This window comes from Neoarius graeffei, chromosome 1 (assembly GCF_027579695.1).
Source record: "Neoarius graeffei isolate fNeoGra1 chromosome 1, fNeoGra1.pri, whole genome shotgun sequence".
In the NCBI taxonomy this organism is placed as follows: Eukaryota; Metazoa; Chordata; class Actinopteri; order Siluriformes; family Ariidae; genus Neoarius; species Neoarius graeffei.
Genome location: NC_083569.1, coordinates 69,598,401 through 69,670,489, shown reverse-complemented (window position 1 = coordinate 69,670,489; position 72,089 = coordinate 69,598,401). Strand labels below are relative to the sequence as shown.

Genomic DNA, 72,089 nt, shown 5'->3' with positions numbered 1-72,089 from the left:
CTCTCGTCGGTGGCCTATGCCCCAGGAGGGGTAGTAGGCTTAAGTAAGTAAGTAAGTATCTTGAACAAGATAATAACTTGTGTGTACAAGATTTAAAATAAATAAATAAATAAATAAATAAGAATCACCTCTGGGTGGCACGGTGGTGTAGTGGTTAGCACTGTTGCCTCACAGCAAGAAGGTCCTGGGTTTGAGCCCAGCGGCCGGCGAGGGCCTTTCTGTGTGGAGTTTGCATGTTCTCCCCGTGTCCACGTGGGTTTCCTCCGGGTGCTCCGGTTTCCCCCACAGTCCAAAGACATGCAGGTTAGGTTAACTGGTGACTCTAAATTGACCGCAGGTGTGAATGTGAGTGTGAATGGTTGTCTGTGTCTATGTGTCAACCCTGCGATGACCTGGTGACTTGTCCAGGGTGTACCCTGCCTTTCACCCGTAGTCAGCTGGGATAAGCTCCAGCTTGTCTGCAACCCTGTAGGACAGGATAAGCGGCTACAGATAATGGATGGATGGATGAATCACCTCTGGTGGCTGTGAATACAGTCTCATGAAACTTTCCAACTCCAGATGAACAGTGTTGTGCTATGCTACACTGTAAAACATTTCAAATTGGTTTAACAAAAGTTAATTAGCGCAATTTCTTGTCTTCTTAATGCAGTAAATAGTAAATAATAAATATACAGTAAATAGCTCTATTCGACAACTGTAGTAATCTATATTATGTCAAGTGTGTTCAACCACACACACACACACACAGAGTCAGGGCAGCACGGTGGTGTAAGTGGTTAGCACGGTCGCCTCACAGCAAGAAGGTTCTGGGTTCGAGCCCAGCAGCCAGCAGGGGCCTTTCCGTGTGGAGTTTGCATGTTGTCCGAGTGTCTGCGTGAGTTTCCTCCGGATGCTCCAGTTTCCCCCACAGTTCAAAGACATGCGGTTAGGTTAGGGTGACCAGACGTCCCGGTTTTACTGGGACAGTCCCGATTTGGGGTTGTGAGTCCCGACAAAAGTCTGTCGGGACACGGATATGTCCCGGTTTTCGCCACTCGCGACGTTTGCGATTGAGCAGCATGGGAATCATTAGCGGAGAAATGTCTGCATTTACTATTTTGATGAATTGACAGGAATCGCAAACTTTCCTGTTTACTGCCCCCTGGCCCTGTGGCATGGGTGTTTATTTAGCCACATTATTCCAGACAACAGAACGTGTTGCCATGCAACAATAAAATAAACATTAACTGGCGCGAATGTTCTTTGTCTAGCAGCTAGCAGCAGTAATGCCGCAGCAATTATGCCGAAAAGAAAATGTACCTTTTCCAAAGATTTACAGGGCACCTACCCCTTCCTCCGAGAGGTGCAGAAGAATGCGCACGAAGCCGACTGCACACACTGTAAGTGCTTTGTTCTTGTACTGAGTTGGGTAGCCTATGTTGCAAATGCTGTGCGCTCCTGTGGGGGCTTTCCTCGGGCTGTCGCCCCTCTCCTCCTTTACTGCTGTTTTGTTTGAGTGTATATTTACGGAAGCCGCGAGAGGCCCTTCATATAATCTTTTTTTATTCACCTTGTTATCCCGAGATAACGACATAATTAATTCAGGATCTCGAGAAAACAACACAACTAATTCAAGATCTCGAGAAAACAAAGCAGTTATTTCATGATCTCAGCTGGATCACTGTATCTCCGTCGGTAGAGACGAAGCCGGGCCAGTCTTCTGCGGAGGTGCCGCGGACTAATTTTGAAATTATCCCTTATTAAAAGACTTAATGCAATCTCTCCCTGTGTCAACCCCTGATCAAAATATTGCCTTATTAGGTGATCAATTATTCCAGACATTCTAATGACCAAAGTTGCATCTATACAGAATGAGAAATAGCCCCAAAGTCAGCATATCACAAGTCTCTTGGCGTACCTGAATGAACCATTTCTCAGCTGTTTACTTGAGATCATGAAATAATTGTTTTGTTTTCTCAAGATCTCGGAATAACGGTTTTGTTTTCTCGAGATCTCAAATTAGTTGTGTTGTTTTCTCGAGATCCTGAATTAATTGTCGTTATCTCGGGATAACAAGGTGAATAAAAAAAAGGATTATATGAAGGGCCTCTCTCGGCTTCCGTAGTATATGTTCTCAAATCACTTGTCTCTTTTGTTTCTGTTTAACATACCGTTCTGACAGTTTGGCCATATTGCTGTGTTGAACAGCTTGTTGCAGCTTCCATTAAAGTGTTCACTTTTGTACACATCTTCTTGCTTTATTCATTCAGTTGTGGGGAATGGTTAGTAAGGTTGATTCTGACCTAGGCTATGTGACCTCAACATATCTACTTTTTAAGTTCATGCTATAGTGCATACAATTTTAGAGATATAGCCTACATGTGCATATGCATTCTTCTTGGTGTTCTCACAAACAGGGGAAATAAATCAGTTTAAATTTGGCCTATGGATATAGCCTGGCCTATTCTCAGCCATTACAAAATCTGTTGTCTGACCATAATTTAACTGATCTGTATACCACTATGCTACTAGATAACAAAATGCCTGTTTGTTTTATTTCATGTGAGATGTTGATAAATGTGAGCTTCAACAAAATGATAAGAGCACCTCTCTGTCACGTTTACGTAAAAAAAGGTGTGCGTGCACGAGCATGATCGCGCGCAAAAGTGTCCCGGTTTCAGACTAGGGAAATCTGGTCACCCTAGGTTAGGTTAATATGGGATAGCCTTGGGCTGAGGTGCCCTTGAGCAACTGCTCCTCGGGTGCTGTTAGCATGGCTGCCCACTGCTCTGGGTATGTGTGTGTGCTCATTGCTCGTGTGTGTTCACTGCTTCAGATGGGTTAAATGCAGAGAGGAACTTCACAAATGTATGTGTGATGAATAAAGTTGTGCTTTCTTTCTTTCTAACTTGGAAATACAAGTTCGCCTGCTGCCTTGAAAATGCAAGTTAACTCAATTTGACGATTATCTTTGTTTCAAGTCTCAATTAGTCAAGACAATTAAGTAATTCAAGTCTAATAATGTAATAAATGTAATATGTCTTTATTCAGGGGCGGCACAGTGGTGTAGTGGTTAGCCCTGTCGCCTCACAGCAAGAAGGTCCTGGGTTCGAGCCCCGGGGCCGGCGAGGGCCTTTCTGTGTGGAGTTTGCATGTTCTCTCCGTGTCCGCGTGGGTTTCCTCCGGGTGCTCCGGTTTCCCCCACAGTCCAAAGACATGCAGGTTAGGTTAACTGGTGACTCTAAATTGACCGTAGGTGTGAATGTGAGTGTGAATGGTTGTCTGTGTCTATGTGTCAGCCCTGTGATGACCTGGAGACTTGTCCAGGGTGTACCCCGCCTTTCGCCCGTAGTCAGCTGGGATAGGCTCCAGCTTGCCTGCGACCCTGTAGAAGGATAAAGCGGCTAGAGATAATGAGATGAGAATGAGAATGTCTTTATTCACTAGATTAAAAAATACATATCAGGTATAATAATATAAATGTCAGATATGCCTAAATGTAAAACCTAATCAAAAACCAACATCAAGTTATACTTCAAAATTAATCTATTTAAAAAAACTATTCCTAAAACGCTCTGTCTAACCTTTGAAAACTTGCACAGATTAGTTCAAATTAAAACACTTTTCAGAGCTCATTGAGTTCAAGAGAAAAAGTAAGTGGACAGAACTAAACAAGGCTGAAATGTTTTACAGTGTAGTCTAGTGGCTAGCAGTGTGTTATAGTCACACTGTAAAAAATGATTTGTTGTTTTAACTTAAAAAGTTAGTACCCGGGCTGCCTGAAAATTTCGAGTTCATTGAAATTAATATATTAAGTTAAATTGTTCACCTCACTGTGTTAACTTACTATATTAATTTCAATGAACTCAAATTTTTAAGGCAGCCCGGGTACTAACATTTTTAAGTGAAAACAGCAAGGCAGTATTTGTTTATATTTGGAGGCTACTTTGCAAAATTTGCCAAGTCTTGTTTTTGGTAATAATATACAAGTTCAGATATAAATTCATAAATCTGGACTTATTGTAATGTTTGTAGGCTGTTTCATAGTTAATTATGTAGGGGAACTTTGCGCATAAAAAGAGCCCTGAAACCACATATAGGAAATTGGTATAAAAGTATTAAATCATTAATATGCAGTTATTATATCCATAATAGATGTTATTTGTGGCACACAACCTTTTTACTCAGGTCAAAAGCATGGTTCATACATTAGCTGCCCATTTAACCCTAAAAGGACCTAAACTACTGAGTGGGATCAGTTCGAACCTCAGCAGTGGTGTGCTGCTCAGTCTGTTCAACTGGCATAACTTTTTGCTTTTAGGAGTTTGTTAGTCTAGATTCTATATCTAAAAGTATATTTGTTTCAAGATTGATGAAAAAAAAGTGTTTAACAAGGTGACTGATTTTCTGTTGGGGTCCCATAACTCTGTTGCAAAAATATTTCAGCAAGTTATTCGCTTCTTTGAGTGTCTATCTTTGCCTAGCTGTATGTTTGCATGCTTGTCTCAGATGTCTGCCATAATTAAGAATATAATTATTTCTTACAAATTGTAGATAACTAGTGAACCTGTTAGTTATAGAATTACTGAAATGTCTGATGCTTATCTGTCCGTGCACTATCCATACACAACCACATACCACAACAGATTCCTCATCCTTGCACCTATCCTGTAAATATGCTTTGTGCTAATATGCTAACGCTTAATAACAATGTGTCCACATACCAACTCTTCAATAAAAAGCTGGGATAAGTGATTCCTTATTTGAATAAAAGATTTTATAAGACAAAATTTGAAACCTGCACATGTCAAATATAATAATTCGAATTAGAAGTATCATTTGTTTTTTACTTATTCATTAATATGGAAGATCAAATGATGAAGAGTTCATTGCATCATAAACATGTGGACACATCTGAAGGTAGCTTAATATGCATGCTCTTAGAAAATGCTCATTCTGCTTTATTTCTGGTCATAATATGTGTTACCAATAACTGATTTTATCTTTGTGTTTTGTGTTTGAATCCTTAGGCAAAGTGTTACTTCTTGATGTAGTTTGGACATAAAAAAAAAAAACGAAACTGCTAGCAGCTTAGTAATAAATGTACAGAGGTGGACAAAGTACCCAACTTCATTACTTAAGTCAAAGTACAGATCCCACTGGTCAAATGTTACTCCGATCTACGTGAAAATTGTCCAGCCAAATTTTTACTTAAGTTAAAGTACTGAAGTACTTGCTTTTAAAAATACTTAAGTATTAAAAGTACATTTTCTGTCAACGCATCGTTGTATTATTGCCACAATGCTTACAAAACCTAATGCCTCTGAAACAACCTACTGGATTTACAAAATGAATGCATGCTGTGCCATCATAGTGGTTTAACATTAAGCTAGCTAGTCAGTGAAACTCCACCTGACATGCTAGCAAACTCTTTTCAAACTCAAAATCATATTGAGTAGCTAACGCCAGAGATGGGACCAAGTCACACATATGCAAGTCTCAAGTAAGTCTCAAGTCTTAACCTTCAAGTCCCAAGTAAGTCCCAAGTCTTTTTTGTCTTGGGCAAGTCAAGTCAAGTCACAGGCTATGTCAAGTCAAGTCCTATAATAAGTCAAGTCAAGTCCAAGTCAAGGCACCTTAGGCGTATTGGCGTAATTTTAGCAGCAGAATATGAATTTAATACATTGAAAAGGCAATACATAAGTAAATGTCAGTAAACATCCCTGGCACATGTGCCCAACCTGTTAAATATTTGCATTTTAAATACTCATGTTCTGTAAAATACATAAAACAAAACAGTAATAATGTCACAAAGTTATTCATTGATGGCAAAATTGATTGCAAGATTGAAAGCCAACTAAGTTTCTCACATTGTCATCAGCCAACAAAAAAAATAAACAGAGAATTGGCATTCTGTTATGTGCGTAGTTAAAAGAGGGTAGGATGACACCTTGGGTTAACAGGGGCATGAGCTCCTCCAATCTCTAATCATGTCAGATGAAATGATTATTATTAATAAGATACACGTGGAGAAACCTGAAGTGACTTCGATGTATGTTTGCGCCAGTAAAAAAAAAACCCCAAAGGATAGAGAGATATGTCAGATATAATTTAGGTCTCAAAAAGAAGACCTGTTCGCCCGTGCAAAAGTGACATCATCTTACCCCATATGACAAGCTACAGAGGTGTGTGCAAAAGCGCTCTCTCCCTCGCCGAGGCTGCCTCAGCCTGTGCGGAGCGGGGACATACGACTTTCGTGCGGGAGTCTTGGTTCCCGCTATAATAGATTGTTACGAAAATAAATGTTAAATGAAATATGCATCCCGCGCATTCCTTTCCACAGGAACTTTGCTCACAACGTTTCGGTCGTGGCTAACGCACTGTCCTCCTTACCACAAGTGCAACGTTTCGGGAACAATACGGAAAGGACAGCGCGCGGGATTCATCTTTCCTTGAACAATTACCCAGAGACTTTTTAAATTACCTCACTGGGAAATATCCAATGCACCTGTTCAGTTACAGAGTTGTGCTTTCTAAATTGTAGTCATTCAAACCATTGTTTTGGTGGCCTGGTAGCCTGATATACTAAATGTAAATTCATGGTTTGGATGACTGCATAATTTATTTTCGTAACACTGTGTTACAGTGGGAACCGAGACTCCCGCGCACAGTCAGCCTATTTTGCAGAGTTTAGTATTGCTGCTAGCCTGTATTCAAACAGCGAGTGGCATGCCGGTGAATCCAAATCGTGGCGCTTTTTTCAATAGTGCATGATAGGCAGTGGGACGGAGTTTTCTTTTCTTTTTTGGTCGGGTAGTGTGACGAAAAAAATGTGCAGGTTGCTGCACTGCTATTTCAAACGGCTATGATAAACTCCCCTGCCTCTATGCCCTATGGACAGTCTGGCTAATGTACACGAACACACTTACACGAATTTGTACTGCTCATGAACGTGTACATGTTCACAAGCTGACCATTAGCTTAACCCTGAAACAGAACAACAGGGTAGGAAGCTGCTTATGTTATTCAGCATCACGACTGCAAAGTGCACAATCAACTTACTACTACTGATATACAATATCATTAAACTTGACGTAACTACATTGCTTACCAGCATTCACATAAGAATTTCACAATAATAAACTGAATCCCTAGCTACATCTGCAACGGCTAAAATCCTCCTACCACTCACTCTCGTGGCTAACATTGGCTAACGAGGAGTTTAGCTGCTATCACCAAATAACAACACATTAATAAACTTACTGGGCAGAATGGATCTTCAAATGCCGGACGAAATTGGAGGTCGTGGTCTGGTTGTCAGAAATCGTCACGTTGCAAATCTTGCACTGTGCCGTTCGTCGTTTACCTTCTAGGCAGTAGGCCTTGAAGCCGAAAGTGATTACTCTTGGGATGGCTGACATGATATGATGTGAAATCTGTGAACACATCGTGGCATGGGGCGTGCCGGTATATAGCCCACACAGAGAGCATGCCTGATGGACAGGGTGGTGACAACGCAACGGCAGTGCAATCAAAATTACTGAAGTATGTGCATATTACATTTTATTTGCACAATAAAAACACGATGGAGATAACACTCAAGTCACTCAAGTCATCGTGTGTCAAGTCAAGTCAAGTCCCCAGTCTTAAACTTCCAAGTCTGAGTCAAGTCTCAAGTATTTTCATGTTTTGTCAAGTCAAGTCACAAGTCATGAAAACAGTGACTCGAGTCGACTCGAGTCCAAGTCCCCAAGTCTCAAGTCTCCACCTCTGGCTAACGCTACTAGAAAAGAAAGATTTCTACATTCTGTTTATTTGGCAAGATTATGCTAAAAATATTTCTGAAAGGACTTCAGATAAGTTAACGTTATTCATGTTAGCGTAACTCTGTTTTTACATGCTAATTAACAGTGTCCAAGTTAATGTTAACGTTAGCCATGGACAAGATTAGGGCAATTTGGCGGGCAAATCTGTAGAAAGTCATTTGACTAATCAGACTGCATAGCTATTGCAACGTTATCGCTAGCTCTAAAAGCACATAAAATTTCATTGCAAGCTTTCTCTTGGAATAAAACGTTTATATACCTCAATATGCTTCCGCAGGTCAGATGGTGAGTTTTTGTAGGCCGTGATGTGGTTCGTTGTAGGCAAACAAAGCAAACATTTAAAATGAAATGAATCTTTAATCCTTTCAGAAAACTGAAACATGGGTTCATGGGCCATGAGTGCGTGCGTTTCCCAGAAGAACCACCTCCTTCCATTCTGCCATCAACTGATCATGCTAAATAATGCTGCAGAGAAATCATTGGTCTTGATTTTATCCAGTCTATAGACGTGACGTGATTCTAGTGATTATTGATAGGCTGTCTCAGTGTCACAGCCTATCAGTAATCACTAGGGTCACGTCACGTCCATAGACTGTATAAAATCAAGATCAATGATTTCTCTGCAGCATTATTTAACATGATCAGTTGATGGCAGAATGGAAGGAGGCAGTTCTTCTGGGGAATGCACGCACCCAGGGCTTTACCTAGAACCCATGTTTCAGTGTTCAGAAAGGATTAAAGAGTCGTTTCATTTTAAATGTTTGCTTTGTTTCCCAAAAACGAACCACATCACGGCCTACAAAAACTCGCCGTCCAACCTGTGGAAGCATATTGAGGTATGTAAACGTTTTATTCCAAGAGAAAGCTTGGAACAAAGTTGTCTGTGCTTTTAGAGCTAGTGATAACGTTGCAATAGCTGTGCAGTCTGGTTAGTCAAATGACTTTCTATGGATTTGCTCACCAAGTTGCCGTAGCCTTGTCCACGGCTAACGTTAACGGATAGCTAGTTAACTTGGACACTGTTAGTTAGCATGTAAAAACGGAGTTACGCTAACATGAATAATGTTAACTTATCTGAAGTCCTTCCAGAAATATGTTTTAGCATAATCTTGCCAAATAAACAATGTAGAAATCTTTCTTTTCTAGTAGTGTTAGCTACTCAATATGATTTTGAGTTTGAAAAGAGTTTGCTAGCATGTCAGGTGGAGTTTCACTGACTAGCTAGCTTAACGTTAAACCACCATGATGGCACAGCATGCGTTCATTTTGTGAATTCACATTTCTGTCTTTGGTAATGGCATTAGGTTTTGTAAGTGTTGTGGCAATAATACAACGATGCGTTGACAGAACAGGGGCGTAGCTAGGATTTTTCAAGGGGGGGGGGGTCACACACTGACTGGCAGCCTGAGTACATTATGTAGCAAAAAATAATTACCATTGCTAGTTTTAGGTAGCTTAGAAACCGGCTCTTCCATTATTGTTGTTTCTTCCACATTTTCTTGATGTTGTGTTCTAGAAACGGCACTAAAACTTAGCTTCGAAGACACAAAATGCAACTTTGATGGAGAAAAATATATAATAAATTGTTTACCTCTCTTCACGTTGAAAGAAGGAGGAAAGTTTTGCTTGTTTTGACATGGCGAATTATTAACACGAGGAAATACTTGTAATTCGCAACTAAAAAGACTGCAGCTACACTGGCAGCTTGACCATGCTTTCTAGTGGGTTCGTGTTGTGCTTGCGTAGAACTGTCAGTCCTGCACGCCTTGGCTTGTGCACCTGAAGGCGCGCCTCCTGCGCACGCGCCTAATGAGCTCCGGCACGCGCACCGTTAACAAAGAACACCGGTCTTTAATCAATGAACTATGTTTGGGCTATTTAAAGACTGCACCCAAGTAAGGACGATGCAAAGTATTACGCTGCATCTAGTGAGCCTTGATTCCTGGCCCTGTTCTTGTTGGCCTCCTGGTTTTTCGACTCCTGTTTCTCGTCCCTTGATCTTGTATAGTTTTGCCTCTGATATTCTGTCCACTCTTCGATTGACCTCCTGCCTGTTTCCTCGATTACGACTTTGCCTGCTGTTTTGGACTGTTTGCCTATTGTGTTCATTTCACGCACTTTATGCTCATATCGCACTGTGTATTATTTAACATATTTGCACTGACATCCGCCTCTCCCGCACACACTCTGACAAACTGGGGTTTTGCACCCAAACCACAGGAAGTCCATACAAGGTTATAGAAACCCTAATGAGGCTGAAGTGACAATCTTGTTTAAAAATTTTTTAGAAAAATTACAGTGGGCGCTTTTCTAATATTCTTATGCAGCTACTGAAAAAAATGCATGGGGGTCACGGGCACCCCAGGACCCCTCCCTAGCTATGCCCCTACAGAAAATGTACTTTTAATACTTAAGTATTTTTGAAAGCAAGTACTTCAGTACTTTGACTTAAGTAAAAATTTGACTGGACAACTTTCACTTGTATCAGAGTAACATTTGACCAGTAGGATCTGTACTTTTTTTTTTTTAATGTGTTTATTAATTTTCCTTTTTCCAACAACACAAGCAAGCAAACTAAAAACACAAAACGTCAACACAACAACACACCAGCAACACATAATGGCTCAGTTATACACATACAGTATCCACATTAATAAAGGAAGTAAAAAGAAAGTACATAAATAAGTAAATGAAGGAAAAGAAAAATAGGTGTACAGCAATGCGTCCCCTTATTATGACCTTCCAGGGAATCCCTGTAACAGAATGGAAGATACATTGGGGTCCAAGTAATTCAAATAAGGTTCCCAAACTTTATAAAATTGGTTTGATTTTGAATGTGATATACAAGTCAAGTATTCCAAAGGCACTAAATCAAACAGCACTTTATGCCAACCCTTAACGTTTGGTTCTTTATCACTAATCCACTGCAACAAAGCATTCTTCCTAGCTGCAAATGTAAGAATACAGAACAGTCTTTCATTTGTTAACCTTACACCTCTAGTAGGCAGGCCTAATATAAGAGACAATGGGTCCATCCCCACTTTTAATCCTAGTATCTTTTCAATTTCTGTTAAGACATTAGACCAGTATTTTTGCAGCTTATGGCATGACCAAAGACAATGAGTGAGAGTGCCAATTTCTGTTTTACATTTGAGACACATTTGAGACAAACTGGGGTTGAACTTATGTCTGCGATTGGGGATATATACATTCTGTGCAAAATCTTAAACTGTATTGATTAAGCATAGATTAGATTAGATTAGATTAGATTAGATTAGATTAGATTAGATTAGATTAGATTAGATTAGATTAGATAAAACTTTATTGATCCCTTTGGGAGGGTTCCCTCAGGGAAATTAAGATTCCAGCAGCATCATTACAGATAAACAGAGAAAAAAAATAGAGAAAACTTCTGGATAAATTAAAATAAATTAAGTATTTACATATACAAATATAAAATAATAAGAAATGGGGAAGAGAGGAAAGGGGGGAGAAGTGGGGTTAGGGTAAGTGTGTGTGTGTGGGGGGGGGGGGGGGGAAGCAGGAGAGATATTGCACATTATATTGCACATTATATTGCACATTGTCCGGTATTGCTTTTGTTAGGCTATGCTAGGCTACTGCTCCTTCCCGTCCTCTGTCCTCCTGTTACCCGTCCTCCCCCCCAGAGAGGAGTTGTACAGTCTGATGGCGTGAGGGACAAAGGAGTTTTTGAGTCTGTTCGTCCTGCACTTGGGAAGGAGCATTCTGTCACTGAACAGGCTCCTCTGGTTGCTGATGACGGTGTGCAGAGGGTGACTGGCATCTCCCATGATGTTCAGCAGTTTGTCCATAGACCTCTTCTCTGCCACCGTCACCAGAGAGTCCAGCTTCATGCTGACCACAGAGCGATTACAAGGTAATTACAGACAAATAAAATTGATGAGCCACACCATGAAGCTATGGGAAAGGGTATTGGAGGCGAGACTGAGAAGAGAGGTAGCAATCTGTGAACAGCAGTATGGGTTTATGCCAAGGAAGAGCACGTCGGATGCAATTTTTGCTTTAAGAATGTTAATGGAGAAGTACAGAGAAGGTCAGAGAAAGCTACATTGTGTGTTTGTAGACCTGGAGAAGGCATACGATAGAGTGCTGAGAGATGAGTTATGGTATTGTATGAGAAAGAGTGGAGGGAATGAGAAGTATATTAGAGTGGTGCAAAACATGTATGAGAACAGTGAAACAGCAGTGAGGTGTGCAGTTGGAACGACTGAATGGTTCAAGGTGAAGGTGGGACTTCATCAAGGATCTGCTTTGAGTCCTTTTTTGTTTGCCATAGTGATGGATAGCTTGACGGATGAAGTGAGGCAAGAGTCACCATGGAACATGATGTTTGCGGATGATATTGTGATATGTGGTGAAAGTAGAAAGTAGGTTGAGTTGGGTTTGGAGAGATGGAGGTATGCATTGGAACGAAGAGGAATGAAGGTGAGCAGTAGCAAAACAGAATACATGTGCATCAATGAGAATGGGGATGAGAGTGTAGTGAAGACGCAAGGAGTAGACGTAAAGAAAGTTGGTGAATTCAAGTACCTGGGGTCAACTGTGCAGGAAAATGGGGGCTGCGATAGTGAGGTGAGAAAGAGAGTGCAGGCAGGGTGGAGCAGTTGGAGAAGGATTTCGGGAGTCATTTGTGATAGGAAAGCCCCAGCAAAAGTGAAAGGTAAGATGTATAAGACAGTAGTGAGACCAGCTGTGATGTCTGGATTGGAGACCGTACCCTTAATGAAGAGACAGGAGGCAAAGTTGGAGGTGGCGGAGTTGAGGATGTTAAGGTTTGCGATGGGAGGTTGGACAGGATAAGGAACGAGCACATCAGAGGGACAGCACATGTGGAGAGCTTGGGAATTAAGCTAAGAGAGATGAGACTGAGATGGTCTGGGCACATCCTGAGAAGAGATGCAGAGCATGTTGGAAGGAGAATGTTGAGGATGGAGCTGCCAGGCAAACAAAAATGAGGAGATACATGGATGTGGTGAGAGAGGACATGAAAGTGGTAGAGAAAGATGCGGAAGACAGGGAGCAATGGAGACGAAAGATCTGCTGTGGTGACCCCTAATCAGGAGCAGCCAAAAGAAGAAAAAGATTAAATTAGCATAGGTCCATATAGGGAGCTCTAATTTGCAGGGCTTTACATTAGCACCCGCCCACCCACCAAATGCGGGTAAAATTCAGCTTTGGCGGGTAATAACTTTAGTCCCACTAGCCACTTTGGCGGGTGGTTTATTCTGTGGTATGACAATATATTTTAATTGTAGTTTTCTCTGAAGGCATCTGATATAATAAACACATTGCAATGTACTATTACGCGCCTACAACTCCCATGAGCACCTGCATAAACATTCTGACAACATGTTAGAATTATTTAGAATGTTCGTTAACGTCTCAGATAAAATCAATGATACGGTAACCTGCGGTTAATGAACGAAGCAACAAAGTTGCTGACGACTGACAAACGCACTATGTGGCGGCATATAGCTGGAGTTTCAAACCCTGCTGCTCAGGAAAAAAGGGGCAGAGATGAGCAGGGCTGGAGCAGCATTTTAAAATCACCGAAGTCCGTGATGTGCAAAGCGCGCGCCAAAAAATGTTCGACATATTTAAATGAGAGGGGTGAATTACACATCACACAAGAGCTCTATTCCTGAAATTACTCTTAATGGTGTTTGAACTGAATATCATCAGTTTTGAAAAAAAAAAATCATGTATGTGGCAAGAGTAAGAATAATTTAAGCTTGTTTAATGGTTTGATCTGGCCCAAGCAATGAGGACAAAAGATACCCTCACCATGTAGCCTATGGAACTAAGATACATTAACAATCTGGCATCCGTTACACCTACACACACACACACAAAAAAAAAAAAAAAAAAAAACGTTCTGGGAAAAAAATCAGTATACACCACCATGTTTTAGGCAAAGTTATCCAAGGCAAACATAACTCGAAACTTTCCACTCTATTGCTTTGGCTTATCGAATGATTTATTTTTAAAATCACAAACAAGGCAGGCTACAACCAGAGGCGATTCTAGAGTCTGTTGTGGCCCCAAGCAAAAATTTCCAGGGGGCCCTTCTGACCAGTGTTCATCACCAATATGTTATAAATAATCTGACACCAACGAAAAATGTATGAAACCAAAGTTTTTTAAATTCCAAATGTGAAAATACAATGGTAAAGAACAATAAAAACAATAAAAAACAAAATAAATAAGCCCTCGGGCCCCGACTCTCGGGGGGGCCCCTGGGCCAGGGGGCCCCAAGCAGTTGCGTGCCTTGCCTGTTCACAAACTGTGCATCTGGCTACAACTGCGCTACTTCAAAAATGTAAATTGAACAGCGTGATGAAAGTGCGCTGATGGTTCCCATGAAAACCCTGTGTCTGTTGCACTGCATTCCTCCGCCGAGTCGTGTGCTCATTCGCTTTTGTGTTCTTGGTCTCAGAGCTGCACCAAACACACACAGAGGACAGAATCAACGTTTAACATAATTAACAATGCACTTTTTACAGAGACGTTTTATTGTTATTCTTTATTTTTTTTATCCAGTTGTATATTTAGCGTACAAATGTATTTTCAGCTCTTAAAAATGATCGAGGTCCGGACCACGGGGGCCTCAGAGCTGGCTACGGCCATGGAGATGAACAAGATGCTAATAGGAAGGTAAGACAGTTCAATGACAAATGGAAGTTCGGGTGAGATTGGCTAGTTCATAGCAAAACCAAAAATACCATGTACTGCGAAGACTGTAGAAAGTCTGGCAAAGACAGGCACCAGTAATTTTAAACTTGAAACTATAAAGGACCACGAAAAGTCAAATGCACACATCGGTACTATAACATCGAAACAGGCGAAGACGGCTGGTTCACTACAGGACAGCATTGCTTTCAGTCCCTGGCTGTCATGAAGTCGGCTGAGCTGGAGAGGATGAAGCTGCTGTTTAGTAACGTTCACACGATTAGAAAGAAGCTGATCCCACCCCAGCTATCAACTTATGGCCTGCTGGGGCGGGATCACACTCACATTCACACTCACATTCACACCTACGGTCAATTTAGAGTCATCAGTTAACCTAACCTGCATGTCTTTGGACTGTGGGGGAAACCGGAGCACCCGGAGGAAACCCACGGGGAGAACATGCAAACTCCGCACAGAAAGGCCCTCGCCGGCCACGGGGCTCGAACCCGGACCTTGCTGTGAGGCGACAGTGCTAACCACTACACCGCTGTGCCGCCCAGTTCAGTTGTACTGAATGTAATTTTTCATATTATATGATATTTCATATTGTACAGTAAGGGGCTTGAATTTGAGTTCAATAAACAGAATACTCTGTTTATATTTTTGTCTGAATGGGTTGCATGTTTTCATATAGGGAGCTACATTGACAGCACTGAATAGATGAGTGCTACTGTCAGAGCCGGCCCGTGGCATAGGCAATATAGGCAAATGCTAAGGGCGCTGCGTCCATTCAGGGGCGCAGAAACGGGGGGAGAAAAATTATGACTTCCACTATTCTGAAACCGAGTCAGCATTATAATGTCTTAGCCTAATTTAATTGTACAGCAAAGCATGTAGTCAGGGTGCGATTTGTCAAAAAAGGTGGGGTGGGGTGGGGTGTGGTGGTGGTTGTTTATCATGAAACAATAAGCGCTCAACAGTAGTTCGCCCTGTCTATAGTGTGTCTTCGGGCGCGCAAGTGCGCATCCGCGGCTATTCTCTGTTTTGGCTAATTGCCTAGAGCGCTGTGTGCCCAGGGGCGCCAAGGGCGACCAAAACCCCACCAAAAAGGAGGGATGGAGTTATTGAATGGAGATGTTACCAAGTGCATCAGTGGTGTACAGTGTTTTCAACCACTGTGCTGCCGAACTCTAGTACCGCGGAACACTAGTGTGCCGTGAGAGATCACCAAGTGTACCGTGGAAAATTATAGAATGACTGCATATTGTAAATATTGGCAACAGCGTTTTAGTTTCAGTCAACATTTTCTATTGGTGATGTGCCTTGAGATTTTTTCATTGAAAAAGTGCGCCCTGGCTCAATGTAGCCTACGCAGTAGTGGTCGGTGATTTCCTTATGCCTACTAAAAATGCACAATGATAGGTTATAAGGGGGGCAGGGGGAGCGGTGTTCATCGGGGAATGAGAATGGCTATCCACTGCAAAAAGTAGCCCAGACTACAAGTGCTTAAATGAAGAAATCCAAACTCTCGGGTGCGCAAGGGCGCAAACGAAGGCTACAGGAAGAAACAAATAGAGCCAAGTATAGAGGTAAGTCTGATCTAATCTCTCATATCAACCATTATAGTGACAAATTAATATTTTAGATGCCTGAATCAATGTCTGCCTAGCTAACTAGATGCAAACAGCAATAGACTTCAATAACAAAGTACCCATAATAGCACTCCCAGCAAACACAAAAACGTTTATAAAAACGTTGTATAAACGTTTGGCTAACGTTTCAGAAACGTTACAAAATAACGTTTATAAAACGAAAATTTGTGGACAATTTTTTCGTTTAATAAACGTTTGAAAAGACGTTATATAAACGTTTGAAAAACATTCTGGAAACCATCATACAACATTCTGGAAACGTTTCAGAAACGTTTTTTAAAACATTGTATAAACGTTTCTTAAAACCATTTAAAAACAATAGTAAAACGTTTCTTTAATGTTTTAGAAACGTTATTAGAAACATGTTAATACCTGTTAAACTTATAACAACACATTTTTGTTATTGCACTTAAGTTTATTTCATTCCTCTTTGCAAGTTCAACAAAACCGATTTGAGAGCAGTTTTTTTACATAGACAATATTCACATTTACATATAAAGCCTTCATGAACAGCAAAAATGATAAAGATACTAGTATTAAAAATTTATCTAAATTTATTAAAGAAGCCTTGCTACTAAGAACCAAAACATTAAAGTTAACGTAATCATAGCAAATGCGCAAAATCAGTTAAAAGTTGAAATAAAAAAGCAAATTAAATCAAATAAGTTGTTTGGCCTTCGAGCGAAGCCTTCGATGAAGGAGATTTTCTAAGATAACTTCTAAGTGGACCCGGTCTTCTCGATCTTGTCCCAACAGCAACACGCTCAAAATGGCGCTACTTCCGGTCCCTGCGCCTGCGCAAAGACATAGGTCGCGCAGGCGCAGGGAACCAGCGAACAAAATGCCAGGGCCAAAAGGGCGTGCATTTTAGCAAATATAAAACGACGAATGGTCGTCTATCCAAATTATTCAAACCATACTTGATAATTACGAGACTAGAGCCACACATTTAATGATTTATCTACCTATCTAGATCTACATCTAAAAAATATTTAGCTAGATCGAAGGGTTTTTTTTCAATGTTTTTTAAACGTTTATACAACCACTTATTTTCCATAAAATTATTCCCATGTTTTTTGATACTTTTTAAAAACATGTCATCATGTAGTGTTTATAATCACACAGTTAATTGTAGAAATTTTAATATTATCTGTTTTAGCCAGAAGTCTCCGAATATGTATAACGTTTTATAAACGTTTCATAAACGTTGTGAATGAAATGTTTTAAAGAGAACGTTTATAAAACGTCAATAAAACGTTACTCATTTACTGATTATTTTGATAATTGTAATACAATCATTATGACATCTTAATATCTAAAAATACCAAGAGATGATAAAAAATGTGCCATGGGTCAGCAAATATGACTTTATTAAATTTTCACCAACGTTTCATAAACGTTTAATAAAACCTAACCTTAATGCAACCCAAATGAAATGTTTTATAAACGTTTTGTGTTTGCTGGGACTTTTGTTTGAAAATACAGCCCATTGATGTCCTAACAGGGTGCTTAAGTTTGCACAATTTAGAATTGTATAATTTTTTATTCATTTAATTTGTTAATTCTTCAGAGATGACTTAACTTTTAATAGCAAAAAAAGAAACTAAAAATGATTTCTTGTTTATTGTCCATGCACTACACTTTGAACATGGTGCAGAAGAGTTTTTGCCCATTATATGGAGATATGTATTGAATTTGTGTGGTCATTTTACTTTGTGACACTTTATGTTATTAATGATAACAATAATAACAATAATGAAAAAAATAAAAATGACTTCTTGTTTATTGTCCATGCACCGTACATTGTTTAATAGTAATAGAATAGAGTGATTAGATTAAAGTGTTATTTAGATGTTATTAGAGGGTTTTTTTTCTGGGGGGGGATACCAAAACTCAATCTCACCTAGGGCAGCCAAAGACCTAGAGCCGGCCCTGGCTACTGTAGAGATACATTATACGCTGCCATTCATAATTAAATCTAGATCTTTCGAACTTTAACATCATGGCGAAGAAAAAAAACTGCAATTTACTGGCAACAAAATTGTGGCTAGTGAAAAGGCTGAATGGCTAGTGGCTCAGGAAAACCACTAGCCACAGTGGCCGGTGAGCAAAAAAGTTAATGTAAAGCCCTGCTACTTTGACTTAAGTAATGAAGTTGGGTACTTTGTCCACCTCTGGGCTTCGACTTAAATAACACCTTGTCCTCTTTCCTATCACATGCACTATGTCATTACAGTGCCACATGAAACATGAAACGTTTTTGCTCTTGTCCAGGCTTGAGAAAGGAGACAGGACTCGACTCCTTGCACATCTGAAAGTCAAATAAGCACCATAGCAGAGCTGGCACACTGGGATTGTCCCTCCTGCAAGCAAGGGGAAGAAAAGAAAAAAAGAAAAACACACACACACACACACACAGAGAGAGAGAGAGAGAGAGAGAGAGAGAAAGAGAGAGAGAGAGTCAGACGCCCAAAGCTGCCCTTGTGTCAACAAACTCTTCTGCCATGCTCGTTAGATCCAGAAGAAGCCTCTGGACTACTTTATGCCTCTTTTTTTCTATTTAAGAGACTACAGTTTTGGGAAATAAATGAATACTGGAGTTATCTGTGAAAATACAGCACCTCCGGCAAACACTTGCCACACCTTCAGCCCTCTAACAGGTAAAGGCTTTCTTTCTGTTTGTGTGTCATGGCTACAGCCTTCAGACTCAGGGCTAATAATAATAATAATAATAATAATGATGATGATGATGATAAAATGATAGATAAAGTGAAAAACGTAGTACATTTTGACTTGTTGGACTTGCTGAGCTGAACACTTCCTCACCTGTTGAGCTTCATGTTTAACACCTTTCCTTTCAGTCCTGTGTTCAAACATACACAGCACATAACCCAGTGCTGAATTAACACTTTCAGAGTTCATTTGTGTCCAACTGGACACATATAAACACAGTAGGGTGTTAGATCAACACTCAGGGTGTTAATTCAACACTGGGGATTTTGCTGTGTGTCGTGATAAAGTATCTATTTATTTTGCTTTGAAACAGAAACTCTTTCCAGATGAGGAACTAGTTTGGGGCATTAACTTTAACCTTGTGCAGGTGGATAACTCGGATTTTATAGTGTCATCTTCGTTTTGTTTTGCTTCGTGTTTACACCTGGTTAGTATTTTGTGTAAATACAGCTATATGACATCACTGGCTGGATATAAATCAGTTTATGAACTAGTAAAGCAGTTAAACCTGAGCTTACATCTGTACAAATGTTGTAAACATTGCCTAGAAGGTTCCTGCCTAGATAAATCATGTATTCATCATCATCACAAAAACTTATTGCCTCATGGCCAGTTTTCCCAAATGTTAACCTAATTTGAATAACCTGTTTATAGAAATCACATCTGCATCACCTGACAATCTGTTTAACTCTTTACCCCTTAAAGCAGTTGCTACAATCACCCTTGTATATGTATATACTGTTCACCCTTAGAACATATTTACAAGAAAAAAAGTCTAAAGACAAGGCGTCATATGTCGTCATTAAGGGATATGCACGGGGTCGTCATTAAGGGGTAAAGAGTTAAAGCTAGGTTTGTTGATTATGATTTTTTTGTTATGAGTTTGGATGTTCTTCTTGTGTCTGCGTGGGTTTCCTCCGGTTTCCCCCCACAGTCCAAAGACATGTAGGTTAGGCTAATTGGTGGCTCTAAATTGATCGTAGGTGTGAATGTGAGCGTGAATGAAGAAGAAGAAACCTTACTAGAGTGTCCAGGGAGCAGTTAAGTACCTTGCTCAAGGGCACTTCAGCCCAAGACCGCCCCACGTTAACCTAACTGCATGTCTTTGGACTGTGGAGGAAACCGGAGCACCTGGAGGAAACCCACGGGGAGAACATGCAAACTCCACACAGAAAAGCCCTCGCCGGCCGCTGGGTTCAAACCCAGAACCTTCTTGCTGTGAGGCGACCGTGCTAACCACTACACCACCGTGCCGCCAATGGTTGTCTGTGTCTATGTGTCAACCCTGCGATGACCTGGCGACTTGTCCAGGGTGTACCCCGCCTCTCACCCATAGTCAGCTGGGATAGGCTCCAGCTTGCCTGCGACCCTGTAGGACAAGATAAGCGGCTACAGATAATGGATGGATGGTAGTCTATTATTATTATTAATACTATCCAGATTTCTACATCCATAGAAACCCCTCTGAATGTATACTGTGTGCACTGACTATCAGCATCAGTACTTTACAGCAAACTGCTAGCTGCACATGGTTAAAATGGCTCTTGTGCAATATACCGACTTACTTGTACAATACTATCTGGGTAATACTGGTAATAATACCTGTGCAATACTTACATGTGCAATACCACCTTTGTAATACGCTTATGTTAACTATATATCTGCAAACCATTTAATTTATGCAAATTTGTTAATTTTTTTATCTCTAAATTTGTAGTTTATTTCTTTATATATATAGTCTCCTTTTTTGTATACTTGGTACTTTTGCACTACCCCTTCACTGTCTTATCTTTTTCTCTTTATATATTTTGCTGCTGTAACAATTTCCCCTTGTGGGATAATAAAAGGCTATCTTATCTTCTTCTTATCATTATTCTATAAAAAGGACTGATCAGTGATTTCGATGATGAGGGTGAAACACGGTGTTGACTGTATTTGTACTCTAAGGAGTTAACCGGTTAAGAGCAGTTTGTCAGGATGTTTACTGTTGGAGCCTTTGTTTACAGTCTCGTAGGTAATGAGGTGTGGCCACAGTGAGCCGAGCACCCGTAATACTCACTGTGAAAGTAGAATTATGCATGACTATTATTGTTATTGTGTTTCTATAAACCTTCACATTAGACATGCATGCATATGGGTGTAACCTGCACTTTGATAGCATGATAAACCAGCTTTTCATGCCATTCAGGTAAACACACTTGTGCTATTCTTGTTGTATATACAATATGTAGGCTGTGATGCATCCTTTCGACCAAGCAGATGTTTCTCAGAGCTTTGCAGGTATCTTTAAAGTCTGGTTGCCACCAAAAGTGAAAAGCAAGACAATTAACTCACATTTCATTCTCACTGTGGCACAGGAGAATTGTGGTCATTTTGTCAGTTGATATCTGATTACAAACTGAATTGATTAGGCTTCGATCGGTTTGGTTGCTGTCAAGCCAACAACTTGATAAAAGTCTGATATTTGGTATCATCTATCATGTTTTTCAACACCTTTTGGCAGACTGACTGTTTCTACCATATTACATTTGTTAAACCAGCTCCTTGCCTAATATAACCTTTGTAGCTTGATAGCCATGGAAATTAAATAAAGTCAATAAAATATTTTTGGTTAGGTGAAATATACTGATGGTTTGGAAAGTTAAGGTGTCAAAGTGTGTCACCGCATACACAAGAAGAAAAAAAAACTATTTTGGCCATTTTGGTTGTATTAGCAACAATATAAAAATAGGGGGAAAAAATTGGTAAATGTAAATCAGTATCCTAAGAAAACCAAGAATTAAGAATAGGGTTTGACATTTCACATTAGGGATTACATTTTTATTGTGGATTTAAAGACGCCTATAAATGTACTCCAGGACACTGTGAAAGTTTAGGGATGGTATTAAACACCCTTTTCCACCAGCTGATTGTGAGTGATCAAGTGCAAGAAACAAGCAAAATATATTTATAGAAAAACTACAGCGTGACTCCTCAAATACAGACATACAGTAGCTTTCTCTTTGTCTGTCTGTCTGTCTGTCTGTCTGTCTGTCTCCCCTCCTTTCTTCCAGAATAAACTTGGTGATGTCGGCATTGTGCAGGTAGTGTTTAGCATAAAAGCTTTTTTGAGACGTGTGGGTTTACTTTCGAAACGTCTCCCCACTTGTATTGTGAGCTTGGGAAGTAAACAGAGATCTTGTCATGTCTTACGACATCTTCTCCACATGACATGAAACTGTCTGTAACATCCACTTTGTCCCTGCAAACCTGCAGTAACCAAAACAGTGTCACACATAATCATACCCGTTTCTAGTAAATGAGAAAGAGATCCTTTTGAGTACGTTGTTGAATCATGCTAACCGTGATGCTACAACCAGTATGCAAATACAACTCAAATGAAGACCAGTTTTCATTTACGTGGTAGTCTAAGAAAATACTTTTGTTTTTGAGCCAACAAACCAACAAGGAAGTTGATCAGTCAGGATCATAGACATAGACAGATAAATCATGACATCAGAATCATGAAACTCAGTGAAACTGATTTAAACGTTTAGAAAGACAGAGTGTGGTTCTGCTCAAGCATCTGAAAGTCTTTTATTTATCTGTTGGATAAGTTTAGAATTCATCTTATCTCATTATCTGTAGCCACTTTATCCTGTTCTACAGGGTCGCAGGCAAGCTGGAGCCTATCCCAGCTGACTACGGGCGAAAGGCGGGGTACACCCTGGACAAGTCGCCAGGTCATCACAGGGCTGACACATAGACACAGACAACCATTCACACTCACATTCACACCTACGGTCAATTTAGAGTCACCAGTTAACCTAACCTGCATGTCTTTGGACTGTAGGGGAAACCGGAGCACCCGGAGGAAACCCACGCAGACAACATACAAACTCCGCACAGAAAGGCCCTCGCCGGCCACGGGGCTCGAACCCAGACCTCCTTGCTGTGAGGCGACAGCGCTAACCACTACACCACTGTGCTGCCCAAGTTTAGAATTATAGCACATAAATATTCATCCATCCATTATCTGTAGCCTCTTATCCTGTCCTACAGGGTCGCAGGCAAGCTGGAGCCTATCCCAGCTGACTATGGGCAAGAGGCGGGGTACACCCTGGACAAGTTGCCAGGTTATCACAGGGAATGACACATAGACAAACAACTATTATATAAATATTCAATATGTGTATAAAGGTTTGAGTTAATAATGCCACCTCTTTCTTTTATTTAAAATGTTTTATTTTGAAAAAGCACCCTGATGGCCAGCACTGTGGCACAGGTGGTAGCATCACCACCTCACAGATTTGGCACAGGGCGGCATGGTGGTGCACTGGTTAGCACTGTCACCTTGCAGCAAGAAGGTTCCGGGTTTGAACCTCATGGATGACAGGTGCCTTTCTGTGTGGAGTTTGCATGTTCTCCCAGCGTCTGCCCAGGTTTACCCCACAGTTCAAAGACATGCTTTTTAGGTTAAATACCCAGCCACTGGGGTTTGCACAAGCCAGTGTATACTTAGTGCTTGGCCCAAGCCTGGATAGATTGAGGAGGGTTGAAAGAACACCAATGTACCTACTGCCAAAGTTTAAAACCAACCACCCATTGCCATGATTAGTATGACTAAAGGCGATTAATTGTATTGAGGTTCTGTGCGTGCTCTCCCTGTGTCTGCACTGGTTCTCATGTGTCGTCCCACCTACCCTCCAAAAAACTACCAAAACCTGCTAGTAGGTCAATTGGCAACTTTAAATTGCTCCTAGGCATGAATGAGTGGCATCTCATCCAGGACGTATTCATGCCCAGTGTTCCCCGGATAGACTCCAGATCCACTGCAAACATCTCATCTCATCTAATTATCTCTAGCCGCTTTATCCTTCTACAGGGTCGCAGGCAAGCTGGAGCCTATCCCAGCTGACTAAGGGCGAAAGGTGGGGTACACCCTGGACAAGTCGCCAGGTCATCACAGGGCTGACACATAGACACAGACAACCATTCACACTCACATTCACACCTACGGTCAATTTAGAGTCACCAGTTAACCTAACCTGCATGTCTTTGGACTGTGGGGGAAACCGGAGCACCCGGAGGAAACCCACGCGGACACGGGGAGAACATGCAAACTCCACACAGAAAGGCCCTCGCCGGCCCCGGGGCTCGAACCCAGGACCTTCTTGCTGTGAGGCGACAGCGCTAACCACTACACCACCGTGCCGCCCCCACTGCAAACATGACCAGGATAAAGCAGTTACTCTAGATGAATGAATGAAAAGCTATCTGATGTGCGATTACTGAGCATTTAGGTTAAAAAGTCCACACGTATCGTCTCTGCCAGTTTCCATCATAGTGGTGAGACACATCTGTTTGTTCAACACTTCAAAACATGTGATGTATGTTTTGACACACACCTGGTTCAGACACAACAGCATTGATGTTTATGGTTAAAGTCATCGATCCATTTTGTGAATCACATTTGCTGATGCTTACAAAAAGCAATGCTAATGAATGGATATGCTTATCAGCCAATTAGGTGGTGTGGTCCTTCTCAAGAGGCTTTGTAATATACACTGTTTCATCGTGAAACATTCACGATAGCAACTAATACCATGGATATCTGCCCTCTACACCTATTTGATTTATAAAGCTTCAGTTCACTGGATTGAGTTGCAGCCATGAGCTACAGGCTACTTGATATCAGCACATGGTACATATAAGGAAAGATATACACAAGTACGCACAGCGTGGAGAATAGAAAGACAAAGATGAAGTAGACTCCAAGGAGCTTGGGGGAATGGACAAAAGAAGAGACAGACTGAGACACAAGGGAAGGGGGAAATGTCAAACCAGTTTTGTTTATTTTTTTAAAATACAGTCATGTCCATAAGTATTCGGACAGTGATACAATTTTGGACATTTTGCCTCTGTACACCACCACAAAGGATTTGAAATTAAGCAGTCAAGCAGTAATTGAAGTGTAGGCTTTAAGCTTTAATTCAAGGTGTTTAACACAATATTGTATTAACCTTTTAGCCATTTTTACATTGTCTCTCCATTTTCACAGGCCCAAAAGTAACTGGACAATCGACTGATAAGCAAGTTCGTGGCCAGTTACAGCCTGTTTTCTCATTATGTCATGAGATAAAAGATCTGTAGTTGAATGCAGTTGTTGAATTTCAGTTTGGCAGCTGTCCATAGGAACTCAATATCAGGTCCAAAGAGATGAAGAAGAAGCCTTTATTTGTCACATGCACACTCACAGTGAAATTCATCTTCTGTATTTAACCCATCTGAAGCAGTGAACACACACACATCCAGAGCAGTGGATACTACAGCGCCCAGGGAGCAGTTAGGGGTTAGGTACCTTGCTCAAGGGCACTTCAGCCCAAAGCCACCCCATGTTAACCTAACTGCATGTCTTTGGACTGTGGGGGAAACCGGAGCACCCGGAGGAAACCCACACGGACACGGGGAGAACACGCAAACTCCACACAGAAAGGCCCTCGCCGGCCGCTGGGTTCAAACCCAGAACCCTAGTGCTGTGAGGCAACAGTGCTAACCACTACACCACCGTGCTACCCATGTTGATGCAAATGAAGGAGGCCATCATTAAGTTGAAAAAGAAAAACCAAACAAACCTATCAGAGAGATAGCAGAAACTTCAGAAGTGGCCAAATCAACAATTTGGTACGTTCTTATAAAGGAGTGCACTGGTGAGTTCGAGCAACACCAAAGGATCTTGAAGACCATGGAAGATAACTAAAGTGGATGATCGTAGAATACTTTCCTTGGTATAGAAAAAAACAAAACCCTTCATATCTAGCCAATCAAGAACACTCTTCAGTCTAGGTAGGGCTATCATTGTCAAAGTGTACAATCAAGAGATGCCTTCATGAATGTAAAGACAAAGGGTTTACCTCAAGATACAAATCTCTGATACTGTAACACTCAAGAACAGAAAGCCCAGAATAGACTTTGCTAGAAAGCTTACCCAGTTCTGGAACAAGATTCTTTGAACAGATGAAACCAAGAATAACTTGTACCAGAATGATGGGAAGAGAAGTGTATAGAGAAGGAAAGGAAGAGCTCATGATTCAAAACATATCATGTCATCTGTCAAACATGGTGCATGTATGGCTGCCAGTGGAACTGGGTCATACAGTAGGTGTTCACTGATGATGTGATTGCTGAGAGAAGTAGCACTGTGAATTCTGAAGTGTATAGAGATACGTATACTTTCTGCTCTGATTCAGTCGAACACTGTAGAACTGATAGGATGGCGCTTCACAGTAGATATGGATAATCTTCAGGCAAAGAAATTGAGTATTCTTCAACGACAGAGACAGTCACTTACTGAAGACAAAACTGAAGGCAGGAAGACCCACAAACAAGCAGCAACTGAAGGTGGCTGCAGTAAAAGCCCAGAAAAGCATCTCAAAGGAGATGTGTGTGTGTTTTTTTCCAAACTCCAGGCAGTCACTAGCCAGGTTTCCATTGTAGTTTTGTGCACAATAGAAGTGATATTTAAAAAATTTTGACAGTACAAAATTGCGAATGGCCTGTGTTACCATGAAGTGATGTTATGCAAATAAAGCTAGGTTTTCTCCTCTTGTGATAGCGCTTACAGAGCACCCTTTTTTCAGAAAGGTAGTGTTTACATTTGCTCTTCATGTCATGCAAATGTCATATCACTTCAATGCAAAAAAAAGTTTCTAATTCAATTTTGCAAAATACTGCTTTGTCAAATTTCTGAAAAACCATCTCATGCGAGTGTAAAAATGTTTTTGCGTTATTTTGAGGTGTTTTTTTATGTGTTTCCATTACTTGTTTTTAGTTTGCTATTTCAAATTACGCATTAAGCAGGTTAATGGGAACACAGCTACTGATTCCAAAGGATTTGCGTCCAAGTATTAAAAATTATGCTTCTATTTATTATTATGGTAGTTTGTCCAATTACATTACATTACGGGCATTTAGCAGCAGAGGTGGAAAGTAACGAAGTACATTTACTTGAGTACTGTACTTAAGTACGCTTTTTGAGTATCTGTACTTAAGTTTGTTTGGGGTTTTTTGGAAACTTATGACTTTAATTTCACTACATTTGAAAGACAAATATCATACTTTTTACTCCACTACATTTCTATCAAGGTCCTCGTTACTATGAAGCGGCTTTGAAAGTGGATGTTTTTTCTTTTCTAAAACGTGATTTTTTTTTGCAGTTGACACTGAGACAGCCTATCAGTAATCACTAGGGTCACGTCACGTCCATAGACTGTATAAAATCAAGTTCAATGATTTCTCCGCAGCATCATTTGAACATGATTAGTTGATGCCAGAATGGAAGAAGGTGGTTCTTCTGGGGAACGCACACACACCCATGGCCCATGAACCCATGTTTCAGTTTTCTGAAAGGATTAGAGTTGATTTGTTTTAAATGTTTGTTTTGTTTGCCTAAAGTGAACCACATCATGGCCTACAAAAACTCGTCGTCCAACCTGCAGAAGCATACTGAGGTATATAAACGTTTTATTCCAAGAGAAAGCTTGCAGTGAAGTTGTCTGTGCTTTTAGAGCTAGTGATAACGTTGCAAATGTAGCTATGCAGTCTGGTTAGTCAAATTACTTTCTATGGATTTTCCCGCCAAGTTGCCATCGCCTTGTCCAAAGCTAACATTAACACATAGCTAGTTAACTTGGACACTGTTAGTTAGCATGTAAAAATGGAGTTACGCTAACATGAATAACATTAACTTATCTGAAGTCCTTTCAGAAATAAGTTTTAGCATAATCCTGCCAAATAAACAGAATGTAGAAATCTTTCTTTTCTAGTAACGTTAGCTACTCAATATGAATTTGAGTTTGAAAAGAGTTTGCTAGCATGTCAGGTGGAGCTTCACTGACTAGCTAGCTTAATGTTAAACCACCATGATGGCACAGCATGCGTTCATTTTGTGAATTCACAAAATAATCCAGTCGGTTGCTTCAGAGGCACGAGGTATTATAAGCGTTGTGACAATAATACAGTATGTTGACAGAAAATGTGCTTTTAATACATAAGTATTTTTAAAAGCAAGTACTTCAGTACTTTAACTTAAGTAAAAATTTGACTGGACAACTTTCACTTGTATCGGAGTGACATTTGACCAGTGGGATCTGTACTTTGACTTAAGTAATGAAGTTGGGTACTTTGTCCACCTCTGTTTAGCAGACACTCTTATCCAGAGCAGCATACAATATACCCAGAATAGCCTGGGGAGCACTTGGGGGTTAGGTGCTTTGTTCAAGGGCACTTCAGCCATTCCTGCTGGTCTAGGGAATTGAACCGGCGACCTATTGGTCCCAAAGCTGCCTCTCTAACCATTTAGAGCCTGTAAAACTGGAAGGACTATGTAAAAAATGGGTGTAATTCCTAAACATTTAATGTATTATTTTTGCTAAACCCCTTGAATTAAAGATGAAAGTCTACACTTCAGTCACATCTTGAAATGATGACTTCATTTCTAATCCATTGTGGTGGTGTACAGAGGCAAAATTGCCAAAACTGTGTAAGTGTCCGAATACTTATGGACATGGTCATAAGTAGATCATAACTAGTGCATGTCCACACACAAGAAAACCCTCTCACCTTTCAACAGTGGTGACAACTCAAATTAAATGCAATCTTATGAGACCATTTAAGGAATAGCATTTGCTTCCTACCATACATTCACCCTAGCAAGCAACAAGTCACTCAGAGTTTGTTTCTTGTGGGCGTGTTGAGACAGTGTGAAAACTAGGCGTTTGATTTGCATGTTACGTGCTTGGCTTTGTACTAGCTTGTGGCTCGTAGGTTAACAAAGAATGCTCATCCGTACACTCATCAGAGGCACCAACAATCTCTGATACTTCCTTCCAAGCTTTGTTTTCTTTTTCAAGTCTTTATACCCATTTTATGATCGGATAGGATAATGTGAAACGTTTTCTCCCGTTCCAAACAGTAAACAGGATCTACTTGTATGTAGGAACTGTGTTTGTTTGTTGGATTAATTGTTTTACTTCATTGTACATAATTTGCATATAAGTGAGTGTTGACCTGTCCAGGGTGTACCCCGCTTTTCACCCAAACTTGGCTGGGATTGGCTCCAGCTCCCCCGTGACCCTCCTTAGGTAACTGGTATAGATAATATGGGCAATTCTTCAGCAGAGAGGCCAAAATTATGAAATTATTAAGATTGCCTTTAACTTGTCATCTCAGGGATTTTGCTAAAGTATGGAATCCAAGGAAAATGTTCTGAAAACCATATTTAAAAATCATCACCTCAATTATAGCAATGTCGCTTTAGAGAAATCTTGGTTTGAATTTTAAGAAATGAAAGTTCAGTTGGTTGTTTTTTACTCAATTCGATGACTGACTTTTCTTTCCACATAAAAGATTTTGCGTTCAGAGTTAAACATAGAAAAATTGGCTATGTTTTTTTAGGGTCAAAAAGATACCCCATACAGTGTGTGATTTTTTTTTATTTAATACCATTATCTTGAGTACTGTAACTAAAAAAAGTTACCACATTTTGCTGTGAATGTCATTGTTACTGAAGAACTACCAATTTATGGATGGGCGAGAAGATCTAAATTCAAAGGCCTTTATCACACTGGTGCACTGTTGCTTGCTGCGGTCACCGAAATCACGACTTCATGTTGCACGCATATAGAGAAAATGAATTGTCGTTTTGTTGCATTATAGAGTGCATACAGGTTTAGGTGCCCATGAACGTTCTCTGCCATCTTTTCACACAGACAAACATTTTAGAAACACAAAAGATTAAGACACCACAGTCTAATCCCAAAAATCGTTGAGAGCTTTATGTACAGTACATAGTGCATGAAATTTTCTAGCACCACTTTCAGTCAGAGTAAACAGTTATAACAAAATACTGTATTAACCTTTTAGCCATTTTTACATTGTCTCTCCATTTTCACAGGCCAAAAGTAACTGAACAATCAACTGATAAGCAATTTCGTGCAATATACCTCACAGACATACTGTACAGGCCGTGTTTATACAACACAGGTTCATGCTACATGAAGTGGAATAGTCTAGCAAAACCATTTCAACATTCATCTTAATAGAAACTCTGCAGAAAAGTTTGATTTCACCCCTGTTCTTGATAATACATGTAGTAAAATAGTACTTACTCCAGCTTTTAGCAAACTTTACATTCTTTCCATGTGTTGTTAAATTGTATCAGGCTCCATCCACACTGTAAAATATAATAAGTTGACTTTACTTAAAAAAAATATGCAAAGTCGTTGCCTCAAAAAAAGTCATTTATGTTGATTTAGATAAATTAGATTGGGTTAACTTATTTTTTGTGAGTTTGCAGTACTCAAATTAACTTAGATTAGTTTGATTACATTAACTTATTTATTGTGAGTTTGCAGTACTCATCTTATATAATTTTGATTACATTAACTTATTTATTTTAAGTTTACAGTACTCAAATCAATGGCTTTCAGATATCTTTTTTCATAAATTTAACTTAATATTCATGAATTGTGAAAGCTTAATTCTCTAGTTTTACTCATCCTTCATATTGAGGCCAATTTAACTTTAATTTTCTTGACCAAAGAGTTTTGCGAAAGACAATAGGACACATGCTAATTTAATAAAAAAAAAAAAACCACACACAATACAAGGTAATGAGCCCCCAAACAAATGAATGGTGAACACATTGGATTTACTTTGCAATTAACATTTATTTTAAATGCTAAACAACGCATCATTTAAGGCTCTGGAAACATGTTCCACTTTTGCTAATCCTGGTGCATGTGCTGAAAAGACCGCGCGTAGATGGGGCAGGTCTGCGCATGTCTAAACACAACGCCCAAAGGACTCTGGGACAATAAATTATATTTTCTAATTTAACTGAAGTGGAGTACACTAAGTTAAGCGTGTTCTCCAACTTGAAATTAGCAGTTATTTATTTAATATTAGTGTTGACAACAGGTTGATGATTTCTATGTTTGATTCACTAATCATTTCTAATTAATTTGAATATTTGCATTTACAGTGCATTCATTTATTATCTGTAGCCGCTTACAGTATCTTGTGCAGGGTCGTGGGCAAGCTAGAGCCTATCCGAGCTGACTATGGGCGAGAGGCAGGGTACACCCTGGACAAGTCGCCAGATCATCATAGGGCTGACACATAGACACAAAACAACCATTCACACTCACACCTATGGTCAATTTAGAGCCACCGATTAGCCTAACCTGCATGTCTTTGGACTGTGGGAGAAACCGGAGCACCCAGAGGAAACTCACGCAGACACGAGAAGAACATGCAAACTCCACACAGAAAGGCCCCCATCCACCACCAGGCTCGAACCCGGAACCTTCTTGCTGTGAGGCAACAGCGCTAACCACTACACCACTGTGCCCCCTTTGCATCAGGTTCATATATGTAACTCAAAAACCTCTCTTACGCTTAATACTTCTGTTATTGAAGTCTGAAAAACGTTAAGCAACCGAATAGACTAGTTATAAATTGCTCAAATGTCAATTAAAAATTATTGTAGGTTATAACTGATTCAAAAAATCTCCAAGAAAATGTCATACTATAAGGACATATACTTCAAGGAATAGTTTTGCATGTAACGACACTTTCCATGTAACTTTACTTGGAAAACTACTACTAGGTCAATACGATAAATAAAATATTTTAGCCAATTTACAAAAACATGTTTTGTTTTATTATTCAGCAGAACACAGCATTCCATTTCACAGTGTGGATTATAGCCCTTCAAATGTGCATCCAAATTAAGACCGGTCCTTAAGAATGTTACTCTTTTTTTTTTAAAGGCTACACTTCCAAGCAGATAGTAAAATTTAAAAATAGGCAGAATTTGTCTTAACGCAGCAGAGTCAGGAAGGAATAAAACACAATGTTTTATTTTACAAATGTTTCCTGGGTTCCCATGAGTTGTGGAATATCATGGAATTTTAAAAAGTATATGCCTTGACATGGAATGTCAGGGAAGTTAATAACTTTACATTACAGGCATTTAGCAGACGCTCTTATCCAGAGCGACATACAACACACCCAGAGCAGCCTGGGGGAGCAGTTAGGGGTTGGTACCTTGCTCAAGGTCACTTCAGCCATTCCTGCTGGTCCAGGGAATCGAACCAATGACCTTTTGGTCCCAAAGCTGCTTCTCTATTTATGAGCCAAGTAATGAAGTCTCTATAAATACTCAAGTTCTCGATCTGTGACCCAAGAAATGAAATATCAAGGAATTTTGTTTGTAGCATGTTTAAATTTTTAGTTGCCATTTATCCAAATGTAACATTTTCCATGCAGTATTTTTCTTGATCATGTTATTTCACTATGTTTAAGCAGTGAAAACCTTAAGTTTTGTACCGAAACCATCTCTGAACTAGTAAATAAAGCTTGTAAATTGATGGATTGAAAATACTGGGGCTGTTTTTTGTCTGCTGAACACAAAGGCAGCTTGTTTTTATTTTTTTTTTCTTCATTATAGGTCATGGGAATTCAGGTTTTAGTCAGGGAAAGTCAGGGAGTTTAACATTTGACTTGAGTGGGAGCCCTGTTATAGGAAGATAATCAACGGTGTGGTGTGATATTACCTCCCACAAGATTATTTTAATTGGAAAATAGTGTTTTATTTTTCTTATACCACAGCAATTTCTTCATGCAAATTAATAAAAATTAATTTAATAATTAATACATTTAATAAATAAAATTTGATACATTACATATTGATTTGTAAATCAATAAAGGTAAAAGAAAAAAGGTCAGCACATCTGCACCGAAGCGTGCACAATACCCACAAATTTAATACATTAAATAAAATATTTTATCTAACCCTGTGATTTTCAGTTAATTACAAAAGGACGCGTTATTTACTTTTGTAAAAACATCCACAAAACAATTTCCTATTATCACTCATATTATAGCAGCTATAAGCACTTGTTCCCGCACAAACCTGCCTTAATAAGTTAACAAGACAAGTGAATTTTACTGAGAAACCAGAAAGAGCAAAGTCTTCTCTTCTGAAGTCTTTGCTGTGACAGGAAACCTTTTGAAACTTCCGCAATGTCATGGTATAAAAAGATTAAATGAGCCAGCTTACAGTTAGCTCACCAATACTGTTAGAAATGGTGAGCTGAGGTGGAGTATCAGCAATTCGGCGGTCTCCTTGGTGGTGGGACGCTTGGGCAGAGGGATAAAATGAACAGCTTTAGAAAAATGGTCGACAACAGTGAGGATACAAGTATTGCCACCTGAATTACGGAGTCCTGTGATGAAATCCAAGGCTATGTGAGACCAGGGCTGGTGGGGAACAGGAAGGGGTCTCAGCAGGCCGGCAGGGGGTCTGTTGCCAGTCTTGTTCCTGGTGCACATGCCGCAAGCTGCCACAAACTTCTGGACATCCTCCTTGATGGATGGCCACCAAAAACGTTGTCGGATGAGTGCCAGAGTCTGGGCTGCTCCTGGGTGGCACGCCATTCTGGAACCATGACCCCACTGCAACACCTGTGCCCGCACAGAAAAAGGAACAAAAAGATGATTAGGAGGTGCATTACTGGGCCCTGCTCATGGGCCTTCTGGACCAGGGTCTCCACCTCTAACAGAGCAGCCCCCACCAGGCACCGTGGAGCAAGGATGGTCTCAGGGGAGGTCGATTCCTCCTGGGAGGGGAGAGAACATCCTGGACAAGGCATTGGGCTTACCATTCTTAGAGCCTGGGTGGAAGGAAAGTGTGAACTTGAAGCGAGAAAAGAGACCAATCGGGCCTGATGAGAATTGAGGTGCTTGGCAGTCCTGAGGTATTCAAGGTTCTTGTGATCTGTCCATACGATGAAGGGAAGGTCTGACCCCTCCAACCAATGTCTCCATTCTTCCAAGGCCAGTTTAACAGCCAGCAGTTCCCTATTGCCAACATCATAGTTTCTCTCAGAGGGGGAAAGCCGACAAGATAAGAAGGAGCAAGGATGAAGCTTGTTGTCACTAGCCGATCTTTGGGACAATATGGCCCCCACCCCTGACTCTGAAGTGTCGACCTCAATCATAAACTGCTGGGATGGATCTGGAATGGAGTATAGGTGCTGACGTGAACCTTCATTTGAGCTCTGGGAAAACCTTCTCGGCCCCTTCCTCCCAGCTGAAAGGGACCTTGGTGGAAGTTAGAGCTGTGAGGGGCCCAGCCACCATACTAAAGTTCCTGATGAATTGCCTGTAGAAGTTTGCAAACCCAAGAAACCACTGGAGTTCTTGCTGAGAGGACAAGGTGGGCCAGTCAGCAACTGCCTTGAGTTTCAGGGGGTCCATCTGAATCTGTGCAGGGGAGATAATGAAACCCAGAAAGGAGACAGAACTTCTGTGGAACTCACATTTCTCAGCCTTAACAAAGAGTTTATTTTCCAGGAGTCGCTGAAGGACCTGCCTGACGTGGATGCAGTGTTCATCAAGGGAGCGGGGGGAAAAAAAACAATATATCATCCAGATAAACAAAAACGTTAAGGTAGTCCCTCAGGACATCATTAACGAGGGCCTGGAAAACCGCAGGAGTGTTAGTCAGGCCGAACGGAACCATGAGATATTCGTAGTGGCCCGTGGGGGTGTTGAACACCGTCTTCCATTCATCCCCTTCCCTGATCCTCACAAGGTGGTAAGCATTATGCAGGTCTAGCTTGGTGAAAATCTGGGCTCCCTGGAGTAACTCAAACGTCATAGACGAGAGGTAGGGGGTAATGGTTCTTGATGGTGAAGTCATTTAGCCCCCAGTAATTAATGCAAGGGCGCAAGGATTTGTCCTTCTCCACAAAAAAAAAAAAGAATCCTGCCCTTGCAGGAGAAGAGGGACAAATAATTCCAGCTGCTAAGGACTCTGATGTATTTATCCATGGCTTACCTTTCAGAAGGAGAGAAAGAGTAAAATCACCCCTTAGGTGGTGCAGTCCCAGGGAGAAGGTCAAGTCCACAGTCATAGGGCCTATGGGGAGGAAGGGAAACAGCTTGAGACTTGCTGAACACAGGTTTGAAGTCATTATACTCGGGAGGCACGTTAGAGAGGTCAGGATATTCACCAATGGTGGGCTGGAGCAGCTCGGCATGAGGGAGGGCAGATCTCAGGCATGACAAACAGAATTGACTCCATCCTAAAATGGTTTTAATCCAGTTGACATGGTGGTTATGTAAAGTTAGCCAGGGCAAACCAAGAACTATGGAGACATGGGAATTACTCAGGACAAAAAACTGGATGGATTCAGAGTGGTTGCCAGAAATTTAGGGTGACCAGGGCTGTTCTATGGGTGATGGGTCAGACCAGTACCGTTAAGGGTCAGGACAGTGAGGAACGGGTTCAGAGCCAGTAGTGGAATCCCCAGGCGCTTGGCGGTGGTCGAGCAGATTGGTTTCTGTCAGCCCCTGAAATCAATGAGTGCCTGGAGGTCATGGGGCTGACTGCCATGGATAATGACCACTGGGAGTAGCAGTCAACCAGTAGGGGGCTGATTCTGGACATTGCCCACCAGGGCCCCTAAACTCACTGGTGGGCTCTTTCTTTTAGAGGGCAAGATTGGCAGAAGTGCCCCAGCTGTCTGCAATAAAAACATGCCCTCATATCCTGACAGCGCTGTTGTTCCTCAGGTGAGATGCAGGCTCAGTCTACCGCCATTGGCTCAGCGGAAGGAATGGGGGGCTGAGGGGGAGCAAGGCTAGTCCGAGTTCTCTCTCTCACCCGCTGTCTGATCCGGGAGTCAATATGACTGGCGAGGTCCATGAGACTGGGGAGATCAGGTTGCAGTTCTCATGAGACCAGCTCACCCTTGATGGAGTCTGACAGCCCATTCAAAAATGCGTCAAACAAGGCACTCTCATTCCAGCCACAAGATGCCGCCAAAGTGCGAAACTCAATCATATAGTCAAAAGCAGACCGGGCACCCTGCTGCAGCCCCATGATTTCTCTTGCTGCCTCTCTGCCAGACAGGGAGCGATCAAAGGTTCGCCTCATCTCCTCTGTGAAATCCTTGAAGCTGGCGCAGCATGGTGCATTGGTGTCCCACATAGCTGTTCCCCACTCCCTAGCTTTGCCAGTGAGGAGAGTGATGGTGTAGGCCACTCGGGAACGCTCTGTAGGGAAGGCCAGTGGTTGAAGCTCAAGGGTTAGCAAGCATGGAGATAAAAAATTATCTGCAGGTACCTGGTTCTCCGTCGTATGGCTGTGGGACGGGAAGTCTCGGCTCTCTGAAGAGGGCTGGAGCAGGAGGAGTGGTAGGTGGAGGGGGTTGTGTAGGAGCAGACATTACTTGAAGCTGTTGTAGCTGGGTGGCAAGAAGATTGAGAGTGTCAGAGATGGCGACAAAGTTTTGATTCACCCGTTGGATGTTCTGTTGGTAGGTCCCAAGGAGAGCTCCCGGTTTCTGCACCACGGCTCTTAGCTGGGCGAAATCTGCTAGGTCCATGTTGGCCAGACTGTGCTGTCAGAAATGGCGAGCTGAGGTGAAGTGAGGACCCAAGAGTAGACTCAAAACAGGCAGTGTACAGAGAAAAACTTCTTTAACAAAGTAGAGGGCAGAGGTACAGTAGGGCTCAGGCAAAAATCAGTGGTCAAAGAATGGGCCAGGAGGTCAAAAACACAGAGGAGCAGGTAGGCACATCAGGGACAAAAACAGGACAGAAAAATCTTCACAAAAACCGAAGAACACAGGGACAAGGGAAATCCAGGCAGAGAAAGCAAAAACACAATCCAAAACAACAGGCAGGTAAAACAGGGGCAAAAACTGGATAGAAAACTAGACAAAAAACAAGGAACAATTCAGGCAGGGGGAATCAAGAAGACAATACCAAAGAGCTGTAGCGAGGCAAGGAAAGTCTACAAGAGACAGTCTAGCAACTGGAGTAGCTCCAAACAGTTCTTAAAAAGGCCCTGGCTGATGGGAGAGGAGTGGTAGCAGGTGTGGGAGTGCCGCTTCAGGAAAATGCCCTTCAGCACAGCAGGACTGAATTCCTGTCCCGGATCTGGCCTGGAGCCAGCATGGAAGTCCCACAAACTTAGGCATGGATGGACTGGACCAGACTGTGACAAATACTAATTTGAATGAATTGAGGAAGTCACTTATTGTGATCACAGTATTATTAATTGTGCCCTTGAGCTGCTGCCTAATGCTGATTAAAAATAACCAAAAAAAAAACAAAACAAAAAAATCGAAGATGCTCAAGCTTTAAACTTGATCTCATGACAAACTTATAAGAATTCAAACACGAATCTGTTATCGTCTGGGCTTTTTCCAATTTTCAGTTGTCCAGTTCCAGTGAGTCAAACCTCAATGTAATACCTCAATGTAATCCAAGTATTTGTTGACAGAAGGAAATCCCGATATGTTCTTCTGCTGTCGCAGCCCATCTGCCTCAAGGTTTGATGCATTGTGCATTCTGAGATACTTTTCTGCACACCATAGTTGTAAGGGAGAAGTTATTTGAGTTACCGTAGCCTTTCTGTCAGCACGAACGAGTCTGGCCGTTCTCCTCTGACCTCTCACATTAACAAGATGTTTCCACCTGCAAAACTTCCACTCGATGGATATTTATTGCTTTTCGCACCATTCTGTTTGGAGAGAAATGTTTGAAAATCCCAGGAGAGCATCAGCTTCTGAAATACTCAAACCAAATTTATCTTATAGTGGTGAACAGACTTTGTTACTGCAGACCTTGTTATCATGGTTTTCATCGTGGTTTTCATCATGGATCCATCATTACTCATGGAACAGCCTTCCAAGTAATGTTCGGGAATCAGACACAGTCTCAGCGTTTAAGTCTAGGCTGAAAACATATCTGTTTAGTCAAGCCTTTTGTTAATGGTGTTTATGAGGTAAAGGAGTAGATCTGGAGGGTCTTCAGACATAGTGTTTTGGTAAACTGGGATGTATGGATGCCGTCAGTCCCCACTCGCTTGCTCACTCAAGTTTGTTGACAGTGTAGTGGCTGGCTGCTTTATGTCCCGGGGCTCCCTCATGCCTGTGTTACCTTCTGGCTCTCCCCTTTTAGTTATGCTGTCATAGTTAGTTGCTGGAGTCCCTGCTTGTACTCAGTGCAATATGTATACTGTTCCTACTTATTCAGGTGACATTGGGTGTACCTAACAACCTGTCCCTCTGAGTTACATGTCGGTCCTGGGATCAAGATGCTGATCTCTTCTGCCCCTCGGATCTGCCTGATCCATCCTGGTGCCCTGTGTCTGGTTGGAGTCTCATCGCATTGCTCCTGTGGAGGATGGCCCCATGTGGACAGTTGAAAGTCACACCTGGAGGACGCTCTGGACACTTACAGTAATGCTTTTATGGCTGAGGACTACAGTTGACTTGCTAACTTTAGGACTGCAGTTGTCATGAACAGTTTTGCACTCAAGTTTCCATCAATGAAGAGTTTATAACATCAACAAAACTGACTTCATGTTAAAACTGTTAATGTTATAGTCATGTTGTCTGTTGTTACCCAAATGAGGATGGGTTCCCTTTTGAGTCTGGTTCCTCTCAAGGTTTCTTCCTCATGTCGTCTGAAGGAGTTTGTCCTTGCCACCATCGCCACAGGCGTGCTCATTGGGGATAGATTAGGGATAAAATTAGCTCATGTTTTAAGTCGTTCGAATTCTGTAAAGCTGCTTTGCGACAATGTTTATTGTTAAAAGCGCTATAAAAATAAACTTGACTTGACATCAGATTTACAGCTGAAGGAAATGAAACCAGAGCTCCTATGGGATTTGGTTATTGTGGCTTTTCTTAATACTCTGGTGTCCTAGTGATTTTGTGTGTGTGTGTGTGTGTGTGTGTGTGTGTGTGTGTGTGTGTGTGTGCGCGTGTGCCCGTGTTCTTGTATTGTTTGAGGGAGATTTGCTGTTTATGTTGTCTCCTAAATGACTCTCGTATCACAGGTATTCATACACTTTAATGCAACAATCCAAGCTCCTGTTCAGACACTTTTTTTTTAAATGAATTAACATTTTGTGTGTAAACCTGATGCATATTTGCAGTACATCTCATGTCTCAGTGAGAGAAAAATATTCTTGTGTAAGGGATAAAGGTAAAGACCTCTTGGTTCTGTAGTAGAATACAAAGCATTTAACTCTTTCAGTAAGCCATCTGGACCAGAGAGCTAGAGGCCCAGCGTTCTGCTGAGATTAAAAAATTCTCTCTTCTTGTTCATTTCAATGGAGGAAGAGCTGCCAATGCAATCGGCTCCAAATTTCAATTTGCAGCACTTGAAGTTGGCAATCTTGAATAATCTCTCTCTCTCTCACCTTGCGCTCTTTTTCCAAGATGGAGCATTTCAATTTCCAGCCGTCTCCTAAAAATGGTATGCAACCCTTAATCATTTTATCTTTAATCTCCTAATCTATCAAAATGTACTTATTTATATAAATATATCCGAAGCCTCTGTCACTCCTAGTCCTCAGCGAATCTGGATTTATCGATATTAAAATAGTTTAACCTGGCCAAAAGAGATTATAATATTATAATATAATCTTTTTAGTGTAATTGTCTGCTGGAATACAGCATTTCTCAGAGTCAACTGTGTTCATAAAGCTGGCACACAAAATAAAAAATAAAATGCCCCTGTTTTTCTCTGTGTCTCTCTTCCCTGGCTGTCTGGTTCTCTGAGCTGTTTATGGTGTTGATGGTATGAAGAAAAAAAAACCTGTCCATGTGGCCTATATTACAAGATCCTGCCTGATATCAGTCATATTTTACTGTAACCCATTTCAGTTATTATATAACACCGGTGAGTTGAACCTTAGACAGGGAAATACGTAATGCTGGTCCACTTCCTTGTTGTTGACGTCACATAAAAGCAGCCATTTTACTGGAGGTATTTCTAAAACGCGTGACTCGTGATCTTTATCTGCTCTGACCAAATCCAGAATATTTATGTTTCATGCAGAGCCCCGATGACTTTCTGCAATGTTTAAAAATCTTATATGGGTTTTGCGGAATGGAAGATGCCCAGCGCTGTTTTATGGCCAGCATGATGCACTCACTGTCTGGCTACAGATGAGGAGGTGCACAGCTGCTGCTGCAGTAATCCTCTTGTAATAACAAGCTCATACTACAGCCAGTCAGACATGTACTATGACCCACGTCTGGAGATTAATCATCACCTAGTCACCACGTTTGTATGTTTCTGGTATTTCTGCTTGTCTTTCAAAAGACTTGAGCAAACCTGGATATTTGGCATCGGGTTGTTTTTTTCATGATTTTATATTCATAACTCTCCAAACTGTGGTACTTGCAATAAAATGATATACTGTACAAAATATTGATAGTTGTGGTCTTAATGTGGGCGGCACGGTGGTGTAGTGGTTAGCACTGTCGCCTCACAGCAAGAAGGTCCTGGGTTCTAACCCAGCGGCTGGTGAGGGCCTTTCTGTGTGGAGTTTGCATGTTCTCCCCATGTCTGCGTGGGTTTCCTCCGGGTGCTCCGGTTTCCCCCACAGTCCAAAGACACGCAGGTTAGGTTAACTGGTGACTCTAAATTGACCGTAGGTGTGAATGTGAGTGTGAATGGTTGTCTGTGTCTATGTGTCAGCCCTGTGATGATCTGGCGACTTGTCCAGGGTGTACCCCGCCTTTCACCCGTAGTCAGCTGGGATAGGCTCCAGCTTGCCTGCAACCCTGCACAGGATAAGTGGCTAGAGATAATGGATGGATGGAATGGATGGTCTTAATGTGAATTTTAAAATTAATCCAGAATATGAATGAGAAGGTATGAGACTTGTTTTCCCACCAAGCATCAGGAAGGATGAAGCAAGAATGGGGAAAAAAGAGCAGCCAGGGCCTTGCTTTGTCAGAGCCATTCACACACTGCTCCATCAATTATTTACTTTCATTTGACTACAAAGAGCAGGAGAAATGGCCTAGCCTGAAGGTAAAAGAAAAAGGTCAGCACATCTGCACCGAAGCATGCACAATAACCATACTTTGATACCGTGCCATCCGCAGTGTCACACATGCAAGTTTGTCTCCCTGCACTCAAGAGATTCGAGCTCGGCCATGAACCTGGCAGCCCCATATGTCAAATCAATATGTAATGGCATTGCCTCAGACTGAGAATGGTGAAAGTATTATGGATGTTACTTGATGGGTTCTTTCCCTCCCATCCATTTCTCCACACATAAAAATATTGTGGCTGAAGGTTGCATGCACTGCATGGGACTTGTCTTCACCAGTTCCTTCTTGGGGGGATGTCGATAATGTGGTTGTCACAAGTAGTCATGTCATGCTGTCATGTCTGTTTAGGCAGTGACGCAATGGTGATCACGGTATAGAAACAGGTTCCGTCCGTCTGGTCACATTTTCATTTCCGGGCCATATCTTTATAACTACTGAAGATATCTTCATGAAACTTTGTATACATATCAAGCAACATGTGAACTGGTGCCTTTTGCTATTTTGGATTTTTGGAGAAAAAAAAAAGTATTTTTCAAATTTTTACATAAAAAATAAATTTTGACTTAGTTTCTAAGAGCAATGTTTGTTTCCAGAACATATATCCAAAACTATTCATGATACGGATTTGAAACTTGGTATACATGTTAACAAGGTGATGTAGATGTGCCTTTTCATACTAAGAAATTTGAGAAATTTTAATGTTTCATGTTTCCATGGAAACAATGTCAGACTTAGTCTCTCAGGTTGGTAGGTTTTGTTTCCGGAGCAGAACTTGAAAACTATGAGTGGTACGGTCTTGAAAGTTGATATATGTGTTGATTAAGTAATGTATATGTGTATTTTGATACTAAGAAATGTGAGCGATTTTAATTTTTAGCTCACCTGGACCCAAAGGTCCTGTGGGTTTATGCCATGGGCTGCTGAGGTCCGTGTAAAGAGGTAGGGTTGGTTGGTTTCCTGCAGCAGAACTTGGAAAATGTGACAAATAATATCTTGAAACTTGGTATATAGTTGGTATATAGGGCGGGGGATATAGATGACTCGGTCTTCTTGTTTCTGCTATTGGCCTATCCGAGATGGAAACTTATAGGAACTCTGTGCTTACGCTCACTTGGACACGATCATATTACTTCAGTAGAAGTCCATCTTTACTTATTTTGTCATCCTTGTCATATGTTATTAATCTATTAGCTTTAAAAATGCATGATGAAAGCTGCCTGTGCATAACATATACCCTCCTGTGTCCCTTTTTCTGTCCAGCCCTGCCATCCAGCTGTCCAGATGGGGTGCAGTTGCTGTAGCATGATAAAAAGGTAAGAATGAAGAAATAAACATAATTACTGATCCTAACTCCAGCCAAGTGACAAAAGCTTGCCATGCTCTGCTGGAGTTTATAAATGTCAAGTCTGTCAGAGAGTTGAGCGGAGGAAGAAAAGGCTTTGAAAAGCTGTTATTACTCTAAATATTGGTTGTTGTCATCCAACAACAGCCATGCTGAAGGGATCAGAATAGCTACCACGTTACCCTTTACTCTCTTTCTGGATTTCACTTGGATCTGTTCTATCAGGAATAAAAAAGTGCAGTGTTATAAAGACTTCATTTAAAGGACAAACACGGCTGCTGAATATCGCTGGCACTGGTAATGCTTAAAAGATTATGAAAGCGAATCAGATGGTGATGTCTCTCTGAAGAAAAAAAGTATATGTTATGAAAGACACCTGTGCTAAAAGGAAAATTGCAATTTAAAATTCAAAGGATAAACAGCTACTTTTATCTCTTTCATCCAAATGAAATGATCAGGTAGTGTGTTGTCTGTGAACGTAGCCAGGCTAAATATATATTTTTTTCTAATTTCGGTAACTTTGTCACACAACAGCCACCAAACAGTGAGGGTGCAAGAAAGAAAACTGCCGCAAATTTAATGTTAGTGGGTGGCGTAACACATTTGGAGGAAAGGTTGATCTGCTCACTCACTTCCGTGTGCATGAGCTCACAGATACCCATGATTGGCTGATCAGCAGAGAGAGACAGTATACCACCCCTCCCTGAGAACACAGGCCTTTTGACCTCTCTTAGGCTCACGATCTCTGAAAGATATTGAAAAAACTCAGGAACGCATATTATATTTTAATTTATTCTATCCACATGCACTGGATATGAGCAATCGCGTACTCTGATTGGCTACTCTACTACTAGGCTATCAGCTCATATACCGTCAGTAGAGAAAAACAAAATGGCGGAGCGTGTTGCTGAACCAACCGAGGATGAAATAAAAACTCTACTCGAAAACAAACCCCCCCAAAAGAAAAATACAAAAAAAAAAATCAACAAATATGGAATAAAAGTATTTGATAGTAAGAACGTATTATTTTTTATTTTTCAAGAATTATTATTATTATTATAGCATTTTTCACAAACTGCTCCTGTCATTTTGCCGGTTTGTTTACATTCTAAGCAGAAATGATTTTGTTGGACGTTTTGGATAAAGTTTTTATTTACCGGATATGCAATAAAAATAAAAATACTCCGTTTCTCAAAATCCAGTGAAAGTGGATAGGATAAACAGCTATTCCACTCAGTCTCATCATACATGGCTATCAGCTCATGTACGACTCGATTTCATGGAATAACTGTTAAGTAGTCAGGCTGCGAAATCAGCAAGAGTGCCGTTTTCCCAGTACTGTAAGTGCCAATGATAATGGCCTCTATAGTGCTTTACCCCGTTAAATTGTTCCTGCTGTGAATTTGATAGTTTTGCTGGTTGTGGTAAAGCTTCAGTGGAAAGTGTACATGATGTTCAGTGCCACACTTCTGGGATTAGCTCAAGCTGGTTAAATGGATGCCATGCAAATGCCATACAAACTTGACCCAGCACACACAAACTTTGCGTAACTTTTTTGTTTAAACTCATTCCCCTTTGAGATTCATAATAAATGCCTCTTTTGTCTTTCCAAACCTTTTATACAGTATTTCCTACACTGTCAGGACTTGAATGTTTTGGGTTATGCCCATTACAATATCCGTGGGTTAGCGCAGGTTTCGTAAATCCCGATAATCTCAAACAGAGTTCACTCATGTGCTGTATGGATTATAATGCCGAACAGATTTTTGGCCAATGCCTTGTGCATTTCTCTACCACAAACAGAAGTTCACTTTGGCCTTGTATTTTCAAAACAGACATATGCAGGTGGCTCCACTGGTTTCACTTCAAGACTAAAAGGAACGTAAAAATGACATGAAAATGATGATATCCTGATTCTTATGTCAGGCTAGTGTGGTTAAACCTGTCAGTCGAGTGAGTAAACTGGAAAACTGCCAGCACACCTAAGTTGCACACCTTTCCATATAGACACGGCATGAGGAATAATTCTACACATAAGAGAATCTACAGTTGTGGTCAGAAGTTTACATACAGTACAGTGACATGAATGTCGTCTTGGATATGAATGTCATGGCAATATTTGGGCTTTCAGTAATTTCTTTGAACTGTTCTTTTTCTGTGGCAGAATGTACAGCATACATCTTTAATAAAAAAAAACACTAGAATTTGGCGCACAGGGTCAAAATTATACATATCAGGTCAAAAATATACATACAGCACACCTAATATTTGGGTAAAATGTCTCTTCACAAGATTCACCTTGACCAAACATTTTTGTTGACCATGAACAAACTTCTGGCAGAATTCTGGTTGGATATTTCATGACTCTTTATGGTAGAATTGGTAGAGTTCAATTAAATTTGTTTTTTTCTTGGCATGGACTCGACTTATAAGCACGGTCCATATATTTTCAATGAGGTTGAAGTCAGGACTTGTTTTAAGCTTAATGTTAGCCTGCTTTATCCTCCACAACCAGCTCTGATGCGTGTTTGGGTTCATTGTCCTGTTGTAACTCCCAAGTCGTGTTCAAGTTTCTGATGGTTTATGCTGAAGAATTCTGAGGTAGTCCTCCTTCTTCATTATTCCATCTACTTTGTGCAACGAACCCGTTCCACTGGCAGCAAAACAGCCCCAGAGCATGATGATCCTACCACCACCACCAGCTGGTACAGTGTTTCTCTGTACATGGTGGTCATTGTGGCCAAACAACTCAATTTTTGTCTCATCTGACCATACAGCTATCCTCCAGAAGGCTTTTTCTTTGTCTGTGTGGTCAGCTTCAAACTTTAAGCTTGAAGGTGTCGATTTTGGAGCAAGGGGGTTATTTCTTGGATAGCAGCCCCTTAGTCCATGGTGATCTGAACTGGAAACAGTGATCCATCAGCTTCCAGTTCATGGCAGGGCTGTACCATGGGGGTTCCCAGGTTGTTCCTGACCATCCAAACCAATTTCCTTTCAGCTGAGGGTGACAGTTTGGGTTTTCTTGAAGCAAAGTGGCTTGGCAAAGTGACTACACCTCCCAGTAACTTACATACAATTGTTTGAACTGATCTTGGAATTTGCAGTTGTTTAGAAATGGCTCCAAGAGACATTATGGAGTTGTGTATGTCTGCGATCCTCTTTCTCAGATCTGCACTGAGCTCCTTGGACTTTCCCATTTTACTGTGCGTTGGTCAATCCAGTGAGTGCTGTAAGCAAACCCGTTTTATGAAGACACAGAGAAGCTACCAGCTGTAGTCAATCAGCTGTAGTCAATCATGATCACTAACAGGAAGTTAAGAGACCTCAGCCTTGGTAAGATAAGAGACATTTTGGAAGTTTCAGCACCTCTGAATTAATAATCTAAGTGAGTGTATGTAAATTTTTGACCCTGCATTGATTTCAGAAAACCCAAAGAAAATTAAAACTTGTGCACCAAATTCTAGGTTTTTTTTTTTATTAAAGATGTATGCTGTACAGTCATTCTGCCACAGAAAAAGAACAGTTCAAAGACATTACTGAAATCCCAAATATTGCCATGACATTCATATCCAAGATGACATTCATGTCACTGTATGTAAACTTCTGACAGCAACTGTATATTAATGACAGGTTTTGACATAAAGGACTACAGACAGAAACAGAAAAGTAAAAATAAACTGTGCATGAATGAAGATCAGCAGATTGACATGAGCCAAGTTTGGTGTTTGCACCACTGGCCTGCTGTGTCTAGCCCTGGGGAGTGATCCATCTCCTTCTCTCTCTCTACCCCCGAGTAGTTTTGTGGGCTTTCTGTTGGTGGAGGGTTTGAAGGGCAGAAAGAGCGTTGCAGGAAATGTCTGACAGCTTTTATCACCATCCAGAAATACACCCAACTCCTTTCTGCAATACACACACACTTCTTCATCTTTCGGTGAGCTCACCTGCCTGCTAACAGGTGAGAAACTGCACTGCTCGTGCATGCAGGTTGTTTTGTGTTCTTACAGGTTAAAAAATGTTGTTCAGCTTCTGAAAGTGATCCAGCATTATGAAAGATTCTATGATATGGATGAATGAGGAAAAGAGAGATGTACTTACAGAACAGAGCACAATAGTGGACTTGATGCAGAGGGCATTACTGCGTCAGAGGCTGTGTTTGCGTACCCAATGCAAATTTAGTGTGCAGTCAAATCGGCTGGCTTGACTTATCAAGCTGGAAGAGAAGCAAATACCCAAGGTTTTGTTTGCAGCACTATGGGTTTGTCAGGATCCTTGATATAATGATTATTTCATAGTATCACTTTAAATTGTGTGCTCAGAAAGAACACTATCTTATCTGCAAAATACAGTCTGCATTTTGTTGTTGTTTATTTTGCTGCATTTTATTCTTTATCCATGCATTTGATTCTCTTGTAGTTACGCCCATGACCCTGCAGACCCCGTGGAAATCAATGGGCTGAAGCAGAATCTTGCCACCACTTCCTTAGTCTCTTCTTACCAATGTCACAATCTATCAGATGATGGGAAAAAACAAGGCTTCCACAATTTGGGCTACACCAGCAACACCAACCTCAGCAAATCCGACATCGAAAACAATCACATAAACCAGGCGAAATCGAACTTGCCCCAGACACCAGAGGGCAACTCTAGTCTCTATATTTTGCAGCCAGACGGAGAGGTCTCTCCAACCCTCCCTAGTGCTCCACCCGTATGTCCTGTTTCACCACTGGGCACAGAGCCTGGGAAACAAACAGAGAGGTTCCGAGACTCAGGCCTGGGAAACGGGTCTGATGGCTACTTGTGCAGAATGGACCAGGAAGAGGAAGGACAGCAAGGAGCAGTGGACACAGCAGACGAGGAGAGCGTCATATCAGTGGACATCCATACTAGCAGCACAAGCCTCTCCTCAGCTGACACCAAGCTCACGATTGATGAATCTTTGTCTTTCTCCCCGAAAGCGGGATCGAAGGAAAAAGACACAGAGGACACCGTGAGTGTCACAGACTCAATGGTGGCGGAAGCACTCGCTGCCTTGGAGGCAGCCACTGCAGGGGAGGAGTACGAGTAAGAACTGGAGATCACCGTCTGTCGTGAACAAACACCACGCACGGCCAAAGAAAGATTTTTTCCTTATACATGTTTCGTTCACGAAGTCTTCATGAAGGATTTTTTAAATGAAATTTTAAACAGACTCGTATTTGTTTACAGGTCATACTGTGTATATATAAACAGAATATATAGTATGGATATATTCTGTCAAGCATATTTGTAGCATGGAGTGTATGGGCTGTTACTTTCTGAACCTTTCTCTGTGCCTTTTTATAGTCTATGCAAATCCATACTAATGTGATAAGCATTTGATTTTGTTGTTTAGTTAACAATCTGCGATATTTCTCCCGAACTTCATGATGATACGCCTGGAAGGGCAGAGACACAGGTGACCATGCAAATGTCCAATGTGCTTATAAGTCATAGAAAAAAGACACACTTGTTCTTCCTTCCTAAAACATGAACACGTTTTAGTGGAAACAGGGCTTTGAACAGGTGCACCCTCATGGGAAAGCTTTCTTCCTGAAATTTAAACCGACAAACCCAACACTGTAAACATGTCCCTGTTGTCTTATTTTGGTCTTAATTGATCAGTTTATAAAATTGTTTTATTATTCAGCTTCTAATCAGGCTGATGTTAAACTCTAACTTTTTAGTCTTGATTGCACTAATCTGTCAGGAAAGCTTCTGTTGACTTGGAGTTGAAGTGAACATCTGACTGACTTTATGAATATTGGTTAGCCCTGCCTCTCTAGTTACTTCAGTAGCTTCAGGAAAACCACTCAAAATAGGAGTGCGTTCACGTTCGAGCTGCTGGGAAAACAGTGACTCACTTTCAACATCCGTCTTCTGTAGGAGGTTATATGGCGAGATATGACATCTACATTTCATGCAGACTTTTCCTAAAGAACTGTTCTACTGCTGTGGCAATATTTATGCAGTTGATATCGCTGGGGCCAATGAAAGTAGTTGACCTAAAATAATAATTTTTAAAAAATATCTGTTGTGAAGTTATGGTTAACTAAACGAGGCTCAATATTTCAGTTGGTGACGATATGAAGGACTTTGTATTTCCACAAAACTATGAAGGAAGCAGCACAGAAACACTTTTCTCAACCTACATGCAGGTTCATGTCATCTTACATCATCAGACATATTTTCTCAAACGCTACTTTTGTAAGCTTTTACGTTTATGGAAGTTAAACTTTCAGTTGTAAAGGATTCTGAAAGTGTGGACTATGTCTGTTATAGTAGAGCCAAAAATTTTTTTCTTTTGCAAAATGTATATATGTAAATGCACAAAGTCACTGTTTCATCTATATTTATTGTCTTTCATGATGAAATCAATAGAGATGTCTATTTTAAAACAAGTTGTCATTTTCAAAATCTGATCCACTTTATTTAATTTAACAAGAGATAAAGGAAAAATAATAAAGCACAATGCCTGTGATCATGACTGGTATTGTTAGTAATCAAGTTATATTTCGAAGGAATATGCCACAAGATTTTTTTGCAAAAGTCTTCCAGACAGCAATAGTGTGTGAGCAAAGACAAAAAAAAAAAAAAAAACCACACATAAGAATTGTGGCTAATTATACATGCCACCAGGACTGCAACTAATTATTTTTTCTTTGATTAATTTATAATTAGTAAAAGTATTTTAAAAATATTTCTGTGCAGCTTTATAATCAATTAATGCTACTACACAACTCTTAACTAGGCTTAATTAACTAATCGGTCACTGACTGCAATATATCATTACTGATAATCATCAGATAATCAATCACAGCGTGACCCCGATTAGTTTTAATTCAGACCAGACAAATTCTAAACGAAGGCAAAAATAATTGTGCTGTCTTCCTACTGAAACACTCGCTTTGCTTGCCATGTTTGTGCAAGGCGTATTATTGTCCCTGTTGTAATGCCCGCCATCATTTCCATCAAATATGTTGTTTTTGGTCTAAGTGGTGTGACACACCACAGCGTGCTTCATAGCACAGTCCAGCTGACGATAATCAAATTCACTGGCAATTATTTTTATTATCAATTTTGTCAATTAGCTGCTGTAGTCCTACTGCCAACTATTGTATTCTGCCTCTTCTTCTTGGTCAACTCAAACTAGAGACGTAAGCAAAAAATAAAAAATAAAAATAATCTATTGTGTATGGTTTAAAATGTCCTAAAAGGAGAATAAGACTTAAGTATAAGAAAATTGCATCTTAAGGAATCTTCAGAATCAGAATAAATAGTCAAAAAATTGTATTTGAAAGAAATGGTCACTAAAAACAGAATGCAATGATTTGCAAAGCTCAAACCCAGATATTTTTCACAATCGAACACAGACAACATATCAAATGTTTAAACTGAGAAAATTTACCATTTTAAGAAAAAAAAACAAAAAGGTAATTTTGAATTTGATGGCAGCAACATGTCTCAAAAAAGTTGGGACAGGGCCATGATTACCACTGTGTTACGTCCCCTATTCTTTTAACAACAGTCCGTAAACGTCTGGGAACTGAAGAGACCAGTTGCTGGAGTTTTGGGAGAGGAATGTTGTCCCATTCTTACCTGATACAGGATTCTAGCTGCTCAACAGTCCTGGGTCTTTGTCATATTTTTCGTTTTGTGATGCGTCAAATGTTTTCAATTAGTGAAAGGTCTGGACTGCCGGCAGGCCAGTTCAGCACCCATACTCTTCTACTATGAAGCCATGCTGTTGTAATAGATGCAGTATGTGGTTTAAAATTGTTTTGCTGAAATATGCGAGGTCTTCCTGGAAAAAGACGCTGTCTGGATGGGCGCATGTTGCTCTAAAATCTGCATATACCTTTCAGCACTGATGGCGCCTTTCCAGATGTGCAAGCTGCCCATGCCATGTGCACTAATGCACTGCCATACCATCACAGATGCAGGCTTTTGAACAGAGTGCTGATGACAAGGCGAATGGTCCCTCTCCTATTTAGTCCGGTGGACGCGGCCTCCATGGTTTCCAAAAAGAATTTCACATTTTGATTCGTCTGATCACAGAACAGTTTCTCACTTTGCCTCAGTCCATTTTAAATGAGCTTTGGTTCAGAAAAGACGGTGTTGTTTGTGGATCATGTTCACGTCGGGCTTCTTCTTTGCGTGATAGAGCTTGAACCTGCATTCGTTGACAGCACAGCAAACTGTGTTCACAGACAATGATTTCTGGAAGTGTTCCTGAGCCCATGCAGTGATTTCCATTACGGACTCATGTCTGATTTTAATGCAGTGCCACCTGAGGGCCTGAAGATCACAAGCATCCAATATGGATTTTCAGCCTTGTCCCTTGCACACGGAGATTTCTCCATATTCTCAGAATCTTTTGATTATATCATGTCCTGTAGATGATGAGATATTCAAAGTCTTCACAATTTTTATGTTGAGGAACGTTATTCTGAAATTGTTCCACAGTTTTTGGACGCAGTTTTTCGCAGATTGGTGAACCTTTGCCCAGCTTTACTTCTGAGAGACTCTGCCTCTCTAAGATGCTCTTATACCCAATCATGCTACTGCCCAGTTGCCAATTAACCCAATTAGTCACAAAATATTCCTCCAGCGGTTTCTTTTTAGTACCACTTATCCAGTCTTTTGTTGCCCCATGACCACTTTTTTGAGACATGTTGCTGCCATCAAATTCAAAAAGATCTAATATTTTTCTCAGTTTAAACATTTGATATGTTGTCCATGTTCTATTGTGGAAAAAAATTGGGTTTATGAGATTTGCAAGTCACATTCTGTTTTTATTTACATTTTACACAGCATGCCAACTTTTTTGGCATTGGGGATGCAGAAAAATAAAACCCTATGCAGAACTATCGTCTCATCTAACCACCTAGTTTAATTCATGGTTACGGCACTAACAGATTTACCACGAGGACATGTTTAAAGTCATACATTATTAGACTTTTTAATAGTCATACATCCGTAACTGAGCAGGTGTACTATAAGGAACTCTTTTGATACGATGCCATCCCAAGAGTTAAGTGTGCATTTAGTTTCATGAGGGAGCAGGTTAATAATTCACAGAGCCAAAAATACCAAGGCCTAATAATACATTACTGCCTGTTAAACATTCATGAGCTCCACATATGTATGATTAGTCTCTCTGAAGCTGCAGGAACGCCTGTCTGGAATGCACGAATTTCACGGAAATTCTACACTGCAACATACTCCACTCATCAACCAGGTTCTTGGGACATTAGGAAGCGTATATTCATGATGTCAACAAAGAGCAGAGAGATTAATAAGAAACAGAGAGCCATAATAATATATGTATAGAATTTAAAAATATATAGAAGCATGTGGTTAAGCAGTCTCTTCCAATTCACACAGACTGAGTGACCCGTGCTCTGACAAATAACTCCGATCAGGAAGAATCCAAGTGTCGAGGGAAAGGCATTTTGTGTTTGAGTTTTGAAGAGGACTCTGTTTCCAAGGTCATCAGTACCACTCTGGTGATCCATTAACACACACACAAGATATTACCCACAATGCTCAGTCAAGTAACCTGTTGGACCGACATTACAGTTGCTTAAAATTACATTTTAAAAAACTGCTCTCGTTTGACAAAATTATGGAAAAGATGGATTACAAAACCTCATAATTTAATGCATTTTAATGTAGATACAAACTGTAGATACAAAAACAATTAAAACAATAGTTGTTCTAAAACACAGCCTTTTTTTTTATACAATGCTAAACGTTTATTAGACTTCTAACATTCCATGACATTTTTAGACACATTTGCTTTAAAATTTCTTAAAGATTCTTAAATACACAAGTTAAATTTTTTGGTTCAACTTCGTATTTGAATTTCTTCAAGAAGTAAAAGAATGAGAGGTAGCAGGGACTGGCTAACAGGAGATCATTTGCAGCAGTGCTTAAATAGTCCGTCGTCACTCCATCGCTCTTTATGAGGAATGTTTTGGGGTTTTGGAAGAAGCAATACCTGAACGGAGACTCAACCACCAGGTTTGGTATAGAATATCTGGAATACACTTTACAACAATATGCAATTAGATGGCACCTTCCCCCCCCCAGCCAAAATAAAACTTTGTAACTAATTACAGGTCATGGATTATTTGTGAGAAAAATATTGAGATGTTTGCTGTAGATATACAAAAGCACAAAACTTTGATTACTGTTATTATTTTGGGTAACATTTCAACAAAATTGCATTTAAAAATTCACACACCATTCACCACTTTTATCCTACCCTTCTCAATGTTGTCATACAATTCGTATAATAAACATATTGGCTATTATTCTATCCGCATTCACTGGATATGAGCAATCGTGCGCTCTGATTGGCTACTCTACTACTAGGCTATCAGCTTATATACTGTGAGTAGAGAAAAACAAAATGGCGGAGTATTTTGCTTAACCAACCGACCAAAAAAAAAAAAAAAAAAAAAAAAAAAAAAAAACTCTACTCGAAAAAAACAACCCCCCCCCCAAAAAGGAATAAAACTATTTGATGGTAAAAACACGTTTATTTTTCAAGAATTACTGTTCGAGCATTTTTCACAAATTGCTACTGTTTGCCAGTTTGTTTAGAATCATCTTTAAGCATTAAAATTTGTTGAATTTTTTTTAGACTACTTAAAAAAAAAAAAAAAAAACTCAAAGAAGTTTGAAAATTACATAACTGAAATGTCCAAGGAAGAATTAAATTAATGTCTAAAGCTGTTCTATACCTCGCTACGACACCAAGACGGCACTTTCTATAACAATAAAAAACAAACAAACACTAAAGTCAATTCATGCAGCCACTGATAGGTTTTTAAGAAGTCTACTTTAGCAGAAATTATCTTGTTGGACATTTTGTATAAAGTTTTTATTTATTGAATATGCAAAAAATAAAAATGCTCCATTTCCCAAAATCCAGTGAATGTGGATTGAATAAAACAACTATTCCACGAAATCTCATCATACACGGCTTATAGCGTCTCATCGACCAAGAGCTCAAGTACGACTCAATTTAGTATAATATCTCTTCAATATTTTTGGCGAAACTGTACTTAATTCTAGATCCCCAGTATCCCAGAAAGCCTTTCTACAGTATAGCAGCTAATGTAAGGCCATTTACTTGAAACTTTACCTACTGGTTATGTACAGAACATGAACAACATGAGAGTAGACAAATAGTATAATATTATTGTGTTCATTATGTAGTTGTATTAGATTGTAACACACATTGCTTTTTATTCTATGAGGTAACCAGACAGACACACAAAATGTGAATAAACTGTAGTTTTGGTGATTTGGTGCAACATTTTCCTAAAGCACTACTGAATGAAGCGATTTTATGACGAGCGAATTGTGACTATATTTCACACACAAGCTTCCCATATCACTGTCTAGAATTTCTGTCCATATTTCTTCCTAGGATTTTGTTTATTTGCATCACTATATGCTGTGGAACATGGCTTCAAGAAGATATTTGGCAAAGTACAGAGCACTAATCACGGTGTTTTATACCAGAGTTTACATTATAAAACCCTGGACATCATAAACTGAAAGTGTTTTTGCCACACTAAGAATAATAAATTGACAATTTAGCAAACATGAGCTGAAGTTACATTTGAAACATCATGCTTATCTGGTTAAAGGCACAAAGGGTTTGGCAAAGCAACAGAAATCGAATGACAAACAGTGGACAGGTAGAACAGGGTCATACAGGGTGATGTATTCAAACTTTGTTAAATTTGGACCCACGGTGGTTTCGTGATTCTCCATAGTGATCCTACTGAAAAGAGTGCACTTAAAAAAAAAAAAAGCCCCTACTTCTTAGAAGTAGTCGACTGAGTCACATGACCTTGGGCCACATGACTCTTCTGGAGTCTACAGTGTAATGGGAGCGCATGTTTGACTGTGGATTAACCATTCATCTGCTCACAGCCTTTAAAATGTACAAAATGACTCTGTGCACGGTTAATGATGCAGTGTGTTTGCAAAGGGAGGAATGACATGATGATGATGGAATAACTGACAAACTGGCGCGTGTTCTTCCTCCTCCTCCCGGCCCAGATACGCAAACAAACCCCAGCGACAAGAGGGCGGAGTCTAATACTGCAGTTCAGATTAAAAGGCCTATTTCATTTTGTTGCTTTATAACCATGTTTCACCTCCGTCTCGTCTACAGGGCCTCGGAGTTACTTCCTCTCTCTTGGCTGTCTCAGTGCTGTGGTCGGGTTTAAAACAGATTTAAAATTTTCTCTTGGCTATACTTGAACAGATTTTGCTCCGCCCACACAATCACTTATTATCAGCCTCTGCCTAAGGAGAGAAAAAACAGCAAATGATTAAACTCAATTACACATATTAACGTTTGTCTATTACGCATACAGATAATCCAACACGAGTCGAAGACCTTTAGTGTTTTTATTTGAACATAATTAACTGTAGTGTTGGCTAGCATAATTGAAGTTAGCTGAATGGCTAACTGGCTAGCGCCAGTACCGACAGATAGAGTTATTAGTTTAAATACATTTCCCAGCAGGAAGGAGAAAGCATGCCTACTTTTCAGATCAAGTCGCCTTTAAGAAGCTGAACTACATCAAGTTTCATTAATGAACGGTAAGGTTGCGACAACTAATAGACCACATCTGGAAACATCGATAATAAAAAGAGTTGGTAATGAATTTCATTGCAGGTTAGCTGGACTGTGTTGTGAAGCACGCTGTGGTTAACTACTATACTTTTGATTGACACTTGTGAATTATGTATTACTCTAGCCACATTCACTGGGTATGAGCAATCGTGCGCTCTGATTGGCTACTCTACTACTAGGATATCAGCTCATATACAATGAGTAGAGAAAAACAAAATGGCGGAGCGTTTTGCTGAACCAACCAAGGACGAAATAAAAACTCTACTCACAAACAAAACCCCCAAAAAATATAAAAGCAACAAAATATGGAATAAAAAGTACTTGATAAGAACATATCTTCTTATTTTTCAGGAATTATTATAGCATTTTTCACAAATTGCTCCTGTCATTTCGTCGGTTTGTTTACATTCTAAGCAGAAACGATTTTGCCGGACGTTTTGTATAAAGTTTTTATTTATCGAATTTGCAAAAATTAAACGCGCTCCGTTTCTCAAAATCCAGTGAATGTGGATAGAATAAAACAGTTATTCCACTCAATCTCGTTGTACACGGCTTAGAGCCAATGAAGCACCATCAGCTCATGTACGACTCGATTTCGTGGAATAACTTAACTGTCTGCATAATGTGGTAGTACTTATTTAATTCATTCTTAGAAAACAGAAATCCAACTGGAAATTTAAAACAGGACTACATTTCTAATTAATTGCCTGACTGATTGATTAATTAATTAGTTAGTTAATAAACACACCAGGCCAAATCTTATATGTGTAGCTTTAGAGGTAAAATAAAGAGGCAGATACAGAAAGCCCAGAGCAGCGGCGATGCCCTGCTGTGATTCCCTGCAGTTTTCTCTATAGCAACCCTCTCTGACTGCGTGTCTGTGTGGATTGTGTGCTTTATTAGTCTGCAGTGTGTTCTTAGTATGCTCACCTCAGGCTCTGCATCTGTGATGCTGTTCAATGGAGCTGCCTCGGTCTTTACCGGCGTGGCAGGGACAGTGCCGTTGGGCTCAGTGATCAGCAGGCTGCGTCTTTCCCGGGCCGGCCGTGGGTCAGTTTTAGTTACCCGGAACCTGAAATTGAACTCAAGCTCTTAAGTCTGCCGTTCGGCACACTGTAGACACACATTCATCTCGGCTTGCACACAACACAAATACTAACTACCCACACATTCAGTTCATACTCATTCATCCAGGAATTAATTAAATAAACTGGTAAATTCATTTAAATCTGCTCACAAACACACATGGGGTAGGGTGACCCTGATACAAACTCATTTATCACAATGGATGAATGAGGAAATGCTTGATTAGCATTCAAAACACAGACTCCCCTTCAGAGAGCACACAAGAATGAGCGATGCCCTGGACTAGCCACACACACACACACACACTAAAATGATCTAAAAATTGGTCATTAAATGTGCATACACGTACACACCAAAATGTCAACGTGTCAGTCAGTATGTTGCAACAAACACCTAGGCGCCTGCTTAAGATATTTGCGTGTGTCTGTATGTGCAAGACCAGATGACGCACACCAGGAACAGAAATCAAATAAAAAAAAAAAAATCAATGAACTTCCTTGAGGTGAGCATGACCTCATCACACACTCATCCATCTAAAGGCACTGCCTATGGAGGCTTCCGTTTCCGATTGAGAGTACACCGTGCGCGTTTTGGCTGCCACTTCTCACCGGAGCTTTTAATTTTTCTTTTTTCCCCTTTTGTGTAGTTTGATTTTTTTTGTTGTTTGTTTGTTCAAATGTTTTGTCTACCAGTTGTGGTGTAGCTCCAGACCCAGTTTTGGCATCTGTTTCCTTCAGGCCTTGGTTTGCCATTGGTGATGCCTGTGCTCCTTGCTATGGACTGCAGTGAGCTCATTGCTCTTTTTAACATTGGGGTTATCCAGCGCTCTGTGCGGCGGTGCTTTGTACTTGCCGCGGTGTTCCGAGCGATGTTGCCTGGCAGCATCATGGCGGCTGTGCAGGCGTTGTGGGATTTATCTTCGTGTGCCTGGTGGGACTGTGGTAGCTACGCCATTGGAATTACATCCTAACCCTCTCTTGATGGACTTTTTTTCCCCCCTTAATTGTAAAGCGACCTTGGGTGTGAGAAAGGCATGATCTAAATTGAACTGATTATTAACAACACTATGCGACTTTGGTCATGATAACATGGTCTCAGAATAAAATGGCAAATTGTGAAAGGATTAAAGACCGAACGATAAATTGGCATGCTGAAATTATTGGTCGATATGAGCCAAGTGCAGATAAATTGGGAATCATCATTTAACAGCCAATAAACAGCAATTCAAAAAGAAACGGAGAGACACAAGAGGGCTCCTTCAACCATGTTATGAGCGCTGCCGTTGTTTAGTTTGTCCACCAGAGAGCACGCTGCACCTCTACGGTCGGCAACACGCATTAGGAACGCCACCAATCACAACAATCAGCTGACCCAAGCGGAGTCAGAATATCTACGGATACATCGTTGCTGGATTTTTAAATCCTCAAAAACCAAAACCAGTATTGATCTTAAAAAGTCTATATCGGTCTGGATCCAAAAAGAATTCCTTGTACACTTGGGTGGCGGAGGGATGAGGGATTGGGGAGGGTGATATGACACAGGTATCATGACAAACCACTACACATTACACGGAGATATTATGGGTATCAATATATAAAATTCATAGAGAGAATTTGTAAAAGGCACACACACACACATTTCCTCCAATAAATCACACCACTGCTTACTTTCCCAGTCACACAAAGTCAAACACACCTTCCAACTGCCAGCACGGTGACCTCTCCAGCATGGGCACGCCGCTCCACTTTTTTGTTTGAGCCGTGCCGCATGAGGGGCCATTTCTTCTGATTACAGCGGTTACACATGTTGTTGTGCCCTGCCACTCCTCCAATGGTGTGAAGGTGGCTACAGGTGTGTTTGGCTGCTGCGGCAGGAGGTCCGGGTGACACAGGGCTCACAGGGGTCACAGGAACAGATGTGGTAGGTGTTACAGGAGGGCTGCAAACAGACAAAAAAAAAAAACAGAGAAAAATACCAGTAGAAGAGGCAGATTAAGAACCTGAGACTGTACATGTTTTGTTTCAGCAATATATGTTTTTTTTTTTTTTTAAATTGATGACACCTTGGTGCATACTGCTACTAATATTTCTTTACATAATGTCATTTTACACATTTTATTCAACAGGCTATGAGTAAAAACTCCCTGACCAAAACCAAAGTTTTCTGACATCACTGAACAATTCATAAAAACCTTTTTTTTTCTAGCAAACTTATTGTTTACATAAACTATTCTAATTATTCATTTTTCCCCCCATTAATTCATATTCAGTTTAAAGCCCGGTCCCACAATACCGATAACTATAACTTCAACTATAATGCCAACTATAAATAAATTGGTCCCCTACAGTTTATGTAGTTGGTGTTCACACCAGACCGATAACGATACCTATAGCCGAGGCCTGGGTTTATCCGTATTGGTGAGATTGCTTCTGGAGCCATTTTTTCCAGGCCTGGACCTGATCCAATAAAACATCGGACCAATCACTTAATTGTTTACACGTGACGTTGTCTGAGCATGTGCTATTTTTCCTGGGTATCTTTGCACGTCCTTGTTGCATCATGAAGTCACGGAATACGGATTCACTGAAAATAAATAAATATATATAATACAAAGCACAGATCTTTTATTCACGGATATGTGATTTTCCGTGAAGTATCAACAGTAGATTAATAAAGTAAACATATAAGTGCAGGTAAGATATTTTAATTATGAACTAATTAATTGTTTTAGACTTTTTTTTTTAATCCGTGATGCATTATCCATATGAAAGCCATAACCAAACCTGTAATATGCTGAAACATCCGTGATCGAGCCGTAAATTATTAGCATCCAGGATGCATCTGTATTAAAATACGAAGTGGTTATGGATTTATTACATTTCCGTAGTCTGTGACCTTTCTGCCAACCATCGGAGTATGTGCATGAGTTGTTTTGAAGTCCAAGCTGTGCAGTATGACCTGGAATAACGTGCCACTACTTGGAAAAAACTTCTATGACTATTCCCAAGTTGGATGCATTTATTTACCTGAGTGGCGGCACCAATTGATATAGTTGTGGTGTGACTGCTCCAGACTGGAACTAAATTCAGGCAGAGGTATAGTCCTAGTCTTTTCATGATGCTCAGAGGATGTGGGATCAGGAGTAGGATGGTTGTCCTAGTCTAGTCACCGGGTTTGGATAATTTTTAGTCTGGCCTCTACCTTTTGACCAATCCGGTTTGGGTGGCCCTACTGGGAGATTAGTCTCCCGCCAGGATAGCTCTCAGGGTTATTGAGACATGCAAGCCCCCCGACCTGCGACAAGGTAATAATCCTTACGTGTCAAAAAAAGATTGACACTAAATTGAACGAAAGCATGCAAATCATATTTGGTGGCATCAAATCAACACCAGTAGAATGGCTACCAACAATGAGCAACATTGCTCCACCACATCTTCGCAGAGAAGAGATCACTCAAAAACACCACCAGTGCATTTCAAAACACAGAAAGTGCCATACCGCTCAAACAAATAATAAAAGTAGCACCTACCACCTCAAGATGAAAATCAAGAAAACCCTTCTATAAGACCAAGAAGGAAAACTTCAACATCAAAACTTCTTGGAGAGAGGAATGGGACCAAAATGTCCCCAGAGGTGGGGAACTAATAGAGGACGCCACCAATCCACTACCTGGCTTCCTCAACCAAACTAGAAGACAGTGAACTCAAGCAAACAGGCTTAAATTAAGACATGCCAGAACAGCTGCCAGTTTGCATCGTTGAGGCTACATAGAGTCCCCTATATGCCCTAAAGTGTCAGGAATCCCCACAAGACACCGACCTAGTGTTGCGTTGCCCAGTAACAGCAGTGCCAGGGGGCTACGCCACTATACATGAAGGAGGAGACACCTTTAACAACTGGCTTAGAGATGCTCATCTGGGGGTGTGACACCATACAAAACTACTACATAGTCATAGCTGTAGTTACAGTTATTGGTGTGTAGGACCGGGTCCTTATCCTGATCAGGGTGGTGGTGCCTGTGCCAGGAGCACTGGGTGTGGATGCTATTCAAAACACACTTATTCACACCTATAGCCAGTTTAGCATAATCAATCTACCTAATAGAACGAAGAGGAATGAAGGTGAGCAGTAGCAAAACAGAATACATGTGCATCAATGAGAATGGGGATGAGAGTGTAGTGAAGATGCAAGGAGTAGATGTAAAGAAAGTTGGTGAATTCAAGTACCTGGGGTCAACTGTGCAGGAAAATGGGGGCTGCGATAGTGAGGTGAGAAAGAGCGTGCAGGCAGGGTGGAGCAGTTGGAGAAGGATTTCGGGAGTCATTTACGATAGGAAAGTCCCAGCAAAAGTGAAAGGTAAGATGTATAAGACAGTAGTGAGACCAGCTGTGATGTCTGGATTGGAGACCCACCGTACCCTTAACGAAGAGGCAGGAGGCAAAGTTGGAGGTGGCAGAGTTGATGTTAAGGTTTGCAATGGGAGTGACACGGTTGGACAGGATAAGGAACGAGCACATCGGGAGAGCTTGGGAATTAAGCTGAGAGAGATGAGACTGAGATGGTATGGGCACATCCTGAGAAGAGATGCAGAGCATGTTGGAAGGAGAATGTTGAGGATGGAGCTGCCAGGCAAATGAAAACGAGGAAGGCCAAAGAGGAGATACATGGATGTGGTGAGAGAGGACATGAAAGTGGCAGGTATGGTAGAGAAGGATGCAGAAGACAGGGAGCAATGGAGACGAAAGATCTGCTGTGGTGACCCCTAACTAGGAGTAGCCAAAAGAAGAAGAATCTACCTAATAGGATGTTTTTGGGAGATGTGAGGAAAGCAGACGTTCTTATTAAATGTCCATGCTCTTATTAATAGCGCCTGAAAAAGATGACACTCAGGCAGAGTGCTGCTAAAGAGATCAAGAAGAGTAGCACCAGAATTAGAAAACAGCCTCAAACTCTCTGGGTTGTTGTATTACTTGTGATCCAGTGCACTGTTCATTGCTGCTCGTCGCTTTCCTTTCCTCACTAATTAATGCGGCGGAGATGCAGTTCTGTCACTCAACTCCCTATTTGAGAAAAACAGTAGCCGTGTCCCATTTCCCAGTCTCGGTTTCACTATTGAGGGTGTGTAACACGTCGTGTTGAAAAGGCGGAGTTAGACTGAGATAGAGACGTTATGTAAATGACCATCTGCAGGAGGGATGAGGGAGGAATAAAAGACAGCGTCGAGACAAGCTTTTACAGCCTTCTCTAATTCAAACACCTACACACCAGCAGGGAGGTATGTGTCTATCTAAAAGGTTGGCATGATTTATTTAAAAAAAAAAAAAGGATATAAAATTTGCAAACAGACCGAGATACTCAAACTAAGAATGATTTATTAGAAGCACTTTGAGAACATAATGACCTTTAGTAGCCACTTCTTTCTAGCCATGTCCAGGAAGATCAAGCCCTATACCCAGCAACAGACTCCCTCTCCAAACCGTCAATCAACTCTCACTTCAATCTTGGCCCCGCCTTTTCTGGCAAGCGCAGGCCACTGGCTCCTCCCAGCTGCCTCTCTAAGTGTTCCTCTGGCTCTCTGCCCAAAGGCCCAGTCAGGAAATGAGAGCATTCTGTCCAACATCACTGCACTGAAATACTCCAGCCTGCAACTAATCTGTCCCTTGCACTCATCCATACACTCTTCCACTCTGTCAATCAATCATTCATTCGTTCTTTCTGGCTGCTTTGACTCCGAACGATACGTCTTTGCTCATTCCCCGTCTCCATTGCTGCCATCATTATCCTCCCTACTGCAGTGTTCTTCTGATACTCCATAAGCGTTCCCTGCTTCTTATCCAGCTCACCACCAGTGGTTTTCGCCCTTCTGTCTTTTACACATCTGAGATTTCTCTTCACATCGTGCCTGCGTTCACTCCTCAAGGACGTACCAGTGAGCCGTTATACTTTGCTTATGAATGGAGTGAAGACCTTGTTTTGTGGATGAGAAGCTTTTCACTAAATCTTACATCACACTGACTTATTGAAGAAAAAAAAGGAGCCTTCATAACATCAAGGCTGGAGAGCTGAATGAAAAAAAAAAAAAAAAAAAAACACTTTCGGGCATGATTTGGTGTCAGAAAGAAGCTATGCACAGACCAGAGTGATGATTATGTGAGTGAATGATGCAATTGGATACAGCTTCCCAGAAATAGTTCGATGATTTGTTTCGATTGACAACGTTAAGAATGCTACAGATCTTTTCCCTATATTTTGTACATCTTAAATACTAAAAAAGACAAAACCTCCTATATGTACAGTATCACACTGTAGAGTAAAATATTCATACAGACACCACTCGGTGTACACAAATTCTTACATACACCCAGTTTATTTCATATAAAGATCAAATCAAGGGGCAGCACAATTTATTTCAAAGCCTACACTGCCACCTTGTGATAGCAACCTTCAATCATCAAATGCTAAAGGAACTCTACTGGCTAAAATCATCTCGCCAGGCTCAAAATCCGACGCCTACAGCTTTACTATCCTGCTTCATAAAAATGAGTCAACAACGACGACATACACAGTAAAACATAACACATCGACAAGTGATATTTTGAGATTAAAATAGTTTTAAACAGGTTTTCATAACTACAGCATTCTGCTTTCTGAAAGACAATAGTTTCACATTTATGAGTGCCCTTACAGCTGATATTTCCTGAAGTCTTCTTTTAATAAAAAATTAAAAATAGGTACCCTCTGTGTACATGTGGGTACTGCTTATAAATTAAATTTAAAAAAAAAAAAGTTTTCTGATCCCATGTCCATACAGTAAATATAGCGCATGCATAAATAATCAGTTACACTCGCCTCATCTCTTTCAAGCATCAACAGGGCTTTTAGTGTTTTGATTACCAATTTTGTTTACTGCGTTTTGTTCAAAATAAAGTGCCGTGAACTATATTTTCAAAATAGTAAGAAAGCGCTTGTTCATGAATTGCCTTAGAAGCATTATTTAGTACTAATGAGCACATTTTGTTTCACAAGTGCAGTGTAAAGCCTCTAAAATAAAAAATTAAAAAGTGAATAGCAGAAGTTTGATATCGGCTTCTCAATATATCTGCCAAAAAGCCCAAAAAAACCAACCACTTACAAAGCCTTTCATTTGACCTTTCAGAAGGCCCAAATAAAATCTAATCAAAAGGTAAATTTTCTTAAAAATAAACACCACTTACTTGATATCGAATCAGTAGCCTTGGCGAACCACGAGCTGAATTTTGTTTATCTTTTTATCTGCCGATTATCCTCCGATACTACAAAGTTATAACGAGGTTTCTCTTATTTCGTTTCTGGTTCCGAAGTTTATCAAGAAGTAGAACAGGTAATCAAACTTGATCAGGATAAGTGCTGATTGATTATGAAGTTTCACTATTGTTACGCTCATTCTTACATTCGTACAACGCGATGACATAGTGGCTTCACCACTCGTTCTTGCGTAGCTTTGATAACGCGAGATCAGCTGTTCATATCGCAAGATCACGATTCGCTGTTCTGGTGATTGTAATGCTTATGCGTATGCACAGTGCACTATAGTTGCACTCATTCTTACAATATGATGACATGGCTACTGTCTCGCTTTGCCTCTACGAGGCAGTAGCCGCAAAAAAAAAAAAAATACTAAGCCTCTTCATACAACATCTAACAGAGTTTGGCTGCTTGGAGATGGAGCTTGTCCCATTCCTACACGCAGAACATTTCAGGTTCCCATATGTTCCCGCATGTGGAGCTTTAATACAGACCACATTCTTTCTCACAGGTTAAGGGTCATTACCTTGTTGAAAGACCCATTCCTGGCAAAGTCTCAACACATCCTGGTCAAAGCAACCAGTTGTTGGGTGGACTTTGATCTCATTTGGCCACAACACACAATTCTGGTTGTACTTTCAATAAAACAAAGTTCAGGTGTTTGCTTTTTTTCCCCACACTCTCAGGAAGAGCTTCTTTTATACAACCATTTTCAAATAGCTTGTTACGGACAATGAGTGAAATAGCTGATTCTACAACACAAGATGGGTCAATTGTCCAATTCTGAAACTCTCTTTGGTCCCCTTCAACGAGTTCAGTTATTCCATGAAATCGAGTCGTATATGAGCTGACAGCTGACGAGGCGCGTAGCACCGAGTCGGCTATAAGCCATGTATAACGAGATTGCGTGGAATAACGGTTTTATTCTATCCACATTGACTGGATTTTGAGAAACGGAGCTTTTTTATTTAAATTTTTTGCAAATTTGATAAAATAAATAAATAAATAAATAAATAAAAACTTTGTTGACAGTATTAATTTGTGAAAAATGCTATAATAAATCAATCATTCTTGGGGGAGGGGAAAAGGAAAAAAAAAAAAAAAAACTTTCTTACCATCAAATACTTTTATTCCATATTTTGTTGCTTTTTTGTATTTTTTTTTTTGGGGGGGGGGGGGGGGGGTGTTGTTTTCGAATCATTTTTATTTCATCCTCGGTTGGTTCAGCAACACGCGCCGCCATTTTGTTTCTCTCTACTCACGGTATATGAGCTGATATCCTAGTAGTAGAGTAGCCAATCAGAGCGCACGATTGCTCATACCCAGTGAATGTGGATAGAATAATTCCATCTATGTTCCAGGTTATTTCATAGTTTTGAGGTCTTTAGTATTGTTCTACAATGTAGAAAATAGTCAAAATACAGAAATACCTATGAATAAGTTGGTGTGTCCAAACTTTCTACCTTGACTTGGTAATATAGAACATATCCGGATTCTAATGTGTCCTCTTCTCAAAAAATTCTTAAACTTCCTTCACAATTGCCCTAATTGTACTTAATTGTATGTTGATCTGCTTTTCATATCAATTATCTGACCGCATCAACCATCTGTCTGTCTGGTCGCTTTACTACTAAAAGCTCTTTATTCTCCAGCGTGATGGACAAGATTTTATGTGTGTGAATCCTCATATTTCGGTAAAACACAACAATGGATGACTAATTCGTAAAGATTTATTTTAAATATTCCTGAAGTGTGTAGAAAACTCCATTAACATTATTTCTATTAGAGGAAAAGTAAGTATTAGCACTAAAATGTTCACATGCGATGTTTATTTTATACATGTTTCACTCATTCATTTGAAAAGTCCTAGTATTTTGGAAGTTCACCCTCCGAGAGAGAGATCACCAGAAATGGTGTAGCTTTCCATGTCTGGCTTCGATGGATCATCCACTGTAAAACTGAAAAGGTTTTGGAACAAATAAAATGCAGCTTACCCATCAGAGTCTACGCTGTTCTCAGACACCATGGCCTTCAGGGCATCTGTGTTAGCTAGAGAGAGAGAGAGAGAGAGAGAGAGAGAGAGAGAGAGAGAGAGAGAGAGAGCTCTATTGAAACTGCAGACAAGGACGAAATTTGACTTTTAAAAACTGATAAAGTTTGAACAAGAGAGTAAGAATCACTTCCCAAGCTTTTCTACACTTCAACCAAGTTTTTGTTTTTGAAAAAAAATCACCCTCTCTCTCATCCACTTCTGAGATTCATCCTTGTGCATCCTTCTTTTCTATCCTGCTTTCAACCTTCAAGGACACTGTGGCTCATTCTTACGCTTTGCTTTTGAATGAGGATAAAAAAAATAAAAATTAAAAAAAAACAGTATACTGTAGACAATGTTTCACCACTTTACACAGAAGCATGCAGGCCTTGAACAACATCTTTATGTGCTTACAGGGTTTTTTCTAGAAAAATTTAGTATGAGGGCGCTCACCATGGCGAGGGAGCGAAGCGGGGGGGGATGGTGCCGGTTGTCCCCCCCGCCGTGCAAAGCCTTTGAAAAATGCTCCAATGGGACATTCTGAGGCTATCTGAGAGGGAAATTATAACAAATTGTCTGTCAACATTGAAAAAGAAAGAAGTAATCTGCTTCTGCCCCGGACAGTCTTTGGCTTTCTTCCGCTTCGTGCTGCGGGATGACATCTTTAAATGCCCAAGTGTCAACAAAAACAACTCGCGAACTACTTCTGTCAAAAGCTCCCGCGCCAGTGGGTGAAAGGTCATTCAGTCTCGAGAAATCTCGCTCTACAAGTCAGCCGACCTTGTATGTAACCCATGTCAAATCTCGCGAGAGCAGCCACGACAAGTAAACAACATGGCGCCTCAGTCTGGAAAACACCAATTCGGATTGTTTTTGCACCGTCTGGCGGTGTATCTACTATGATTGGAATATTTTTGGAGCAATTATAACGTATTTGATGATCAGACACATTGTCACGTAGTGCTGCTGGGATGTTTTCACGGAGTCGGTAAGGGGGCGCAGGCTGAGAGTAAGAGGGCGCAGCGCCCCTGTTCCCCCGTTTAGACGAAAGCCTGGCATACATTCATTATGTGAAAGCTGCAATTTTGAATGAGACATACATAGATAGGGCGGCACGATGGTGTAGTGGTTAGCGCTGTCGCCTCACAGCAAGAAGGTCCGGGTTCGAGCCCCGTGGCCGGCGAGGGCCTTTCTGCGCGGAGTTTGCATGTTCTCCCCATGTCCACGTGGGTTTCCTCCAGGTGCTCCGGTTTCCCCCACAGTCCAAAGACATGCAGGTTAGGTTAACTGGTGACTCTAAATTGAGCGTAGGTGTGAATGAGAGTGTGAATGGTTGTCTGTGTCTATGTGTCAGCCCTGTGATGACCTGGCGACTTGTCCAGGGTGTACCCTGCCTCTCGCCCGTAGTCAGCTGGGATAGGCTCCAGCTTGCCTGCGACCCTGTAGGACAGGATAAAGCAGCTAGAGATAATGAGATGAGACATACAGAGATGTCCACAAGCACCAGCGAGTGATGATTTTCTCCACCTACACAGACCGTCTGCGCCGGCTACTCGAGCCCAGAAAAAACTTGTTCAAGCGATTTATATCGTCTCCGCTGCCCATAATTTGCTGCAAATCCAATTATTCCACCATGAAAGTGTCTTCGATTCGGGTCATGATCGGAAGTGATGCCATATTAGTTGATCGAGTCTCGCAATCTGATTGGCGGAGCCGGACCACACCGTAGCGTATGTAGTTATGTTACAGAGCCAGGCAGCATACTACACAGGGGAACTGAGAAAGCCAAGCACACACACATCTGGAGGGAAAATTTTATACATATTTTGCAAGTATTTTACAGGGAACTGGTTTGTAATTCGTTAGCCAAGAGTGCACCAGAAGGAATGTAAATTTACAATATTATATGCCCCCAGGCAACTTCAGATTTTCTGGAGAACCCTGGACATATGAACCATGCTTGGGCCTTTAAAAGAATAGATTCCTGAAACTGCTAGTGATTTGCTCCCAGCACACTGACACTGGGCACTACCTGGAAGTCGTGTGAGAACGTACAGCCTCGGACATTTACATCCTGTGTAAAAGGTGGTGGTGGGGTAGTGCGGGAGGAAACTAAATAAATCGAGCCAGCCAGATCCAACCGGTCTTGTGGTCAAAAATAACTTGGTCAAGGTTTTCCATTTTCCAACTTGTTCTTCTGAACTGCATTCCCTATTCTCATCACCAGATGGTAGACAAGTGCACTGCTAGTTTGACTTGTCAAATACGTGCATAGGGTGTCAGCCAAAAGACACTTACCAAACAAAATATTTGCAAGAAATGGCCTGACAGATTCCAAATGAGTGCTGTGTGGCCCATTTAAAACAATCTGCATGGCTCGCCCACCATTAGGCCACAGATTTGTGCAGCTTGATGTTGCCTTTCTGATAATCGTGTCATTTTCTATTCCATTATCTTGATTCAGGACTGAGACCCGACTACAATCACTCAATCAAATAAATGGGAATTGTGCAAATAGCCTCAAGCAAGATAGAACAGAATGATAACAGACTTTTAGATCGAGTGAATTGAAAAGCACAATCGAGACCAAGAACAAGAACAGGGACCTTCTCAGAAAAAGTACTTCTCAGAAAAAGTACTTCTCAGAAAAATGCATTAAACCATGACCAGCTCACATGACTCTTCAGCATGACAAGAACACCGTGGTTGCACCAACAAGTCTTCAATTCCTTTTTGTTGTCACAGAAGCGCATTACTCACACCAGTGGGAGGCTGGTGATGTATTTAAGGTGCGTTTTTATGGCAGCAGTAAAGTCACTACACTGAGTAAGCCTCCCGTCGAGGAAGTCGGCGTGTGTTATTTGTAAGCAGGAAAAGACCAACATTCATCTTCCTGGAATCCGGGGATTGTATTATGGCAGTCAGAATTTTAACAGGCGTAAAATCCAAGTCGCTTTCTGTACTGTGAGAATTTTCAGGTTCTCTTTATATACAGAAAAGTGGGGGCAAAATAAACAACCTCAATAGCTGAAGACATTCAGTACTCTCTAGAAAGGGATAACAAAGCAGCAGCAGTTACTTGTACTTCATTATCCTTGACCCATGCATAGGTTTCTCCCAATGCAATAAATATACAGTTTTATTCTATCCACATTCACTGGATATGAGCAATCGCATGCCCTGATTGGCAAGTCTATTACTAGGCTCTCAGCTCATATACCGTGAGTAGAGAAAAACAAAATGGTGGAGCGTGTTGCTGAAGCAACAGAGGACGAAATAAAAACTCTACTTGAAAGCAAAACCCCAAAAGCAAGAAAATATGGAATAAAAGAACATCTCTTATTTTTCCAGAATTATTATAGCATTTTTCACAAATTGCTCCTGTCATTTCACTGGTCTGTTTCCATTCTAAGCGGAAATGATTTTGTCGGACCTTTTGTATAAAGCTTTTATTTATCGAATTTGCAAAAAAAAAAAAAATGCTGTTTCTGAAAATTCAGTGAACGTGGACAGAATAAATCAGTTATTCCACTCAATCTTGTCGTACATGGCTTATCGCCGATGAGGAATTTCATGGAGTAACTGTTAAATGTAGTGTATCGCACAGCAAACTGAGCTGTCTGATTTGCAATCACTGTGTGTACATTTATAGCTAAATTTAACATTCCTTCATAAATTGTTTCGAAAGCGTTTAGACATGCAGCAGTTCAAGAGTGACATTTAACCCAATTTGTAGTTTATTTCTTTTATATACATCCTTTTTTGTATACTTAGTACTTTTGCACTTCTCCACTGCCTTATCTTTTTCTCTTTATATATTTTTGCTGCTGTAACAATGTAAATTTCCCCGTGTGGGATAATAAAAGGCTATCTTATAAGATATATCTTATCTTTACAGTGAACTGAATGCTTCGGTTCTTATTACTGGTGAACTTTCACCAAGATGAGGGTTTACACGTCAAGATTTTTGGCCTGATTTTTCTGTTAGAGAAGTGGGGGGAACCCCCCCCCAAAAAAAAAAATCCACCGTAAAAGCAATTCTTTAGCAATGAGTTGAGACTGGTGATCTTAGACTGTCATAATAGGACATGCTCACTCACAGCCTATTGAGGCCCACTACATCCGAAGATGGCCAACAATCTGGCAGTGTCGAAAATCTTTTAGTAAAACGTGATCACTACTACGACATGCACGTAAAAGCCCCAATATGAGGATAACACAGGAGGATGCAAAACTTGAAACACGAAATGTAATTACATAAGGCCAAAAAAAAAAAGTTTCCTATTACATGCCTTGAAAAATTAGGGTAGGTCGGTAGGGATTTTTTTTTTTTTTTTGGAAAAAATGTTTCCATGGCTATCACCACTCTTTTTTCCCCCCCATATTCACAATAAAATATCCACCCACCCAGCACTCTGTTTGAATGCATGTTTGCAGGTATTCTGTTTTCAGAAATAAACACTAAAGAACACTTTTCAAAGATGTATTTCGAATGCCTTTTATGCCTTTTTGAAGGCACTCGTCACATGCTTCAATAACTGTTTTAAATCTTTTTCTCAGATCTGGTTTCACACAGACAGTCTTCAAGACAATATGAACAAATCTCTGTTCTTCCAAATCCACTGCTATAGTAGGCTATTTCAACAGGATTTGCACAGTTGAGAGGCATTCTGACACCACAAACTGAGGCAAGAAAACGTTCGGGGGGTATTACTGGCGCCCCGTAAGAGTACTCGAACTCTGACAGCAACACCGTGAGTGCTGTTTGTTGTTGGTGTGTCAACCGATGCTTCGCGTAGATGATTCTTGGCATCCAACATTCGACACATTCTGCTGGGTGGACATCGCTGCCACCTCCTTTTCAAATATAGACCTCTCGTTTTCAAGAGGTGTCCAAGAGCCAGAATCCAATGCAGCCATTTCTATACTTACTCTAGAACTACTGGTACAAGGGCAGCATGTGGTGTAGTGGTTAGCGCTGTCGCCTCACAGCAAGAAGGTCCGGGTTCGAGCCCCGTGGCCGACGGGGGCCTTTCTGTGCGGAGTCTGCATGTTCTCCCCGTGTCCACGTGGGTTTCCTCCGGGTGCTCCGGTTTCCCCCACAGTCCAAAGACATGCAGGTTAGGTTAACTGGTGACTCTAAATTGACCGTAGGTGTGAATGTGAGTGTGAATGGTTGTCTGTGTCTATGTGTCAGCCCTGTGATGACCTGGCGACTTGTCCAGGGTGTACCCCGCCTTTCGCCCGTAGTCAGCTGGGATAGGCTCCAGCTTGCCTGCGACCCTGTAGAACAGGATAAAGCGGCTACAGATAATGAGATAAGATGAGACTACTGGTACAAGCTAACAAATCTTCAATGTCTTTAAATGTCTCTTTTTCTAGCAACATAATTTGTCTAAGACTGGGCTTGCGATGTGCAAGACACGCGTCTTTCAGCACACAAACCACCGCCATTTTCGTTGCTTCCTGTTAGAGGTAGTCACGCGCATGCGTACAATTGGCCGTTTATGATGCGAGAGACACTCGCACTATGCATAACGTACATACGTTGGTCAATGACCAGGGACAACCACGCTGTGTGCATCGCATGAACGTTTTGTAAACTGAGAGGGGGTCGGTCGGGTAACCGGAAACAAAAGTTTTTTTTTTGTGTTTGGCCTAATTTAATACTCTCATAAGCAGACATCAAAACCAGGCCACATGAGTTCCTACATGGCCCAACACACACCTCACGGTTTTGGCTTCATTAAGATCACCTGACATCTGTTTACAATCCAGCGTGACACCAAACCTAAAGATCAGTGCTGTTTTACGATGGGCCACACCACATCTCCCAGTCATCACTGTTTACAAACTCTACATTACAGAATCATTTGCAGCCGCTGATCATTTTATAGCATCAAAACATACAAGACATAAGCCAACAGTAAAAGGAGAAACTCATCACAATTTACTCGCTTTAAAACGAATAAGAAGATATAGCCATTCGACCTTTACAATCGAGTGCTGTATACTGACAGTTAAATGTTTACCATCAATAAGAAGTGCAACACATTTCCCTCAGCTCAGAAAACAGTAAACCAGTAAACTCACTCTGAACGGAGCTCGAACAGCAGCCACTGATTATTTCAATAAAATGTTTTTAGTATAAATACACAGGTGATTATAGAAAATCATGCACACTGATTGATCGAGAAATTCGGACTATTTCTCGATAATCGCCTCGAGTGACTCAGCAAAATGGCGGCCAATCACCATCATCGTAAGTGAGGAAGAATTACAAATGATGACAGAAAATGCTGTTCCTAAAAGCACTAAAGATGCTACAACATTTGGTCTAAAACTATTCAAAGATAAGGTGGGATTATTTTATCCATTTCAAAACAAAAGTATTTTATGTGACTTGGCACAGATAAGTGACAAGTCTGTGCCACGCCTTTATTACATTTGCATGCTGCTTTTGAAGACTGAAATAAACCTGTGCATTTATACGAAAACATTTATCTGCCCCAGGCTCCGTGAATATCAGTGAATAATAACCTCGACTTCATCTCTGTTATTATTCACCGATATTCACTTCGGTTTCAGCGAATACTTCTTAAACATAAATAGCCTTCACAAACTATTTGGTCAAAACTATTTATACATGAAGCTCTAAGGTGGGGTTTACATTAGACTGTATCAGTGGATCATCAGAGTAACGTTTTTAAAACGATTAGTGTGCACACAGCTACACCAATACACGATTCGCGTGCACACAGCAACACCAATACACGGATACGCTTGGCTCTGCAGGCATCCTGTGCTCCAAATCACTCCGCCCTGAACAGCGAGTGCCCTCT

At 40.7% G+C, this 72,089-nt stretch overlaps 2 protein-coding genes across 2 annotated transcripts in view; one reads left to right on the top strand and one right to left on the bottom strand.

The window, feature by feature from the left end:
- The first annotated feature begins 18,607 nt into the window (after nucleotides 1-18,607).
- zgc:194930 (uncharacterized protein LOC557813 homolog) lies at nucleotides 18,608-48,811 on the top strand. Its single transcript, XM_060924608.1, has 3 exons — nucleotides 18,608-18,831; nucleotides 42,082-42,134; nucleotides 46,577-48,811. Exons 2-3 carry the CDS (start codon nucleotides 42,103-42,105, stop codon nucleotides 47,226-47,228), a joined length of 684 nt encoding a protein of 227 aa, XP_060780591.1. The 5' UTR covers nucleotides 18,608-18,831; nucleotides 42,082-42,102; the 3' UTR covers nucleotides 47,229-48,811.
- Nucleotides 48,812-51,830: 3,019 nt separating this feature from the next.
- Nucleotides 51,831-72,089, bottom strand: part of rell1 (RELT like 1) — a 79,269-nt gene continuing 59,010 nt past the window's right edge. Inside the window, exons 4-7 of the mRNA XM_060918142.1 lie at nucleotides 65,210-65,264; nucleotides 57,627-57,869; nucleotides 55,776-55,917; nucleotides 51,831-54,511 (exon numbers count right to left, since the gene is read on the bottom strand). Of these exons, the coding sequence (XP_060774125.1) occupies nucleotides 54,491-54,511; nucleotides 55,776-55,917; nucleotides 57,627-57,869; nucleotides 65,210-65,264 (461 nt within the window). The 3' untranslated portion in view covers nucleotides 51,831-54,490. The remainder of the gene's footprint in view (nucleotides 54,512-55,775; nucleotides 55,918-57,626; nucleotides 57,870-65,209; nucleotides 65,265-72,089) is intronic.

Excerpts from the sequence above, each read along its gene's own strand:
- zgc:194930 (XM_060924608.1), top strand. The coding sequence starts at position 42,103 with ATGGGGTGCAGTTGCTGTAGCATGATAAAAAG. Across the intron at positions 42,135-46,576 it reads TGCTGTAGCATGATAAAAAG|TTACGCCCATGACCCTGCAG; the intron begins GTAAGAATGAAG and ends ATTCTCTTGTAG.